Here is a 70,893-nt window from a genome sequence, read left to right as displayed (position 1 = left end):
CAGAGCTGCTCACAATCAGCCACCCAAAAACCCTCAGGAAACTGTGCAAGACCAAAGACTGCCAACGACAGGGAGGGTCCATCAATCCCACAGGGTAGATCAGGGTCGTATCCCATCCCTTGTGCCTGGAATGTGGGGCTTTGCATGGAGCTCCCTGCTTGAAACTAAGCACTGACAGTACCTGGGTGTTCAGCTCAACTTTCTGTAGCAAAATGTGATTTTAGCAATTGTTTTATACTTCCCTGACAGCAGCAGATTCTGTCTTCAGTTATCAGTCATGGCTGTAATCTCAGAATAGATTTCAAACCGTGTTTTCCCTGATTTTCAGGAGACTCAGCATTACCTCGGAGCGTGTTTTTCCATCTGTTCCCTGTGAATTTACTTGGAGTCCCTAGTTCTCCCAGACTCCTCTCCCAGACAAGGCAAAATGGTACCTAGCAGTGTGTGTTTGCCTGCAGAATTCCCCAGAATTGTGCCATCTGTTTTCAAGTGCCTAAAGCAACAACGGTAATGGCAGCAGATTTGAAGCCAAAACCACGTTTTACTTGAGCCCTGCTGTGGTGGACACACAGAGCTCCGAATTCAGCGTCAGGAATTCAGCTCTGAAGTCAGTGCTGGCTGCTAACTCCATTTGTATTCCTGTTGCAGTGGTTCAAAAGAGATTTGCAAATGTAGGTCAGTTCTGTGTGGATTATTTAACAGGAATTCTCACTGGAAGTGTTATTTATGCAAGTGTCAGGACTTGAATCTGGGTGCTCCGTGGTGTAATGGCACACATCCTCCAGCTAGAACTTCTGTGGGAAGGGGAGTTTGATAAAGGGGGAATTCTTGTTGTACACAGGCATTTTGAGGAGGTATTACCAATTTCCCATAATTCAAGGAGTAGTGATGCTGTGCTAGAGCTCTACGCTGACAGCCACATCCAAAAAGGACTGAGACAAATATTTGCAAACCTTCATGAGCAGCACCACAGCATTGCCCAAGTTTGTTTCTGCACCTCCTTTAGGCTTTGAATTTGTGTGTCTGCTGGGGTTTTTTTTGTTAAAGGGGTGCAAGTGCAATTAGTGTGGATGAAATGAGCCTGGCTCCCTCTTCACCCCACCCCAGAAATGGTCCCTAATGTGTTCAGCTCAGTCTGCATCGAGTTCCATGTCTCTGGGACTGGCATGCAAGTCAGTTGGTTTGAGTAACAGCACACTGTGCTGCAATCTGCTGCATAATTATACACTTAATTAGATTCACAGTTTGCTACCTATGTCACACTGTGACAGGGCTTGTTGCTCTTTAGGGAGGGCAAAAAAACCCTCTTATGGTTATAGCTCAGAAAAGCATCCTAACAGTTGATTTTCTCCCTGAAGGTTTGAGTTCCTCTTAGAAGAACCTGCAGAAGAGATTAAAGCTCAAGTAATTACTGTTTATTAAATGCCAGTGATGAACACCCCCCAATTAAAACAGGCCTTTGGGCTTGCAGGGGAAAAGCCCTGAGAACAAGATGATGATGGCAAACACACTTAGAGCTGTGGGATAAGCAAAGAAGAAATTTCAGTGCGTGAGTTCTGAGGGAGCTGTGATTGTGAGATTTTACATAATACTGTGAGACCATCACAGAATGGCCTGGCTTGGAAGCAGCTTAAAGATCATCTTGTTCCAACCCCCTGCCATGGGCAGGGACACCTTCCACTATCCCAGGCTTCTCAGAGCCCCATCCAACCTGGCCTGGAACACTGCCAGGGATGAGGCAGCCACTGCTGCTCTGGGCAACCTGTGCCAGGGCCTCTCCACCCTCACAGGGAACAATTTCTTCCCAATATCCAACCTAAACCTGCTCTCTGTCAGTGTGAAGCCATTGCCCCTTGTCCTATCACTCCAGGCCCTTGTCAAGAGTCTCTCTCCATCTTTCCTGTGGGCTCCCTTCAGACACTGCAAGGCCACAATGAGGTTGATATCTCATGAGGTGAATCACCTCCTACTTCACACAGGGCAAACAAGCTCTTACTTGGTATTCTACAAAGTATCTCTCTTCAAAGTATCTTCCTTACACACGTTAAACCTGCCTTAAAGCTGTCCGTGATGGACACTGCCTGTGTGTGTCAGCAAACATGAAATAGCCTTTATTTACCACTATTCATTTAAAACAATGGTATGGTTTGGAACGGAGTTACCCACGGGGCTCTGAGCAACCTGGTCTAGTGGAAGGTGTCCCTGCCCATAGCAGGGGAGTTGGAACTGGGTGATCTTTCAACCCTTCCAACCCAAGCAATGCTATGATTCTATAATTATGTCATTTGATCCTTCACACAGAAATCCTTTCATCCTTCTCCGTGAAACGGATGAAAAAATGGGCATAAAAATTTTATTTCTCATCCTGCTCCTCCACTTCCTTTTGAGATAGAAACCTTAGAAGTGTCTGACTGCTTGAAGCCTCCACAGATGGGCTGTTTCCCTAAGCATGCCACTGCAACGTGCAGTATTTCAGGGACTGTGTCAAATTGTCCACGCTTTGAAGTGTTTGGGAACATAAGCCAACGTCTCCCTTGGTAAGGGAGGAGTCCCTCACAACATCTTGCTGGTGCAATTATGGCAGATTGCGTTTGCACAGACCCTGCTATGCTGCTGTGAAGTGGATTATTGTGCATTTCACAGAGCCATGCCAGCATTTTGGAGCCTGTGCTGTTACTTAGGGAAGTGATTATCCCTCTGTGTGTCCCTCAGCACTGTGAAGCCGCACCTCGAGTTCCGTGCCCAGTTTTGGGCCCCTCATTTCAAGTAAGGTCCCTTCTGTTTGCACCATCCCAGCCTCTTTCCTTGATAACCCCATCCACCATTTCTTCACCAGACTGCTGGTCGCTCTCTCCCTCCTTCATCATTCTTAGTTTAAAGCTCTTCTCAGCAGGTTGGACAGCTTTCTGTCTTGGCTTTTTTGACTTGGGTGATTTCATCACCTCAAAAAGATTACTAAGAACAGGAAAGATTCAGTAAGCTTTGATCAATAAATGTAATATAAATAATAATAAGGCCTGTGCAAGTGTTTCATACCTCTGATCTGTAGCAGTTTTCCATAATGCTGTTTAGGGTAATTTCTCATGCACGCACAGTGCACACAGCCCATAAATCCTCCAATAGAAGAACCACTCAAGCTCTGTGTCAAAAAGGGCTCTTTTGCCCCCTGCTCGTGGAAGACTGTTCCAGAACTTCATAGTTCTGATCCTTAGAAATTTCTCCCCAGTTTTCAACCCACAGCTTTCCTTGGGGAGTGTAGATAAACAAGACCATATGTTCTTCTTAAGCCAGGACTGTCTTTTAGCTTAGAAATTTCTCTCCTTTATATTTTTCCCTCTTGGGAAACTAAAGAAGCAATCAACTTCAACTTCTTAGACAACTTCATTTTCGACTTCATTTTCTTAGGCAAGGTCAAGTAACCATTTTTTTCTTCTTAGTTTCTTTTCATTCAAAGGATTTTCTTAACTGCCTTCATAGTCTTGTCCTATTGATCTCTTGTAATCATCCTGCAATCAAGCAGCCATTGGAGCCTTCATTCATTTTCAGTCTGAACACATAACAGAGAGGAGAAATTCTGATCGATCTCTGAATAGACACTGCTTACTTGGTTTATTTCATGTGATTTCTGTAATTATAATCCTTTAGTTCACACAGTTTTTAATTGATTCCCCAGCCTTTCTGAAGAAGCCTGATTTACCAAACTAATGATATGGATCTTCATTGTCATGGCTATATAAGCAGCATTTTAGAAGTGATATCTGGAGTACAAACTAACAACTATTTTTGGCAATGAGAATGAAAAGAAAAGCAAACCACAAAGCAACCAGATCTCCTTGTCCTCTCCACTTAAAGAATAGATGTTTTATGCAAGACACTGCCTGTGGAAAAAAAAAACAAAAACAAAACCATGAAAATACATCACTGCTTAAATAATAAAAAGGGCAGGAAAAGGTTTGTCTCCATTTGAGGTGGGAATATTGGGTGGTCCTCAGCTTTGAAAGTAAGGTTATGGGGGCAGGGAGGTTAAGGGAATGTACAAATCAACATCTACCTGAATCAGTTTTAGAATTTAAGGAGAGTTTGTTTCAAGGTTGAGTGAAATGCCTCTGGAGCCCACAGGCAAGGACATTTCATTTTATTGTCAATAAGGCTGAGAATTTTTAGAAGGAATTATTGATTTTTGTAGAATTTGCTTCCACCCAGCCCCAAGGCTTGAAGTCCTCTGGCTCCTGCAGAGTGTGGCTCTAGAGCAAGCCTTATGGCTTATGTCCAGAGGAAAGGCAGGGGGTTCCTGATTCCTTTCTCCACAGCAGGAGCCCTGGGAGGTTCTGGGTGAGAAAAACCTATGCTGTTCTTGAACATGAGGCACTTCAGAGCTGGGTAAGGCTCAGGACTCCGTGAAAAACTGCTGTTCTCAGTTGGATGCTGCACAGCTGAATGAACAGCCTCAAGCCAGCTCTCAGGGGTGAAAGATCCCACTGGAAAAGAAGGTAAATCCATTCCTTTGTATAGGGCTGCCAGAGTGGGAACTCTCAGCAGCCAACTGGGGGAGTCCCCTGGTTGCCAAAAGGGACACCAATGTTTGGAGGTCACTGTGAGTTTAGGTGTATGCAAGGCAGCAGTTCAACCAGGCTAGTGCAGTGCAAGTGTAGTAAGCACAAAGCCAAGCACTGCAATGTTTGCAAGACTTAAGGAAATGTTCACAAAACAGAGGCCTTGCTGCTTTGCATCTCCAGTAGTTTTGCATTGCCTAAATTCCTTCCTAACCTGGAGATTTGTCTTTTTCTTCCTTGAATGGTTCTCTTGTGCTCCTAACACCTTTAAAGTTGATTTTATCATCCCTATGAAACAACAGAAATAAAAGCCCCCTCAAAAGGCAGTTGTCAGATTGCACATTTTTCGATGGCCCACAGTATCTTTGGCTGAAGGTTTGGTAGCAGAACAGTTCTTGCTGTCTTTTACAGCAGCAGGCAGATCAAGTTCTTGCTGGGCTTTGACCTACCTAATTTTCTCCCTGCAGATCCCCACCACATCCTTGCAGTCCTTTGGCACAGCTGCCCCTTCTTCCAAAGGTGGTGAGCAGCCTTTTTTTGTCTTGAGCTCCAGTTAAATCTCCCTGCTCAACCAGGCTGGTCTTCTTTCCCTGTGTGTCATCTTTTGGCACATGGGAATGTTCCTGCACCTGTAGGATTTTGTTCATGGAGAATTTCCAGCCTTCCTGGTCTCCTTTGCCCTTCAACACTGCCTCCCTAGGGACTCTGTCATCCCAAACAGGCCAAAGTTTGACCTCAGGAAATCCAGGGTGGAAGTTCTGCTGGCAGCCCTCCTTGCTTCTCAGAGAATCAAAACCTCATGATCTCTGTCCCAGACAGCCTCCAACCCTCACATCTCCCACCAGTCCTTCTCTGGGTGCCTTGTCTGGTCAGCTCCCTTCCAGCTGTGCCAGGAAATTCTCTTCCATGAACCTCCTGTCCCACTTCCCCTCTGCTGCATTGTATTTCCAGCAGACACCTGGTAAATGGAAGTCCCCCACCAGAAGATGATGTTAAGAGGTAATCAGCAAATGAAATTACATGTGGATATTCACTTTCTCTCTTAGGGTTTGTGATCAGGGAGTTTTGATTATTTTGGGGTTTTAAACATTTTTAATCCCCAGTGTGCTGTCTTCAGGCAGAAACTTATTTTGGAGACCTGGAGCAGGAGAGGGTCTCAAGGTAGGTTTGAAATTAGAGAAGATATTATTAATTTTAGATTTCTGTCCAGGCTTGCAGCTGTGCACAGCTCTAGTCTAAATCTACTTGTGTTGGAAGTAAAAAGTTCTGAGCCTGCAATTTCAGGTCTGTGGTGAGGACTCCTGTATCTTCTCTGATGTGATGTAAGGAAAAAGGTTTTCATCATGAGAGTGGTCCACTGTCAGTAAAGCTCCAAGAGGCAGTGGAATCTCCATCCTTGGAGAGTCTCAAAACTAGGTAATTTTTCATGGAATCATATCAAGAATGGCTTAGGTTGGAGGAGACCTTAGAGATCCATCTAGTCCAATCTGTGGTTATTGTGATTGATCACTGGGAAACCAAGGAGTCGGGAACCAAACAGTGGCATCTCCATCTCTGTGTGTGGATGGTGTTCACCCAAAGCTGTTACCAGACTGAACAGAGCCTGAAGATATCTCTAGACCACAATTTAGACAGCTTTGGGATACAGGGAGCCAAATTTCACCCAGGAGATGGAGTTCCTTTGCCTGCTGTGCCATCCTAAAGCCAGCACAAGCACTGCACTTGCAAAGGGCTCTCCAGCACCCTCCAAGGAAAACCAGATTTGCTGGAGAGGAGGAGCTGATCAGCCATCCTCTTTAATAGATTTTCTTTTCTCTGTGGCTGTTTGTGTTTCTTTTTAATCACTTTAAACCGCCCTGGGACTGCTCTGCCTCAGCTGCTGCTTGTCTTGAGATTTGTGAGGGATGAGCTGCGAATTAGGGGTGCTCAGTGTTGAAGTGCTTTTCCATCCAGGAGGTTTAAGGCACCTGGCACCTGGCTGAACTTCCAGACAAATCTCCTTAGTTCCAGCACGATGGCTTATGGTAGGTACTGAAGAGAGGTGCTCAATCAAGAAATTCTACATGAGCTTCAGAATTCATTAATGGCAGGGTCGGTTTCTTTGTTTTCTTCTTCCATGCAAAAGTGCCCTTTTCTCCCCAGCTTTCCATTAAATTTTGTAGTTGATTTTTTTTCCTTGTTAAACTTTTCCACATCTCATTTGGACCATTTTAAAATAAAGTGGAGTTCCCCCTCTCTCCCCTCCTAAACAACCCTATAGATGAGAAACTAAGCCTATTACTACAGAAAAATTAAATTTCCAAGTGATATCCTGTGTTTCAGGAGTCATTCCCACAGCTTTGAAATCAATATGTGCCTGTAATCTGAAGGGGATTTCACCTTGTCTGTCCCCTGTGGAACAAGGCCTTCCCAAAGCCTTAGGTGTTTGCAGTTGGAGAAATGCAACCCCCACTTGTTCCTTGTAAGTACTTTTCGAGAATGATGGAGGAAAGCTGCGTAATTTGTCAGAGAAGAGTTCTGTTTTCTAAATAGTTGAGCTGTATCTCTTCCCACTTCCTACTTCTGTCTATATTCACCCCCTGATGAAAGCCAGGAACATGCAGTGAGATAGGCAGGCAGGGATTTAGCCCTAAATGCATCTTCCTCGCTTTCCAATATGTGAACAGAGCACGTACACAGGCTCCCAGCAGGCTTAAAATGTGGCCAGTCCAGAGGAAAAGCCTTTGCTGGATTTCTCAGACACGGATCAAGATGCAGGCTCTGTGCTGCTTCCCCTGCTCAGCAGCCCTTGTGTAACCACTGCAAACCCGACATTTTCCTGAGGAATGTGTGTGCAAACACCCAGGGCATGCACTGGGAGACGAGTGAGCACTGGAACTGATCACATCTTATTTCCTACACAGGCATCCGAGGATGAATTGTGTCAGGATTCTCCTTTGTTAACAACCACTGAAGGTTTCTTTCCCTTTGGAAGGGGAATTTCCAGACTTTCTCTCCTCTGTGAAAACTTGCTCTATCTGAGGTTTATGTCTTCCTGTTGCATTTAGTTGAAATCAGGCAGTGGTGGCTGTGCCAGAGAGACAAGGCCAGCTGCTTGGGTGGAGAGAAATCAGGTGGCACTTGAGCAAAGAGCAGTTCTTGGACAGTTTTAGCAGAGGTGCTGCTCCAAAGCTGTGTTTTATGGCCTGTTTGTAGATGTGCTGGCATGGGACCTGCCAAGGAGTGGGCTAGGGAGGATTTCTAAGGCTGATTTGATTCAGGTGCTGCTGATAGTGGCTTAGAGGAGCCCATTGTATCCTCTGTGGGACCATCAGTGCTCCTGGGGAGTCATTGTCATCTCACAGGTAGGAAAAGTTGTGGGAGCTCGGCTGTCAGTGGTTGGTGCCTTGAGATTCTCAGACAAAGGGTAACTTCACACACCCTCCTATTGAGTTTGGGAAATTGGTCTAAAAATGTTAATATCAACAGGATCAATTATTGTAAAATACAGTTTATACTGACATAAACCAAGCCTGCTGTGGGCAGGGATACTTCCACCAGACCAGGCTGCTGAGAGCCCCATCCAGCCTGGCCTTGGACACTGCCAGGGATGGGGCAGCCACAGCTTCTCTGGGCACCCTGTGCCAGGGCCACAGCCCCCTCACAGGGAACAATTTCTTCCTCATATCCTATCTAAATTTCAGTTTGAAGCCATTCCCTTTTCTCCTGTGACTACACGCTCTTGTAAATAGTCTCTATTCTTAGCAGATTATTATAAAAACAGTAAAAAGTTGAGGAATAGATACTTGGATAACAGATAATATGTCTGAAATGGATTATTTTTCCCCCACCCCCAGTAATAAATCCAGCTCCCTGGATTTACCTCTCAGTGAGGGTATGAGTTTACAAATACTCAGTTGTATAGATCCTTCTAGGTGAGAAGAGCTGTAGGTCTTGGTGGAGTAAAATTTCATCAAAGTTCTTATTATAGACTTTTGGTCTTAAAGTTCTCTGCCTTTGCTAGGAAAGTTCACTTTAGGTTGGGAGCTGGCACAAAAATATTGGTCTGACCTCAGGATCAAACATTTATTTTTAATAGAACTGATGGGAGCAAAACTGGTTGTGCACTTCTCATCAGCAAACAAGTTACAAAATAAGAGTATGACAGAGCTCAGCGGAGTGGGATTTGAATGACTGGCTTGGGCAGGAAAAATCTCTGGCAGTGTTTGTACAGCATAATATAGCTAGGATGTTGCCTTTGGGAAATGTTTTAATGGGGACTCAAGGTATCTACTCACTTTATTTTTACATAGAATAGTCCATATAACATGTCTAATGATGATGGGTGAGGGACTTTATCTAGTTCTTCCTGCACTGAACCCAGGAACTAATCCATGTGCCCTCTCTAGTTAGATATAATCATCACATTATAAAAAAACATTGAGAAAGAGCAAAGTCATCCATGTGAAGATCAGGGTATTAATGCAGATTTCTCTTTTGCAGTGAAACTACTAAATCATGCCTTCCCAGCCTGGAAGCTCAGTGTTTGTACATGAAATAGCAGAGAAGAGGATATTTACTTTACCTGATCCCTTTGGTTCCCTACTTAAAGAGTGAAGAGCTTTGATCTGAAGTTAATAAAAAAGAAGCATAATCTGTATAAAACAGATATACTCAGGAGACTTCTAAATAGCTTTTTAAAATTTTTTTTGGTTTTCATTGAGGGCTAGGAAGTTGGGCCAAAAGAGGAGACCTTTTTTCAAACTGAGATGCACAGCAATTTTTGTATTTGACGCTTCAACACAGAGTACATGAGGAGGTATCAGTCCTTTGACTCCAGAGTTGATCCTTGTCCATGCAGATTTGATTCCCCATCTTTCTGTTGGAAAATTCACGTGGTAGAGAAGAGGATTTTTATGATTAGGATGATAACTAGAGTGGCTGCAGAGTTTTAAGAGGTCTATTCAATATGATTTTTCTATGCACTTTTATATGACCAGTGAGTTGCCAGAGTTCTGTTGAGGAGCTTTTGAAAAATCATGGAAGTGTTGGCTGTAGGGCACCTCTGGGAATCCTCCTGCAAGGGCAAACTGCCACCAGGTCACATCAGTCATGGCTTGGCCTGTCTGAATCTTGAAGGCTTTTTGTAGATGAAGTTTTTGTCACACAGGAGCCCTTGGAAATGATATCTTGTCATTTGTGTTAAGTCATCCCCCCACAAAAGCTCTGCAGGAATCCGTGGCTAAAGAAGACAGAAATGTGCCCACAGCTGCAGAAATAAAGATTAATTGGTTTGTTGCTTTTCAAATGAATTGACGTATCATATTTTAATAGTTTAAGCTGGATCTATATTTAGCACCTATACTTCTTGAAGAGATTAAAAGGCTTTTGTTCCACTGATCCTTAGGATTATCAGACTTCAAATTGGAGATCAAGACATGCAAAATGGGTTAGGGGAGTTAATTATTTAGAAACTGAATGGCTCAGATTTTTTTCCTGTCTTTCAAAAGCTCTAAAGCCTAACTTTTTCCCAAAATAGGGGATTTTCATAGAATCAGAGTCATGGAATGGTTTGGGCTGGAAGGGGTCTTAAGGATCATCTTGTTCCACCCCGTGCCATGGGCAGGGACACCTTCCACTACCTCAGGTTGCTCAGAGCCCCATCCAACCTGGCCTTGGACACTTCCAGGGATGGGGCAGCCACAGCTTCCCTGGGCAACCTGTGCCAGGGCCTCACCACCCTCACAGGGAACAATTTCTTCCCAATATCCAATCTAACCCTCCTCTCTGTCAGTGTGAAGCCATTGCCCCTTGTCCTGTCACTCCAGACCCTTGTCAAGAGTCTCTCTTCCACTATGGATGCATAGTTTCAAGAAACACTCTCATGGCTTTGGTCTCTGACCTCTGCCTTTCCTTGGAAGGCAGGGAGCCACATCCCATTCTTTATTAGTTTCCATGTGTTTGCACAAAACACAAAACAAATCGGAGCTGTGCAGGCCTCTGAGCTGCTACCATTTTATGGCATAATTCAGGGCCACAGGGCAGAATCACAGAATTATTCAAATTAATCAAGTATATCTGGATGTCCATAGTCCAGCCTGCTGCTCAAAGTAGCATTATATCTGAAGTGAGACCAGGTTGTGCAGGAATGCGTCAAGTTGGGTCTTGAAAACCTTTAAGGCCATAGACTGCCCAGCACCACGACACCTCTAGGCAGCCTGTTCCTGTGCTTTGATATTTTGCTGTACCTTTTTTCCTTCCTTTCCACCTCTATGTCCAGTAAGAACCCCTCTTGCTTCAATTTAGGAGCATTACCTATTGTTCTGTAGCTGGGTATGTGAAATCCAAGCTCTTTGGCCTTGGCAAAAGCCTGTCAGGGATTGGAAGGTGGCTTTAACATGTCCCCAAAGTTTTCTTTTCAGTGTAATCAAGCTCTACTGCCTCAGCTTCTCCTCACAGGACAAACTCTCAAGGCTGGACAATTTTGGTGCCACTCCACTGAACTCATTCCAGTTTACTTCTAAAGATTCCCTGAAATAGCTGTTTGTGCTTTAGGAGTGTTTTATGCTTCATCCAAAAGGATGGATAATCATGGCTAAAACATTTTGACTGGCTTTCCTATAGGCCTGTGCTCAAATAGATGAGCACAGCATCTGGTTTGTGTTCCCTTGACTTCCTGCCTGGGTCATCTCTTTAATTTTGTGTCTCCCCCTTGACAACCAGGAGTCCTATTCTGTTGCCACAGAGAAAATACAGAGGTTTTGCCTTGGATTTAAATGAAGCATAAAAAAAAAAAGGTTCTTTAAGTTTCTGTCTTACTCCTACTGCTTGTGCCATTAATTAGGCAAGACAGCATGGAAATGTTTCTTAGAAATGTACATCTGTGGTTCTTCAGGTACAAAAACCCCCAGATATCACTGCATATGTCTTATTATCATGGTGAATGTGAAAAGTGCAAGTAATGTATGTTCATACTGAGTTTTTCTGTCAATTCAGATGAGCACATCAGGGATAAAGCCCGAATTCCCACTCCCTCATGCCACTACAAAAGAATGTTCTTTCCCTTCTCAGACTTGGTCAAGAAAATTACTTCAGGAATAGAAATGAATTATATAAGGCTGTACCCTGGCCATCTGACAACCTCACATCTTCCCAGTAGGCACAGTACTAACTTTATCCCAGCCCAGTGCTCGGGCTAATATGAGTCATCTGATAACCTCCTCATTGTGCATTGACCTCAACCTTGGACCAAAATAAACAGAAATTCAATTACAAACTTCTCCTTGGTGCTCTCACCCTCTCTCCAGTGTGTCTGAGGCTCTGAGGAACGCAGCAGACTCAGAGGCTTTGCTTTCTTTCCATCCAGCTGTGGTGAAACGGGAACTGAGCCTTGGGATGGGTTTGTTTGTCCTCTAAAGAGCCTCAGGCTCTGATTCTGTGTTCAGTGGGTTCAGCACTTGCTCTGCTCACTGCAGGTGGATTGCTCCTGACTGAGGCTGAGCAGGAGTCCTCTGTGATATGGGAAAAGCCTTGCATCTTCCTCTAAAGGCAGGACCTCACTCCTAATACCTCACTTCCCTGCTTGTGCTAACGGATGGGAAAGATTTTTGTAGGTTTATAATACTTTGCCATTCTCCCTTCCTGACAGCCAGATGCCAGATAACTGGGGATCTTCAGGAAGAGAATAGGGCACTTGATGTGGAGAAAGGGCAGGGAAGGATCAGTGATAGGCGTTTTTGGGATAAGTCTTCCTCAGAAACAAATCCACTTGGAAGACACAAACCTCTGTCTGTATCCAGGAATGACCAGCTCTCTGTGACAAGAGAGGGGTGGCACGTTGCCACACATGGATATGAGCCTATTAAAGCACTGGACTGAGCAGAGATAACTTGAAGATAACCTCAGCCCTGCCACTGAGGGGCCTTGTGTCCTTGGGCACTCAGCTTGTGCCTCTTCCCTGTCTACGGAATGGGGCCCGTCACTAAGGTGGGCCTGTTCCAAAGCCATACCCTTTTTAGGGAAAGATTTAGGGTTTTGCAGTTTGTCTGGAGAAGATTCCAAGTGAGCTGACTTATGGAGGGTGCTGAGCATCCCTGCACCAAAAATAAAGCTGCTCATCTTCTAAAGCCTTGATTTAAAGCTCACTGAGCTGTTCTCTGTGAGTAAATTACAGAACAAATTTACCTCGGTCTCTGGAGCCATCCAGTCCTGATTTCTCTTGAAATAAATATTTGAAACTTCACAGTGAAAAGCAGATGTTAAATTCACGTTACTCTACAGTGCCTCTGAAATGTTTGCTTGAAGGTAAGCCCTCTTTCCTGTTCTTGCTGTGCATTGGTCATCTGTTCTCCAATATCTGAAACCACTAAAGCAGGAAGGTTATCCATGGAAAAAAAAAATAGGGAATGCAAGAGTTTTTAAGGTGCATTTCCAGATGCATCATGCAAAAACTCCCTAAAAGATTCAAGAACATTGTCGTGCATGAATTTACAAGGACGCGTATTTCTACAGCCAGGGGATAATTCTGTAAATAAGCACAGCCCTGCGACCAAACATGCATACAAACATGCCCAAATGTGCCTAAAGATTTGTACAAAGCCTGCACTTATTTGGCTTTAATAACTACCCACGTATCTGGGCAGAGTAAAGGTGAATCTGACAAAAATCCTAAAGGTAAGTCAAGAAGTTTGGGTGGAAGGCACTACTGAAACACAGAATCATTCTGTTTAAGAAGACCCTCAAAAAGTTGGGACTTGCAGACACCAAACTTTCCGTAGTGAAGGTGACAGAGAAAGAAAAGATGGTTCTGTTCTGAGAAAGAGCCTACTCAATTTGTACCCAAACTATGCTGCAATGAAAGGATTCTTTCATCTGAACCGTTCAGGCTCAATGCACCTTTTGTTTTACACAAAGCCTGAGGTATTCACATCCTGTCACTTAAGTGGTGAAGTGTTTTACCTCCTTTGTGACTTGATCAGAAGATCTTTGTATTCAGCAGAATGTTTCCTTCTCATGTCAGTCAGGCTGGGAAGATCTGTGCACCTCGTTCCTTTGAAAAAATGGATTAATGATTCAGAAGTGCATTAACTTCGAATGTCCACAGTCAGGCACATCAGAGAGTGTGATCTTGACTAGTTTGGAAAATTAACTTCCTCTTTCCAACATGTACCAAAGCCACACAAACACAGCAGTTCCTCGTGGAAATGGAATAACTAGCTCACACATAACTTCAAGTTTCTCTGGAAGCAACATTCTTTGTGCCTGGAGTAAGATTTTGAACTTGAGATCAAGTGCTGTGCCTCTGTAATAAGCACAGAAGAAAAAAAAGTAGGTGCAGATATTGGTTTGCTTCCTAAGAAATCAATATTAGATGATTTGGCAACATGTAGTGCTTGGAACTCGTTATGGAATTCCCTGGTGCAGGTAATGGCAATCACTTGGGAAGAGCAGAGAGAGAAATGCATTTCACGATAATCCTTCATTTTTTGTTCCTCACCCAATTATCTGAATTGCAATATCAGTCTGTGCCTCTGACTTTATGTGCAGTCCACCCTCTGAGAAGATTCTGGAGCACACAAACTCTGTCCCTCAGAAGTATTTAGGTTTTTTTTCTCTTGCCACAAATTCTACTTGTTTTAATACCCTTCAAAGGAGCAGCTGCTGTAGCTTAAATAACTGTCAAGTTCATATTTTAAATTTAAACCTGTGTCTGTTAGAAGGTCCTAGTACATTCATTTTCTCTGGTGATCCAGGACCAAGTTCTGCATACATTTGCCATCCTGGAAGTGAGAAGTCATCCCCAGTGTCCTGTGGGTCCCTTGGACCTCAGTTACCCTGATGTAATCCTGATGACTGCCAGCAAATTTCTGCATGTTTACCCAGGGATAATCAATAACACTTTGGGCTCAGAAACAGTGATTGTTTACTGGAGGCTCCTTCACTTGTCTTCCTGTGAATTAAAATTGAGGATCAGACAAACGTTCTTTCAAAATCTTTATTTGCAAAAATTTGGCAATTACATTTTAACCAAGGCTGTCTGAGGATCTTCTGAGGACAGTTCTCTGATGGAAAATGTGTATTACTGGGCCTCATCATCAGCTGAGATTTTATGCCAAGAAAGCTTTTCATTTCTCCCTCTCTAGGATGAATAGAGGGAGTGATGTTTGGTTATCTACGCAGAGGAAACTCAGGAGCAGCTGTCAGATGGGGATGAACAGCAGCCACCTTCCTGCCTGCTCCCTTCTGCAGCATCCTGGGAAGCCAGGCACCGGGAAAGGGGAAAGCAGAAAGACACCAGGAGGCTGTTGCTCAGCCTTATGGTTCCTATAAAGAACTACTGTTGAATTCTCTTTCTCCTTAGGAGCAGACAGAGAGAATGGGGGAAGAAAGAAATGCAGAGATAAGGCACCAAACCCCTTAATGACAAGCACTTAGAAGTTCCACAGGGGTATTTCTGGTGCAGTGAACTGATAAAAAGTGGAAGACAAGCACATGGTGTTCCTTCAGGTTATCGTTTCCTTGGCTGTCAGAGGTGAATTCATCTGATATGAGGTAGGAATGGCCATAGAACCATGGAATGGTTTTGGTTGGAAAGAGACCCTTAAGATCATCTTGTTCCATCCCCTGCCATGGGCAGGGACACCTTCCACTATCCCAGGTTGCTCTGAGCCCCATCCAGCCTGGCCTTGGGCACTTCCAGGGATGGGGCAGCCACAGCTTCTCTGGGTAACCTGTGCCAGGGCCTCCCCACCCTCACAAGGAACAATTTCTTCCTGATAACCAATCTCAACCTCCTCTGTTTAAATCCATTCCCCTTTGTCCTGTCACTCCATCTCCTTGTAAAAAGTCTCTCAGTATCTTTTTTGTAGGCTCCCTTCAGGTGCTGGAGGGCTGAGCAGTTTGCTGTTGCTCTGTTGCTGCAGTGCTCTGCCTCAGCTGGATCTAGCTGCAATTCCCCCATAGGTCAGAGACAAACAGCAGATGAGAGACATCTCCTCAAAGCAGGAACAGCATGGCCACAGAAACCTCTGAATGTGCCAGGGTAAGCTGGCTGGGCTTGTATGTAATTGAAGGAATGCTGAAACAAATCCATTAAATGGGTTTTCAGTAGCATTGATGTCCTTCTAATAATACAGGCGCAGGAATGACTCTCAGGCCAGTGTTGCCTGTACAGGGAGCCTGGAGTTCCTCTTTCAGAACATTACCTTTGCAGAAACATCTGCCAAAGGGGCCCACTGGAGTGGAAAGCAGCCTGATCCTTCCAGTGTTCCTGGGGGATGTGCTTGGGAGAGAGCACTGGTTGGCTGCAGAGAAAGAAATCTGTGCAAGAGCCTTCCTCTGAAGGCTTGGGAAATATTTTTCTCATGCAACCTCCCTCACACATTGTTTGGGAGCACACACAGAGTGTTTTACTGGGCTACAATGATCTCAACAGCCTCAGGTGCTGCAAAGAGCTCAGCATTTGCAGAATTATTGGTCATTTTGGGCTTACAAAAATAGATGTGATCTTTAAGGCTCCATTCCAATAGCTGGCTCCGATGACAGCTCAAAATGCCTGACAAAATGAAGTGCAGTTAATGCTATTTCTGTCCTGAGCTGATCTGTGGTGGTTTTTTTTTTTAATTATTATTCTTAAATATTAATAGCAATGTCTCCACAAATGATCTGAAGTTCAGAATTCCACATTTCCTGATCATTTAGTCAATCCATTCCTCACGCTAGGTGCTAGTTATGCTAAAATGGCTGAAAGAGCACTTCTCAGCAGGGTAAAAAGCTGCAGGATTGGGATCACTGTCCTTAGCTGAAATGGTTCCCTTGGGAAAAATCCTAGAGAAGCTGCTCCTGAGAACCTACTGGGAAATAAGAGGGGTTTTGTTTGCTTTGTAAAAGCCCAGAATACTTCATTTATTTTTAGATGTCTGGCAGTGAATCTGGCTGCTTTAGGGATGCTTAAGCTCTTCTTAAATTCAAGCAAGGTTTCCCTCCAACACCAAGATGCCAGCAATAGTTTTGATTTCACAGACCTGTCAGTTCAATTATGTTTGCTTAACTGACAGTCTGATAAAGCCTTACTTGCAAATATTTTGGTTCCAAGGGTTTGACTGGACCATCACACAGGCAGGGATATATAACAGGAAAAGGTTGGGATTATATTTGTTGTACAGAAAGCTTTTCCTAAAAATCAGGGGCTACTCAAAGCAGAGCTCTAGAAAGGGTTTGTTAGATGATGATGTGTACAAACAGGAACTGAAATTTCTGGGTTTTCAGGGCTGTGGAACTGAAACATGATAGTAGCTTAATGGTTCAAATTCAAAAACAGCTTCCATGATAAATTTAAGGCTCCTCTTCATCTTTTAACAAATAATTTAGGTATTTTCCCACAGAGGTTTATTGTCTTCAGCAAGAGCAAAATCAGAAAGAAATACGAGTCTGAAGTGAAGCAACTGGAGTTTGAAACCTTGCTATGGGAAAGGCATTATGCATTTTTCATAGAAAGCAATAAAATATTAATTCCTTTTAGTGACTTAGATGAGCACTATAAAAAAAAAAAGTATTAGAACTGGGGCAAAAGAATTGCATTATTCAACCACATCCTCTTCATTACATGTTATTAAAGAGATGTTCAATATTTTGAGAGGAAAAAGGCTTTTATAGTTCTGGTTATTAGAGTAAAAAGTTAAAATTTCTTCAGTTTTGGGAGAGAGAGCTGAGGGAGCTGTTCCCACTCCTTTCTTTCTAAAGAAGTGAGCATCAATATTACAATTAAGGAATTTTGTTTGACCCCTGTGCTGGAACAGCATTTTGCAGGAGTGTTCATCAGAAAAGCCTTCAGCAGAGTCAGAGCCTGGCTCCACTGACATTCCAGGTTCCCTCCCAGTGATCCCACAGGAGGTCAGAGGGATTCCACCAGCTGAGGAAAACTGCTCCTGTGCCTGTCCCTCCAACAGTATCTAAGTTACTATGAAAGGCTTCTCCTGAGTCCAAGATTGTGTAATATTTGTTCCTTACAGTCACAGTCCATTGGGTGCTGACATCTTCACAGCAAGCCTTGACCTGGCAATGCTATAAAAAGTTAATTTTATGGATTTCTCATTGAACTCCAAAGGGTGGGTTCAGGAAGGTTTGTGCCTGTTCAGGGTGGGGTTTTTAAAAAGGAAAAATAAAAGTGGTGCTGCTGTTGTTCCTCCTCCCAAGAGCCAAGGCCTGGCTTGGCAGCCATCAGGAACTGTTGGATATAAGTGGATAAGACAGATCTAATAGGAGAGATGCCATGGAAAGAGCGTGATTCACTGCTTTGGGCTGTGCACAGAGCTCAAATACTTGCTTTAATCTGGTGTTAGGTGCCAGCTACACGTCTGTAGTTTGATACCGGCACTAAGAGGGCTTTTTTCCTTGGCTCTTGGTGATCCTGAAACTCTTCCCCTTTTGAGGAGCCTTTCCTGCATGCCCCAGGTTGGTCACATCCCAGTGGGGTAAATATATGTTGGTGCTGCAGATATGTTCTGCAAGCAGCAGCTGGAGCTTGGGGAAAACACCCTTTCCTTGGAAACCCTTGCTCTCAAAGAAGTTTTACAGCAAAGCTTTCCCGGATCTGCTTCCAGGACTAACACAGAAGGCTTGAAACTGCATCTAGTGCTTAAAACTGTGACTGCTGAGCTCCAAATCCGGGACAAAACTAAAATTGGACATCTCATATCAGACAAACTTGCAGTACAGCTCTCTTCCATTGCAGTTTAACACACTGCTCAGATACCACTAAGTTGTAGCACAGGACACAGCCAGGGAAGTGCAATGGTTTTTGTTTCCTAGATAATGGACATTTAGGGATGAGGCAACACTGCATTCCTGATAAAACGAGGGAGGCAACATTGCTGGGAATGACTAAAGAAAAAACCCCCAAAAATCAGTGAACACCTCAGACTTTTTCTTGTCCTTTTTCTTTACCTTCCCTTACCTCACTGAGCAATGTGGTCATTTATGTATTAGCTTTCCTTTTTTTTGCCTGTTTACTTATGGAGCCAGTTCCTCTTGCCCTGAAATCTGATTCAGACTGAAAGAATCAGGAATTGTGGCTCTCCAGTGGTTTCCAGAAAGTCCAGGAGCAGACACAGATGATTTTGCATGGGTGATTTCTGTCAGATATTTTTCATCCTCACCTTATCTGTGGCTCTTACGGTTTTCATTCAGCTTCTCTGCAATGCCCCACTGATTTTCAGCAAGTTTCATGCAGGGGAGGAGATGGCTTATGGTACAAAGCTGATCTTACATCTGTTTTTTATTGCTATTTGAAGATTGACTTCATGTTCCCTTGGTCAAGAAGAGGGGAAGTTATTTCTGCCCTTTATAGCCAAGAAAGTAGGAGGGCTGTGTGAATGGATTTAGTCTGGTACTGCTTTTTGTGCATCAAGTTGAGCTTTAATTGAGTTTGGTGTCTATTTGGTTTATATTCTATAATAACAATCCCAAAATACTGTCACTCCATGATCATACTACTGTTATCTTCGAGGAGTCGGGCCCTCTCTGCCCCAGCTGGAAGGTTTCTTGTTGATCTTAAAGACTGCTCAAATAAGATTCTTTTCATGTTGCTTGTCTACCTCTGAGCTAATTTGCTTGTTTGTTTTTATTTGGAAAGCTTCTGCTAAAACAAACCAGGGGAAAAAAATAAAATTTGGCTGTCTCTGAAACAAAGTTGGTGGAAAATGTTTTGCTCTGCCTGTCAGACATTATTACACTCATTTTGCTACAAAGCTCTCCTACTTTTTGAGCAGAACCAGAAAATTTGGCAGGGAGGCTATTCTGACGTCATGGTGCGCTTCTTGCCATCCTTGAAGAAATTTACTCAATGCATTTTTTTTTTTTAACGTGTATTTCTTTAGAGACTTGTCAGAGCTTTACTATGGAAATCCCTGGGGATTTCTTAGCTCTGGGAAGACCAGATGTTCCCATATCAGTGGGAGGGACTGCTCTGGCTGGCCAAGACCTGCTGCTCCTGGCAGGGAGGGATGGGATAACAGGTGGCAGACTGAGAGCTGCTCCAGGGCTCTTCATGCCTGCAGGCAAGTCACTGGGGAAGTGGGAAGGCACAAAAGTCACAGAATGGGATGAAGGGAGAGGCAGCCTGAGGTGAGAGAAGGAACACAGTGCTGCCAGCTGTGTCCTCATGGGTGGGGACATGACCCTTTTTTAGCCAGATGACCTCTGGAAGTCTCATCATTCCATTCCAGGGGTGAACAGAAATCCCTGTGAAGGGCAATTTGAAGTTACAGAAAGGCCAAATCCTTTCCCTCCTCCTCGTGGCTGGGACTGGGGACAGGGAGAGCAGGTGGGAAGAGCTGTGTGGCTCCAGGGAGCAGCATTCCCTTCTGCTTTCCCTCTTGTGTGCGCCTGCTCAGGCCAATGCCTGCACTCCCCATAACACTGCCTGCTGAGGACAATGCAAAGATGATCTTTACAGAGACAGACAGACAGACTGACCTGCATTTGGGAGGATAAATGGAAATATGGGAGGGGGGAGGGTCTTTGTGCAGACAGGATATTCCTCGTGGCACTGTGTATGGGGCAGGATGGATGCATGACACACACGGGATGGGAGCTTCCCTTGCAGACTGAGTTCCCTTCACATCAGAGCAGTACAAATCTCACTAAAATCTTTGTTTATTGTTCCCTCTCAACAGTGACATGCAGTGGTGGCATAAAACAAAGTGAGTTTTGTTACGATCCAGGCAGCATCTAACAGCCTGTTAGAACTTGTAACGACTAACAAATTTAAATGTAATAAATTTCCACAGCTGAGGTGTTCTTTTGCTGTTGTTGGTTGATTTTCTCCTGGGTTTTGTCTGCCTGTTTTGGTTTTGTTTATCTTTTTAATAAGGTTTAAACAGGCTGCAAGTGCATGTGACTGTAGAGGTGCCCTCAATGGAAGTTTCACTGGCTGAACCCAAGCTCTCAGGGATGGTTGTTAAGGGATGCTGTAAGTGGCCAGCAGCTCCTAAACTCTCCCTAACAAGTTTTGCAAGCCCACCTCAATTGTCACAACTCCCCCTGTTCCTCTTGTTGTGCCCATCTTATCCACTGCAATTAGTGACTGAAGAATTCTGGTGTTTGTTATTTCTCTGTTATCCCTTTGTGTCTCTCTCTGTGTTTTTCTTTCTATTTTTCCCTTTATTATCACCTTTCATAGATTCAAAGAATGGTTTGGGTTGGAAGGGGCATTAAAGCTCATCTTGTTCCACTCCCCTGCCATGGGCAGGGACACCTTCCACTATCTCAGGTTGCTCAGAGCCCCATCCAACCTGGCCCTGGACACTGCCAGGAATGGGGCAGCCACAGCTTCTCTGGGCAACCTGTGCCAGGGCCTCACCACCCTCACAGGGAACAATTTCTTCCTAATATTCAATCTAAACCTCCTCTCTGTCAGTGTGAAGCCATTCCCCCTTGTCCTGTCACTCCAGGTCCTTGTCAAGAGTCTCTCTTTGCACTGAAAGGGTCCTTGATCAGGTTACCTTAAAGAAGCAGAAGCTTTCTCCTTCCACATACCTTTACACAGGGTGTAAGGCACTGACCATTTGCTGGACCACTTAAAAAACATTGCACCAGCAGCTAAAAACATCAGAGGTGTCACTGGCAGCATGTACAACCTGCTCTTAGCCAGGACTCCCTGCAAGGGCATTCTGGACTTGGGCTAAAATAATTTTCCTCACTGTACGTTTGGAAGCACAGGGAGGGCACCCAGATGTAGAGGGACCAAATGCCAGAGCAGAATTCTCAAGAATCACTTGTAATTTTGGAAATAATGCCTTCCTCTTGCATGGAAGTGGGTTTTGGTGTGAGCCAGAGTTAAATAAAAGGATTTAGGAGCAGAAGGGACTGGGAAACAAGGAAGGATAGAACAGTGAACTGAAAAGGCTGGGAGAAGGTAGAAAATGGGAGGAGGATGGGACATGGGCAGAAGTCGAGGCACAGGAGGGAAGGATAAACACTTGGGACCTACAGCTCAGGGCCTGTAGGATGGAAATAAATTAAAGAATGGAAACTAAATGGGAAGGGAAAGGGCAAAAGGGGTTAAACAAACCCAAGAGAGGACGAAGTCCAGCTTAAGCCTGAACAGAGCGGTCAAAGCAGTTGCAGCTGATGCTGCAGAACCTGACAGAGTATTTGTCCACCTCAGTCATTTTAAGCTGCCTAGCAAAGAGTTGTGAAACCCTCCACCTTTCCCTGGTGTTATGTCTGCACACTGCAGTCATTTTCTGTCACACTCATTCATTTGCTCACACAGCACAGGGTTGTGTTGTGAACCTAAAGACTCTGGCAGGACAGAATGTTTTTCCTCCTGTGATAAACAGAAACCTGAAGTCCCTGAAATACATCTAGTGTCTCTCTGTGAAAAGGCATCTGAAAAAATCCCAACATATTTACATGGGAAATACTTAAGGGATTTAAAAATAGCGGTTTAAAAGTTACTCATCTGTAGATAGAATTTTGGGGGAAAAGACAAGACAAAGACAGTATTAAAGGCACTTTAGGTTAACAGAAGTACTTGAAAGCTAGGAAACACTTGTGTGAAAGTTTCTGGTAGAGCCTGTTTTGTCTTTCCCCCATCCCTTTATCCCAGTACTGTGACAAAATTTTTAGTTACACTATGATATATTTTTGCCAGTGCAAGAACAACATTCAACACACTGTCATTCCACACACAGGAAAGGCAGTATTCCAGGAACAGTCCGGGTTGGTCCAGGGAATAGGACTGCCACCTTCACTTCATGGAAGTGCAATTCTTCCTCCATCAGTCAGCAGTGGCACAAGAACCCTTTTCAAAGGGCAGGATAGAGACTGCTCAAGGCCAGGCTGCATGGGGCTCTGAGCAACCTGGACTAGGGCAAGGTGTCCCTGCCCACGGCAGGGGGTTGGAATAAGATGGTCTTTAAGATCCCTTCCAACCCTGGCCATTCTATGATTCTAGGACTGGGATGGATGTTTTCCCACCAGAGATTCGTCAGGATTACTTATATTTTGAGAAAACTGGGATATTTTATCCCTGCTCCTTGTGGTGATGGATGAAACTGCATCATGATGGATACATGGGTATTGTTAGATGCCCCAACCTGCCTCACCTTGTTGCCATCTGGAGCTTTGAGATCTGCAGTTACACGAATTGAGAATTCTTTGTTTTGAGAATATTTGTTTTTCCTCTTGGAGTGCAACACAAATGGGAAAGGCAAGGTTTCATTGCCCATATTCAGTGAAATCACTGTTCTTTCCTATCCTGAGTGTGACATTCTGTGAGATGCAGAGCAATGTTTCAGACCTAGGCCTTCACTTGGACTAGAATAAAGAGGCTGAAGGCACCCAGGGATCTGGCCATGAACATCTGATGCCACAGCAGTTGATTCTCTGATGCCTGGAAGGATGTTAATGAGCATCCTTCAGGTTTCTCCCATTTTCTGGTGAGAGAATAGACCAGGGGAACAACTGTTTCTGAGTGGCATGTCTAACAGCTCCAGGGCTCAAGCTAGTTCTGCTTCCCTCACCTGTTTAGCACTCTCATTTATAGATTTATGGCTCTGAGTAAGAAGGGAAGTATGAAGCTGGCTGTAATTGGTACTGTGCATAAGTGTAAATTACCATTTCAAATGGGGATGCTCTGCCAGTTATTGCTTTTTTTTTTTTTTTTTTCTTTATTTTCCCTGTCTATTGCTCTTTTTAGACTGTGGAGATTTGTTTGATGTGTGGAATATTTTGGCTCCTGGGAGATGAATCCTACCCCAGGGCCTCCAGCCTGTGGGAGGTTCTGTTGTGCCTCCCAGGCTGCACATTAAGGTGTTGATGGATGTTTTCAGAGGTGCATTAATCACCAAAATACACTGCAGGTATGGAAGGTTGCTTGGTGTTCTTGGTTCTTCGTTTGATGGGGGAGAGTGTTACAAGATGTCACATGAGCAAAGCATGTCAAGCTGCTCTGCTGAATGCCCAGGTGATCAGCCAACATCTCCAGTGCTTACTGGGCAGCCTTCAGCCCCAAAAGGAGTTTAGGAAAATGGATATGAAAAGTATTTTTCTACTGGGCTGCAAGCAAGTGAAGAAACTGTAGTAGGGTTAGAGGGGTGAGAAGCTCCATAACTGGGGAAAGTACCTGAATGTGGGAAGCAGAAGATAGTGGGTAGCACAGGAGCTGCGGAGGAGGAATTGGAAAGTTCAGGAGATGATGGGGTGACTGGGAAATGCAGGGAGGCGAGGAAGTGGCTTAGAAGTTTTGCATGCCCTAGCCTCAAACCTAGATTCCCACTTGGGATATCTTAGTTTTGGAGTGAGGGGTCTGTGGGTTTGGCTTTCCTGAGAAAATGCTGCACAGACACAACTTTGTGGCAGCTGCAGTGCTGATCACATCAAATCCTGCAAAAGGGAGCTAAAGGAAATCCAAAGGGTGGCAGTGTTACCCAGAATGCTGAGCCACGTTTGGGGGTGCATAAGACATCCAAGGGAATGGTTGAAACAGAACTCCTGTGCTGCAGGATGACAGTGCCTGTATGGACCAGGCCTGGGAGGGCAATGTGCCTCCAGATTTTGGAGTGGGATGAGAACCCAGATCTGGGTGTCATGTGCTAGTCAGAACAATCTCCCCATGAATCTGTGAAGGGATTTTTGTGCACCTTGGCATCAGTGACCAATACAGCCTGCGGGAGGATGTGGTCATCATAAACTCGAAGCACAACAAGGTGTCATACCTGAGCTTGGAGATGTGATCACAGCCACTGCCTCAAAGAGAAGTTTACTGGCACCCTGAGGTGGCACTGGACTCGTGGCGTTGGATTCAGAGCCAGCCCCCAAATCTCTCTCCAGGGAGTATTAGGATGCGGCAGTGCGGCTTTCAGGAACGCTGCTCTTGTCCCTCCTCACATCTCCGGGTCTTCCTCGCCTCCAGCTCTGCAAATTGTGTGCCATCGGGAGCTGCTGGCCCAGCAGGATCTGCACGGAGGCTGAATTGTGGCAGCTGGCATTGCCTCTTAATATAGAAGTGAGGGGTGTGGCTGCCCAGGCACCGCGGTGCAGAGCGGCTCGGGAACAGGCTGCGTGCTAGAAAGAGTTTACTTGCACATTGCAAGGGCTTCTGGCTTTAATACCCAGCCTAAGGGGCACTGTGAGCACACCAAAGGAAGGACAGCAGCTTCTGGAGGGCTGTCAGGAGCAAGCACAGGTGGTGCAGAGCAGCCTGAGTGCCTGCTCGGAGTTGGGCTGCGGCAGGAGGTGAGCAGACTGGGAAGGGATGGGATGCACGGAGCATCTCAGCTCTCTGGAGCCCTGCTTGCCCAGGTAACGGGAAGCCCAGAGCTGTGGCAGCATGGAATGTCCATGTGGGCTGGAAAAGGGTCCTGCAAACCGTGCTGGAGCTCCACGCTGACTCTGCTCTGCTGACTGAAGCTTGCTCCTTCAAACCCAGCACGGGGTGAGCTCCATCACGGTGAGGTAGACATGCCCTGTGTGTCCTCTTAGAAACCTCGGGAGCTTTCCCATCCCTCCTGTTTTGAAAGGACTTCTCAACAGTTAACCCTGCAAATGAATAAATCATAATTATGATTCAAATAATCCCGGGAATGAATAATTCACTGTAATAATTGAAAAAGAAATTTCAGCAAGAAGCATCTTACTGTTATAAAGGCAAACATCGATTCTTTTTTTTAAAGAACAGGTATATTCTCCTGCAAAGTCTTTTTCATCTGGCTGCCATACCCCAATTATGTATAATATGAAACGAAAATGTGTTTCCTCGTGTGATAGCCTATAAATGAAACAAATATGCTTTCTCTCGCAACAGCCGTCTTCAATGCTAATGAGTGAGAAAGGAAAGGAGATTAAGTGACATTTAAATCATATTCACCTCTTTCCTGAGAACAAAGACAGAGAAAGCAGCCACAGTCAGCTGGTCAAAATGCCCAGAGCCTGAACCAGGAATTGCCAGCTAGTTAGGAGGGACTGGGAGGAGGGGTAAAAAGGGGAATGTTTTCCTCTAGATCCGTGCTGCTAAGAGATGGTGTAGGCTAAGCACATGGCTTGCAGCCAGCAAAGGCATCAGATGCTGTGATGATAAAAGCCTGGTTAATAACATTTAGCACCAACAAAGGGCTTTCAAGGGAAAGACAGACTTTTGTCCTGGGAAGGATGGAAGCGGAGTCACCTGTTAGCCCCGTTTTTGGGTTGTTTCGGGAGAAAGTACAGCGTCGTGAGTGTCTGTGCGCTTTCAGATGCCGAGCGTGACAGGGACGGAGCAAGCCACAGGTTTCTAAAACTAAAAAGAGCTGGTAGTCAGATTGCTTGTGAAATGCAGATTCTGATTCTGGGGAGACTTAGTGCTGACTGTGTGGTGGTGGGCAAAAAAAAAATGAGCAAGCTCACGTGTTTGGTATGTGGGAAAAGAGGCAAACTCGATCCACCCCAAATGAGGAGAGAAACCGCATTTACCTGTGTCTTTCTCTGGCTGCCCTGTTTACCGTGACAGGTTGTCCCCATCTGGGGATGGTCCGATGCCACCGTCGTGCTCGCATCACGGCAATGACATTTATAAATGGAGGTCCGCGAGCCACAGGCATGGAGTGACTGGCTCAAGGTCAACTGCAGCCTGCGGCAGGGACGGGAACAGCACCGAGGTCAGCCCGGTCCCACGGCTGAGCTCTGAGCCCTGCCCGGAGCCGGAGGCGTTGGACAGCCCGGGCAGGGCTTTGGCTGAAGGGACGAGGGCAGGATTCCAGAGGGGAGAGGTGGGCGAAAGAAGGGCGGCGGCGGTGCCGCCCTTTGGACCAGCTGTTGCGAATCTCCTAGGCGGAGAGTTGATCCCGCAGCGGCTTCCCCTCGGGGGTCTCCCTCCAAAAGCCGGCGTCCCTGGGCTGGGGCTGCCGCGTCCTCCGCGGCGGGGGGAGAGGTGGGGTGAGCATCCCCCGTCGGCGGGTGCGCGCATCCGTCTGTAGCTGAGCGTGTCGGCGCTGGCGCGGTGTGCGTGCGTCTGTCTCTGTGTCTCCGTGCGGATGCCTGCGTGTGTCTGCGTGTGCCCCTCTCCCCGTGTGTAACCCTGTGCGTGTGTACTCGCACACCTCCCTCTCCCTTCTCTCTCCCGCGTGTCTCTGTGTGTGTGTGTGTGTGTGTGTGTGAGCGCGGGGAGCGCAGCGCGGAGCCGGGCGCAGCAGCAGCAGCAGCAGCGCGGTGTCCCCAGCCCCGCGGCCGGAGGAGGAGCCGCGCCGGGAGCCCCGCGGAGCCGCCGGGCGAGCGCGGCCGCACCGAGGCGCAACAGGCGGATGGCGGCGGGCGGCGGGCGCTGAAGGCGAGCGGGGCGAGGCGGAGGGGCAGGGAAGGGCAAGCGAGGAAGGGCAGAGCGGGCGGGATGCGGGCGGAGGAGCCGCTGGCGCTGGCGGCCCCGCGGGCGGGCGGCGAGGCGGAGGTGGAGGCGCCGGGCGAGGAGCGGAGCGGCGGCAGCTGCTGCAGCAGCGAGCGCCTGGTGATCAACATCTCGGGGCTGCGCTTCGAGACGCAGCTGCGGACCCTCTCCATCTTCCCCGACACGCTGCTGGGAGACCCCAGCCGCCGGGTGCGCTACTTCGACCCGCTCCGCAACGAGTACTTCTTCGACCGCAACCGGCCCAGCTTCGACGCCATCCTCTACTACTACCAGTCCGGGGGGCGGCTGCGCCGGCCGGTCCATGTGCCCCTGGACATCTTCCTGGAAGAGATCCGCTTCTACCAGCTGGGCCAGGAGGCCATCGAGACCTTCCGGGAGGACGAGGGCTTCATCCAAGAGGAGGAGAAGCCTCTGCCCCAGCACCACTTCCAGCGCCAGGTCTGGCTGCTCTTTGAGTACCCCGAGAGCTCCGGGCCGGCCCGGGCCATCGCCATCGTCTCCGTGCTGGTCATCCTCATCTCCATCGTCATCTTCTGCCTGGAGACCCTGCCCGAGTTCCGCCAGGAGCCCAAGGGCCCCCAGCCTGGCTTCGGGGAGACTGCGCCGCTCGGGGACGAGGCGCTGCTGCTGCCGCCGCTGCCACCGCCGAGCGGGACCCCCCCGCCCCTGCGTCCTGCCGCCGGCTCCGGCCCGTTCTTCACAGACCCCTTCTTCCTCATCGAGACCCTGTGCATCATCTGGTTCTCCTTCGAGCTCCTGGTGCGCTTCTTCGCCTGCCCCAGCAAGCCCGAGTTCTCCCGCAACATCATGAACATCATCGACATCGTGGCCATCATCCCCTACTTCATCACCCTGGGCACCGAGCTGGCTCAGCAGCAGCAGCAGAAGCAACAGCCCGGGAGCAGCAGCAACAACGGGGGCCAGCAGCAAGCCATGTCCCTGGCCATCCTCAGAGTCATCCGCCTAGTCAGAGTCTTCAGGATCTTCAAGCTCTCCAGACACTCCAAGGGGCTGCAGATCTTAGGGAAGACCCTCCAGGCCAGCATGAGGGAGCTGGGCCTCCTCATCTTCTTCCTCTTCATCGGGGTGATCCTCTTCTCCAGCGCTGTCTACTTTGCAGAGACTGATGACCCTGACTCGCTGTTCACCAGCATCCCTGATGCTTTCTGGTGGGCAGTGGTGTCCATGACCACCGTGGGCTATGGGGACATGTATCCCATGACCATTGGTGGCAAGATTGTGGGCTCCTTGTGTGCCATCGCTGGTGTGCTGACAATTGCCCTCCCTGTCCCTGTCATCGTGTCCAACTTCAATTACTTCTACCACCGAGAGACTGACCACGAAGAGCAGTGCCAGTACACCCACGTCACCTGCGGCCAACAACAATCACCCTTCTCTGAGCCCAAGAAGGGGGACAGTAATCAGTCCCTCAGCAAATCTGAATTCCTGGAAGCAGAAGACCTGGAGTCCATGAAATATTCCAACTTCATTCCTCCCAATAACCAGGGATATAAAGAGAAGAAAATGCTGACAGAGGTGTGATGGGTTTTGTTGTCCTGGGTCCAGACACGGAGCTGCAAGCTGCTGTTACAGTTGTCTTCCTACAAGCAGCTGGATCTATTCAGCATTTACATGCCAGACTGTGAATTGTGATACCGTAAACAGAATGATTGTGATAATGGGCTCTTCTGTCCTGATTTGCTGTTTCTCATTACTGTGTGCAGGCAGAAATGTTCTTGCTTTATTCCGTGGAGTGCTAGCTGTCGTCCCCACTCCCTTGCGCATTTCTTTCTCTGCTTTTGATGACTGCTTTGATCCAACATTAGCTCCGAAACCAAGCCTTGTTACTCCACTAGCAGAGAAGCCCTTGCCACTGCTTCAGCAGAAGGATTCAGCAGAGTAAACAGTTAAAGGGGCTACAAACATCTGGCTCGAGCAGTGCCCTCGGTCCCTGTGCCAGCGCAGTGCCCTTGGCTGTGGGATCAGTCACGCCTGCCATGCCATTGCCTTTGAATAATGGAAACGCTGCAGCCAGGATCACAGGGAGCTCTGCAGCTGTAGGGGAAAGCCAGCAAGCAGATGTCTGCCTTCTTTGCAACCTTTGGCATGCTAAAAGATCCTCCCAGTTTGTGTTTCAAAAAAAAAGAAAAGATGCATAAATCTAAAAGCTCTTTGCTACTTGTGACCATACATCATGTATCAAAAACAGGCTTAAAGCAATCAACAGGCTTGGTGAAGATTCTCTGTGTTTTGAGCTTATCTCAGCCTTATTTATGCCAGTGCCCTGGTGTTAATTGGCTTTTATAGTACCAACTTAGTCTTCATAGTGGTAAGTGCCTTCTGGTGCAAGGCGCGTTGGAGTAAATTCGTTTGTTATCTGCAGAGTTCATCTTCACACAATAGCATTTAATGAGATGTGCTTTGTGCTTCAGATACCCAGGACTGTATTCGGGCATGTGAGAGCAGTCGACTCCACTGCTGTTTTTAATTGAGCATTTGTGTAGCTGAGGGAAGTTTGCATGTTGGTGTTTTGTTGACGTGGCAGAAAAATCCTAACCACAGACAGCTCTGCACCTGTGCTGTGCCAGGATCGAGTTGGTTTAGCAAGTCCCAGGCGTAAAATGCCCCAGGGCGAGCGTGTCAACGTTTGAGACTGAGCCTGGCACGGATACAAACTTCCCTAAGCTATCTGCACAAAGGCAGCAACATTCTCCAGACCCTTTGAATGAGGGGAGAAACAGCGAGCCCTGAAGAGATGCTTTTGCTGTACTGCTGGCCTAGCCAGTTCCTGGTATTTCATGGATAGGAGGGACAGCAGTGTTTTTGCACTTGGTTTTATGAAAGCAATTTGTGATGGCCATGCAAAATATGCATAGCTTGGTCTGCAGTGCCGGGTTTGCCAAGGGACCAGAGATTTCTATCTTCAAATGCACGTTTTGCTTCCCAGATAATTTCATTAGTTTCAGTCAGCTCTGCCTTACAAAAACGTTTCAGGCGCTGCCAGCAGGTGAGAAAGGGAAATGGATGCTTTTGTATTCTACTGGCAGGTTTTCCTGCAAGGAGAAGTCTTTCTTGTTGTAATTCTAAGTGTTTATTCTGCATTCACATGCCTGCATGTGTATGAAAGCAAAGGCAGCCATTAACTCCTTGCATCATACTGTATGAAATGCATATTGGAATGTGCTACATATTGCATGGGACACGTGTAATGCATAAACCAGACATAATGCCAAGGGGCAAAAATACAGAGAATAGATTTCATGTATATATTGTGCTTTTCAGCCATAAGACTAAGAATGCTAAAGGCACATCATAGAATCATAGAATGGCCTGGGTCAGAAGGGACCTTAAAGATCATCTCTTTCCAAAGAGGGACACCTTCCACTAGACCAGGTTGCTCAGAGCCCCATCCTTTAATATAGTCAGAACTGGCTATAGAACTGGTTGTGAGTTGGGGTCTGTTTGCATCTTCATTACCCTGCCTGTTCTCAGTTGTCTTGAGATATGGCTCCATGCCTAGAGTGCTTTTATTGTGGCCTCTCTCCATCCTGGCCCTGCTCATATGGTAGAAGTTGTTTGTGCAAATCCTAGCTACTCCATTTCTCCAGAGTCCTGTTGCCTTCTCAGATGCTTTTAGTGTGCAGGGATCTCCCCTGGGGTCAGCACACAACCATTATATTAAAACCTCTGTGTTCTCTTCTCGCTGAAATCAGTAGGAAAATGCCACTTGTCTCAGTCTGGGAGACATGAGTTTGATGTGGTGAGGGCTCATAGCTCAGAAGGGTTTGCCTGAATAATGCCTAATTTCTCTTTGCTTCGTGGGACTGAGGCAAAGGTTTGTGAAGGTCTGAGCCTTGGGGACCATTCTGCATCCCCAGACATGTGTAATCAGCTGGTGGGTAAATTGTCCTAGTGAATAAGTGGGACTGAGGGCCATGGTGGCATCTCTGTTGATTTTGCATGAAAGTTGTCCAGTTCTTAGTGTGTCTTAGTCTCGGTGATGTTTAGTTGTGTTTCAGGGTCACCTTAATGAAATCTTTACTGTGAAGCCAAGAGAGGGACTTTTCTTCAAAATTTGTGTTGCTAGAAGCTAGCAAAAGAAGCTGCTATTTAAGAGGGGTGTTTCGAGGCTGCTGCCCTCTCCCAGCAGAATGCCCATGTTTGGGGATATGTTATGCCTGAGTCTATCAGCTGATAAAAGTTCCCCCAAAGTAAGATATAAAAAACTCAGGTTGAACACAAGTTCAGGAGGAGTCATGAGACATGTTGAGCCTACGTCAGAAAGTTCCTGTGCTCATTTCTCCCCCTGGGCTTGCCCCTGTTGGCCCTGCCAGGCAGGAGCCCTCCCTGCCCAGAACAGGTTGTTCTCCTGACCAGCAGGACAGACAGCTGGGCACAGAGACTCCAGCAAGAAAAAAAGATGTGAGGCAGATCACTGGTAGCACAATCCCAGAGTATCTTACACACATCCTCTTGGAAAGAGGTGTCCTGCCCTTGAGTGAGATCCAGCAGTGAGTTTCTAGTGTGTTTTGGAATCTCCCGCCCGCAGATCGTACCCAAGGTGCGAAGGAATTCTGTGGTGAACAAGGCAGCTCTGTGCAGTTTTTGTGAGCCACGTTTGTCAGTTCTGTAAAGAAAAGTGCACATGAAAATGTGTAAAGCAGGAGTGGTGTTTGCTCCCTGTGTTTCCTGTGTTGGCTCTAAGAGAAATACAGAATGCCAACAGAAGCGTGGAAACTGTAACCTTGGGACTCATTTGGGGCATGCAAATCCTTCTCTAAGCACCTCCTGAAAAGCAGCGAAGTCCCAGAGTCATCTGTAACGCTATGTGTTATACAACTTGCGGAATTTGACATTTTTTAAGGAGCCTTCAGATCTTTTTTCACATGACTGAAATGACACAGTGGCACCCGTGCCATTGACTTTACCAGAGGTCTCGCGCCACCAAATCTCAGAGATGCTTTCAAAAACCTTACCTCAAGTTGTCAGCCCGTAGCACTCCCCCCGGCTGCTCAAAATGCAAATCTGTTTCCTTCTGAAGGTAGAGCACATCCCTGTGAAGCCAAGTAGGCACCTCCAGGGAGTTGTTTCCATAACAACCTCCCGGACTGTTTCTCTCTGAGCTGTGACTGTGGCTACAAGCGAAAGCACTCGTTGGGTATTTTGTGTTCAGATATCAGCACCTTATCTTTCCAGGTGTTTTCTTTGCTTACTGGAGCCAATCCCATCACCTTATATTGTGTACTGCTGCCCTGACCAACTTCAGGTGGGCAGTTTGCAGCCTTTGAAAGCAGGGAGTGCAAACCCGGAGATGAGAAGAGATTTTATTTGTCCATCCCTGCGGACAGAGAGCTGGAGAGTGTGTGAAGGACAATCTGAGCACTCAGCCAGGGAGCTGAGGGGCAACTGGCCTGTGAATGTAGAGTTATCTGGGTGCCAGCTGACAAGGAATACAAGCTCAAGCATCACATTAAAACCCCAGAAATTCCTCTTGCAGCAGTCTCACTAGGAAATAGTTTTGCAGTGGAAGAGACTATTGCTCCTTCCTGATCCTCTGGCTGGTTTGTGACAGTTTGTTTCCCTGATAATTTTCCCACAGGATGTTTTGCACCAAAGCAGGACAGGGCAGAAATCATCTCCTTGGAGGTGGGGAAGGAAGCAAGGAAAGAAAGAATTTTACTGAGGACACAGGTGTTTTTTTAATCCACATCAAGGACTGCTGGCATGAAAGGTGTGAAGACCTGTTTTGTGGTGTTTTACTGGTGGATTCCTGCACTTACCTCCAAGATGAAATTCCTATTCTGCTCCTTCCTGGAAAATGTTGGAATTCGGGATTTCTGAGTAATTTTCTGTTTGGGCCTTTTGATCCAGCTTTCACAGATAAAAATTCACTGCTAGAGCAGCTGTGGGGGTGAAGGTGACTGGACTTGGTGTTCTCTCCTGGGCCCTCTCATTCAGAGGTCCCTATGGAGATAAAGAAGAGTGAGTGTAAAGAAAATTCAGGGCAGCAAGAGACAGGGTAAGGACTGAAGTGTCTTCCATACGGTGATGGAAAGAACAGCATCAACCCTAAAAGCAAAGGAACAAACAGCTCCAGCATCTGCTGCTATAGCAGAAATAGGTAAGGTTTCTTTTTGTTCTGGGAAATTAACGACCAAGAGTTTCTTGAGATTAATGAGGAAGGATTTCCTAATTAAGATTTGCAACCTAAAGGGAGAATCTGGTTCTAGGTGAAGAAAGAAAGATAATTATAAACTACAGAAATGTAGTATGAGCCAGATCCTCACCATCTGCTGATTCAAGCTGGCAAAACTCCTTTTAGTACAACTACCTTGCATTATATCGGGCTCCAACTTCAACCTTCTGCATCAAATCCTAGCATATGTACTGTTTGTTAAACTGCTTCTTTTTGTTTGTTCTTTTCTTGAGGTCCTGTTTACATCAGGGAAGGATCTGCAGATTACAGCAGGAGTCAACCACAGCTTTCCCAAAAGCTCTCATCTGACTCAAGTTCCATGTAAGTCCTACTAAACTCAGCAGAGCTGAGCTTAACTTAAAGTTTATATTGACAGAAGTTAAGAGCAGCAGCATTTTATGCACTTATTTCTCAATGGTGGAAAGATGTGGACAGATTTATGGGGAATTTGAAGATACTGCCCTCCCTGGCAGCCCTGTGAGCACAAGATAGCTCTGTTTGTGCTGCTGTAACCAAAAGCACAGCCTTCAGCCCTTCATCATTGCTCTTTGAAGTTTGCACTAGGGACAGATCCCCTTCTGAAGGCATTTGGAGCCGTGTTATCAGCAGGTTCACAGGAGAATGCCTGAATTGCAGGCACCTGCGTTAGGCATAAGGAGGGGAGCAGGTGCTGGCAAGATGAAAAGCCTTAATCCTCTGATGGAAGGAACCAGGGGATGCTGCGTGTCCTTAGCTGCCACCAAAGACAGTGGTGGAGGAAACTGCCTGCCAGCTTCAAGGAGCTCTTCCTGTTCAGGGTGGGGTCCTACATAACACAAGACCCTACCCAGGGAGATAAATCCAGAAAAACGGTTTTGGGGAAAGCAGACAGGGATGGTGCTAATTAGCAGTGCAGCATATGCTGTTAATACATGTTAATTCCATGTGCTTTTCCCTCTTTGGGTGGGTTTTCCCTTGCTCCAGGGAAGTCTGTCTGAGGCTTCAAAGAACTTGAATATCAGAACATGGCTTTACACTTTGGGAAACTCATAGCTGAGACCAGTGTGGGTTTGACAGTCCTATATCATTCCCTGATGAACCCTCACCACTGGAAGTATCCAGGTTGTCTGTAGTGCCAATTAATAAGAGGAGCCCAAGCAATAATTGAGCTTTTCTGTGCACAATTTCCTTTCAGTGAAAGGAAAGAAAGGATTTGCAGGAGGGAAAGTGCTCATCAATTTCCATGATCACCATAAATACTGAAGCTGTGTTGACTATTCATTGGAGATAAGAATTAGGGGAAACTGTCATCTTCACACAAAATATCATTGAAAATTCAGCAAGTCCTTCTTTGGCTTCATTTTCACTAGATGAATATGTTTATTCAGTGGTGTAAAATTTTGGAAGACCCATAGTCAAAAAGTGGCATAAATCACAAATGTATCTATTTAATTGCCAAATCTAGCCCTTGTGTGTTTAAAGAAATGAGGGGCCTTGATTCTGCTCTCTACCCAAGGTTAGATAAATGTTTCCTTAGGACTGTGGGTGGTATCACCCATGATTTAAACGAGTGTGAGAGAAGGATCAGGCCCAAAGAAGAGGGCTGTAAGTGCACATGACTAGGCTGGATCTCTTTAGGTGGTGTAGGTACACATTGGTCCATTCACCTAAAAGGTTGTATAGAATTTTACACCAACAAAAGGTTTAGCTTTTAGAGTACATATCGGTTTATCCTCTTACATTCTCTGGAGGGAAATCAAATGGTATTTTACAAGAAAACTGGAACATTACCGTCCCTTCTTGCTGCTCCTTGATGCATCTGTTGTTTTCAATTAGCTTGATGGCATCCATTTTCAGAAAGCAGATGCTGCCCTCTTTTACACTGGTGCAATTCTGGAATAACTCCGCTGACGTCAGTGAAGTGACTCCAAATTTATCCCCGGTGAAAGCAGAATTGGACCACAGTCTCTTTGTTTTCCTCTCTGCTCTGGAGCTCTGGGGAAGGTGTGCCACTGCCACACCATAAGGTGAGGGCGAGTGCCTGTCTGCTGTGCTGTGCTCGGCACTTTTGTGTCCTTGACACCCCCCCTCACGTGCCTGGCTGGAGCAGGAGCCAGCCTGGCCTGGGGCATGCATGGCCACCACATTCCTCCTGCTGAATGGAGCACTTGCTGGCTCTGGATTCCTGACCACTCTCCATCTTAGCTTCCTCTTGCCTATGTATGTTTCCTAAGGAGACAGAGTTGTTTAAGCTGAAGAAATGTAGTTGCAATTCTTAAGTAATAGAACAACAGAAGGGTGGCAGAGGTAGATGTGGAGACAAGCTCTGCGCCTCCTACATTTTTCTGCTGTCAGGGCTATGTGAAAATCATTGCAGTCCTGGCAGGTTGGCTCTGCATCTGCTGGTTTCAGAGTCTCCATTTACAGGGGGTACTAGGTTTGTAAAAATGGGGCTTCCCTGCTCTAACTCTTCTGATCTCAGCAATGCCTTCCCTGAAGCTGGACAGAAATCTTTGTGTAAAATCATTAGTTTGCTATAAGGGAAAATACCACTGGAGATGGGACAGATGAGGGTGAATAGAAGGAATATTTGTGGAATCATAGAATGGCCAGGCTTGGAAGGGACCTTAAAGACCATCTCATTCCAGCCCCCAGCCATGGGCAGGGACATCTTGATTGCTCAGAGCCCCATTCAGTCTGGTCTTGAATATCTTCAGGGATGAGGCAGCCACAGCTTCTCTGGGCAACCTGTGCCAGGGCCTCCCCACCCTCACAGGGAACAATTTCTGCCTCACATCCAATCTAAACCTGCTCTCTGTCAGTGTGAAGCCATTCCCCCTTGTCCTGTCACTCCAAGCCCTTGCCAAGAGTCTCTCTCCATCTTTCCTGTGGGCTCCCTTCAGGCACTGCAAGGCCACAGTGAGGTCACCCCAAAGCCTTCTGTTCTCCAGCCTGAACAATCCCAGTTCCCTCAGCCTTTCCTCCCAGCAGAGCTGCTCCATCCCTCTGCTCCCCTTGGTATCCCTGCTCTGGACTGGCTCCAGCAGCTCCCTGTCAGAGTGCCAGTGTCACTAACTGAGCCACCAGAGTAATGCAGCCATAAAAATCAAGGTACAGGTCTTGGAAAATCTCGGGACAAGCATGTTCAGTACCACCTGGGAAATTTGAATTCTGCAGGGCCTCATCTGGAATGCTGTGTGCATTGTTGGTGACCTAAATTTGGTCAGGCAGGATGCAGAGAAGAACAGCAAGAATGATCAGGTGGATGGAAACTGCTTTGCAAGTGGAAGCTGGAAGAGCCTGACTTTTTTAGGCCAGCAAAAGACTGACAAGACCTGTATTTAGGAAAATATTGGGGTAGAGTAACCAAAGGAGAAGAAAAATATGAGAAACTGTGAGATCTTCCTACATTTCTTGTGTCTCCAGATCATTTCCCATACTGCACATGTTTACCTACAAAACACCAAATCCTGGTGATTTTACTATTAAATACTTGGAGTTTGTGAGTAGGAAGGAGAGCTAGGGGAGGAGCTGTGAGTTTCGGGAGGTATTTTTCCTCTGTGAGACTGAGGGGAGAGAAAGAAGTCCTAGGAGTGGGGTAGAATGGCACAGGGGATACCACATCCCTCCAGGAGCTGGTCTGGAGGCAGAGAGCAAATTCACACCCTTTAAAAAGCCCACCAAACTCTGTTCACTGTTCTTCCCCTCAGCCTGGAATGGCTGCTCACCTGGTCCAGTCTTTTCTTCCTATCCAGAGCTCTCCAGCTCTTTGCTGACCTTCCTCCTTCCTGGAGTCTGTGGTCATTCCTCACTACCACGAGCTCCCTGGAATCACTGGAACATTGCGTCTAATGCTGGGAAAAGCCTTGAACCAGCTCTGCTGCAGCTCAGCTAGATTATCTGATTGGAGCAACCTGCCCTGGTGGAAGGTGTTCCTGCCCCTCTGGCAGGAGGGTTAGAATGAGGTGATCTTTAAGGTCCTTTCCAACGCAAACCAGTCTGTGATTCCTTGATTTGTTGCAAAAATAAGCAGTGATGTAGGGTCTTCAACAACTGCTGCTCACAGAATCATTAAGGTTGGAAAATACCTCCAAGATCATCAAGTCCAACCTTCAGTGGAATAGCACAATGCCCAGCAGACCATATCATGAAGTGCTGTGTCCACTCATTCTTTGAACACTTCCAGGGCTGGTGACTCTAGCACTTCCCTGGGCAGTCTGTTCTAATGCTTAACTGCCCTTTCAGTAAAGAAATTTTCCCTGATATGCAACCTGAACCTTCCCTGATGCAACTTGAGGCCCTTTCCTGTTGTCCTGTCACTTGTTCCCTTGGAGAAGAGGCTGACCCTCACCTGGCCACACCCTCCTGTCAGGGAGTTGTGGGGAGCAGTGTTGTTGTGTAGAAGGTCAGAGCAAGTGATCCTGATGGCCACCCTGGCCTGAGGAGATGAGCAGAATAATTTCCTATTGCAGGCACTGGTCTGACATAGACAGAACAAAGCTTCACATTTGCTCTCTTACCTCTCTCAAATAATTTTCCCTTGTGGAGGTGAATATCCCCTTAAGCTCAGGAGGCAGAAAAATATTGACTGAGGTGGGAGCTTCATCTGTCCATCCAGCTCTGTGTCACAGAAGTGCCAGGAAGGAGCTGTCCTTGACTTTGTCCTTGAGCCTTCCAGCTTGTTGATGCTCTTTGTTCACTTCAGTGAGGAAACCATTGTCTTTTCTATCTCCAGTTTGGCCAGCCAGTTCTGCTCTTTAGCTTTTCTCCTGTGAGAAGAAAGATGGTGAAGGGCTTGGAGGGGAAGCCACACGAGGAGCAGCTGAGGGCACTTGGTCTGTTCAGCTGGAGGAGACTGAGGTCAGAGCTCACAGCAGTTCTGCAGCTTCCTCAGGAGAGGAAGAGGAGGGGCAGGCTCTGAGCTCTGCTCTGTGTGACCAGGGACAGGACTCAGGGAACAGCTGGAGCTGTGTCAGGGAGGATTAGGTTGGATATCAGGGAAAGGTTCTTCCCCCAGAGGGTGCTGGGGCACTGAACAGGCTCCCCAGGGAATGGGCACGGCCCCAAGGCTGCCAGAGCTCCAGGAGTGTTTGGATGCTCTCAGGGATGCACAGGGTGGGCTTGTTGGGGTGTCTGTGCAGGGCCGGGAGTTGGGCTGGATGGTCCTTGTGGGTCCCCCTTCCAGCTCAGGCTGGTCTGTGATTCTGTGATTCAATGAGGGGAAAAAAAGAAAAGCCAGGCAAAGGAAATATTATGAATATCCATGCACATCATGAAAGCCTGTGAATGCGGACACTACTTGTGCTCTATCAGTGACATTGGCAGGACGGTGCAAACAAATCTGGTGGCCCTTAAGATGTCTTAAGAGCCTGTCCCAAGCACTTGGCATCATTTGAGTTATGGCAGCAAGCCACATTAGAAAGTAGTTATAAGAAATACACAGTAAGCCACAGAGTTTGATTTGAACCATGAACACAGAGTTGCATTTATTTCTGATCTCAGTTCACTCACAGAATTATGGAATAGCCCAAGCTGGAAGGGACCCTTAGCAGTGTGTAGTTCTCAGGCTCTGAATTACTCTCATATTTTAGCGTGTCAGAAATAGCACTGTCTGGCACATTCCTTTTAGAACTGTAGACTATGGCCTTTCATGCTTACGACAAAGCAATTGATCTTTGTAGTCTGTCCTTGGAACTGACTTTCAGAAACGTTTTGTAGAGTATTCACTCTCGCATTAGTCTGGTATTTGATGTTCTGCTACTGTTTTCAGCAGTGGACTGCAAACATTTCTCTAGGACATCTTTCCATCAAAAGGTGCCCCTTCCTCAAAATCAGCAACATTTGTGACAGAAGTTTCATTTCACTTCACCTTGGTATTCTTTATAAAAGGCATGTTTGGAAAATTTTGTAATGTGCGTGATCCCTTTCTTTATATTCTGAATGTTTTTTGACTTTTATTTTTTTTAAAGAAAATGTATGTAAACAAGGAAAAATACAAAATTTTGCCCTGTTTTTTTTTGCTGTTGTGGTTTTGGTTTTTTGGGGTTTTTTTTTGGTTTTGTTTGAGTTTGTTTTGTTTATTTTTGGGTTTTTTGGGGTTTTTTTGGTTTTTTTGGGGTTTTTTTGGTTTTTTTTATTAACTTTGATCTGGAATGAAAGATATAACATGGATTTGGGGTTTGTGTTTTTTTTTTTTTTTTTTTTTCTTTTGGAAGGGAGGGGATTATTATTATTTACTTTTAATAAACTTTCTTTTTTAAGCAGTGTAGTGGTAGGCATTGGTTGTTCCTGTTCATTATTAGTGTGGCTCCACTGTCAGCTCCAACACTTCCTTGAATTCAGTTAGGTGATACTCAAATGCTCTAGAAGAGATGGAATGCCAGGCCAAACCTCTTGGATACTACAGCATGTATCCTGCGTGACAGAAGGGATGTTCCAGTGCTTTGGCTATGGCTGGGCCAAGCCAGTTGTTCTTTTCTGCAGCTGCAACACCTGCCCAGGTGAGAAGGTTTTTTTGATGAGACCAAGCTGCTTTTCCAGCACAGTTGGACTTGTTAGAACATGTCATTCTGAGTTCTGAGCTCCTCCTGTTCCCACTCAGCTGGTCAGCTTTTAGGATCTTTTTATTCTGAGATTATGTAATAAGAAAAAAAAAAATTTAGAAACTGCAAAAAACTTGTTACTAAAATTTTCTGGGTGAATTGAGAATGGAAGGAAAAGGTGCTATCTGCAGAGGGCTGTAGCTCCCCCTTACTTACTTTTGTCTTGGCTCTTTAAAAACCAAGAGCTGCCACTAACACTTAGCTAAGGGGATTTCAGAGGAGATGGGTTGGGAGTTCTTTGCACAGTAACCACTAATCAGCATCCCCATAGAAGATGTCTGAATACATATTGATCAAGCCAGCTGCAGCTGGGAGGGGTTCTGGAGGCTGATGCAGCTTTCCTCTCCATCCTCCGTCCCCAGTCATGGGAACTGTGTAGAAAAACCACCCACTGGTACTTCTGGCCTTGGCATTTCTGCTTGTTAGTAATTGCATCAAAACGTTGTGTGGGGTTTTTTGATAGTTAAGAGACTACTTAGGAAGGAAGGTAATTAAATACTGGGCTTCGGGTCAAGGGGACAGTCCCCAGTACTGTCACGTGGCCTTTGGATGTCCTGCATATCTCAGGGCCTCAGCAATAAGGTGGGACAGTATAAAGCCATTCAGTACCTTGTTTTCCCTAAACCTTTTAGACAGGGAGGTCTTTCTGAGTGCTCCTCATCTCTTCCCTGACACCTGGATAATGTCAGGCACGGCTGGGGACCTCTCCTCCCTCAGGACAGGGTGTTCTGTCACTGCCACAACAGCAGTAGCAGACAGATGGGCAGTGAGGATGAAAAAAACCACAGGAAAATGTTTGTCCCTGTGCATGGAACACCCAAATGCTGACAAGTCCTGCTGCTCCTGGCTCTGTGCTGGGCTTGGGCCATGCTCATCTGATCCCTGTTTTCCAGGCTCAGGCACAAAACGCTCGGAGCAGGCCCCTCGTTTGAGACTCTCCCTTCCCTTGCAGGCTGCCTTATAATTAAAAGTATGCAAAAATGTTTCTGTCTGACAAAGCCCAGAGCTCACTTAACTGCAAGGTAAATTGAAAGCTCCTGGAATGCTCCATGGAGATAAGAGGCTGACATCACTTTTCCCAGCTGGTCCAGAGGAAGGGAATTGAAGCAAGTTCTTCTCTTCTACCCCCTGAGTTTCCCTCAGGGACCAAGGTGTTAAAACAGCAGAAGAAAATATGCTGCAGGTGGGAGGAGTTCACTGTCTCTTTCAGAGATTTGTGTCAACTCTCCAAGCATGAAGGACTGGTACTGAGCAGTCAAATCTGCACTTTGAATCTGGCAAGGTTGGGGGTTTTTTTGTAGATTTTCACTGGTATTGTTAGGAAGTAATCCTCCTAAATGCTTTGGTAGTTTTTCTTCCTTTATGGTATTTCAGAGGGATATGAGGATACATAGAATAGCAATTACAGCTCTTCATGGTTTATATTTAGTCATATATTGGTGATTCAGAAGCAAGCATATGTAAAAAGGGCCAGATGAATCCTCTTGCAAATTCCTTCCTGTCCTATAGAACATTTAGGTGCTGGAGTCTTACAAGCAATGCATGAGTCTTACAAAAACCTTATGTTTTTGGAGAGGGACTCTTGTCACGTCTTTGTGTCCACCATGATTGCATGAAGAGGTGTTTTTGATGGCTGAAATATTTTAACAGCCCTGCTGATGCAGAGACTTGGTTTCAGGCAAATGGAGCCAAATTCTCAGCTGGTATTCATATATCAGCACATTTTTCTTCTGATGCCAACTAGGCAGCGTGGAACAGGGTGGAAGCCTTTTTTTTATAATTTAAGGGGTTTTTTGGTCTATTTACCATATCGTTGGGAAGCAAGACCTGTTTATCTTGGAAATTCAGTGTTTTGAAGTGTAACTAAAATTCCCATTTGAATGTTTTTTGAGTTCTGGCTGTCAGATATGCCACAGCACCATGCCAGTCTGTGGACAGACTGATGCTCGCAGGCACATTCTGCGTTGGGATCTGGGATGGATCTAACATTTCATGTTTCCTGTACCTCAATTCCTCTGGCTCTGGAAGAGAAATAACATTTTTCTCTCCTCAGCGTGCAGTTGGGTGTTTATCAGTGGTAAAGTTCTAGATACACTAATTTGTCTCCAGATAAAGCAAATGGCCATTTTTTTTCCTGCAGGGAATCACAAGCAGGTGGTGTGAGGCAGGCCTGGGAAGTTAGAACCATAGAATCACAGAATGGCTTGGGTTGGAAGGGACCTTAAAGATGATCTCATTCCAATGCCCCTGCCACAAGCAGCGATATCTTCCACTAGCCCAGGGTGCTCAGAGCCCCATCCAGGCTGGCTTTGGACACTGCCAGGGATGGGGATAGGAGCTGGATGTGCAGCTGGGGCAGCAGGTTACTCTGAGACCTTCAAGGAGCTTCTCTGATGTGTTTCTGATTTCACATGATTGCAACTTCTGTAGAGGCTATTGTTATTTTCACAGCTGGAAACAGGATAAATGGGATGTTGACCCTCTTTACTTGCTTCTGTTAGTGTTGCTTCTGTTAATGCTATTTTTTTTAGGAATAAATTGTTCCCTGTGAGGGTGCTGAGGCCCTGGCACAGGTTACCCAGAGAAGCTGTGGCTGCCCCATCCCTGGAAGTGTTCAAGGCCAGGCTGGATGGGGCTCCAACCTGGGATAGTGGAAGGTGTCTTTGTCCATGGCAGGGGCACTGGAATGAGATGATCTTTAAGGTCCCTTCCAAGCCATTCTGTGATTCTCTGAATATTTCCCTGTGCCTCTACACATCTTTCCCTCCTTTCTGTCAATAATTGGAAACTTCACTACTGGGTCTTCAGGCAACTACAGTGGCAGCATAAATAGTTAACTAAACAGCCAGGCACTCACAAGATACCATAAATTCACACTTCTAGAACTTTGATAGAAGGTGGCATTTAAAAAAAATGCCAAAACACACCATGGCCTTTGGGAATTTTTTTCTAGTGACTTTAGTGAAACAGAGTTGGAGCAATAGCAAGTGCATTTCAAAATCCTGCCTCTTGTTCCAAGCAGCAGGTCAGGGAGTGATCCTGCCCCTCTGCCCAGCCCTGGGAGGCACAGCTGCAGTGCTGTGTCCAGTCCTGGGCTCCTCAGGACAGGAGGGACAGGGAGCTCCTGGAGCGGGGCCAGCAGAGGCTGAGGAGATGATTTAGGGCCTGGAGCATCCCTGACAGGGAAAGGCTGAGGGAGCTGGGGCTGTCCAGCCTGGAGAGGAGCCCCAGCTGAGAGGGGCCCTCAGCCCTGGGTGTCCCTGTGTGCAGGGAGGGCTCCGAGCAGGGCCCAGGCTCTGCTCCGGGGGGCCCAGCCATGGCACCAGAGGAATGGGCAGGGACTGATGCCCAGGAAATTCCACCTGGACAGGAGGCAGAACTTCTTCCCTGGGCAGTGCCTGAGCCTCCCTCACAGGAGACATGAACTTGCTGCTTGTATTGCCATTGCTGGGTTTGATCATAGAGGAACCCTAGGGACAAGGGGAGAGGTAAGGAGTGGAGATGACTATGGCCACTGCCACAGTCATGGCAGGAATTCCCTTGTCCCTAAGCCCCTTTCCCACATTTCTCATCAGCAGCTGCCATCCTGGCTTCCCAGGGCTGGGGTGGAAGCAGAGCAGGCAGCAGGACCGTGGCTGTTTTGCTGTCCCCAGCAGGCTGTTGTCCTTAGCAACTGCTGTCTTTGCCTCTGCTGCAGAGGGATATTCCAGACCTTGTGGCATCATGCTCAGTGTATAAAGTGGGGGAAGAAGGAAGGGGAAGGTATGCTCAGGGTTTGTTTTGGTGCGATTTTGTGTGCTGGTTCCCCTGGGACGTTTCAAAAAGGCATTTAGGGCAGCAGTGAAGAGAAGAGAGATGAGGATTTCACGGGGGCTAGCAACTGAGTTAAAGCTGATAAGGAAGGTTGGATTTGAGTTTAGTAAAACTGTGCTTGCTTCAGCTTCTCAGCTACTTTAAGCTGAAAACACTGACCTTTGTGGTCCTTTCCAAAAAATTTAATAAGGACAAGCATAGCTCATTGAATTTTAATTTAAAGTCTTTGACTCTGCAGTTCTCCCAAAATATTGCTCTTGAAGGGCTGCTTTCTGAACCAAGGGAAGAATCTAAGCCCTGTGTCATAGGCTCCTCCAGCACTGATGAGAAGGCTTTGAAACCTGATGCACAGTCCAAATTTTATCATCTGTGGTTTGGCTGCATCTTTGACCCAGAAATGGGAAAGGATTGGGAAACTGAGTGGGTTCTGTGTCAGCTGAGCCAGAGCTTATGTGCCAGGTGTGTCTGTGCATGTGAAGGCTGGGTGGACATCAGTGCTGGAAAGCTGTAGGCTCCCAAACTGCAAGGTTTTTACAGTGATCTGAAGTAAAATGCAAATGGTGGTGTGGTAAATAGCAAGACTGTGAAGTAGATTTGGGTTTGTACAGTACTTTGAAGTGTGATGTAAGCAACAGCTGGTCACAGAACCTCAGAGTAGTTAAGGCTGGGAAAGACCCCCAAGATCATCAAGTCCAGCTGTCTGATGCCCACCTTGTCACCCAGCCCAGAGCACTGAGTGCCACATCCAGTCATTCCTTGGACACCTCAGGGGTGGCAACTCCACCACCTTCCTGGGCAGTCCCTTCCAATGCCTGACAGTCATTTCAGTGAAGAAATTCTTCCTGATGTCCAAACTGAACCCCCCCCCCCCCCGGCACAGCTTGAGGCTGTTTCCTCTCCTCCTGTCCCTGTTCCCTGGGAGCAGAGCCTGATCCCCCCTGGCTGCCCCCTCCTGTCAGGGAGTTGTGCAGAGCCAGAAGGTCCCCCCTGAGCCTCCTTTGCTCCAGGCTAAGCCCCTTTCCCAGCTCCCTCAGCTGCTCCTCACAGGTCTGGCTCTCCAGGCCGTTCCCCAGCTCCGTTCCCTGTTATTAATTAACCTCAGGGTTTCCTGAATACAATTTCTCAGCAGCAAAAGCAGGAGTTTTTCTGGAGGGTTGGTGTGTAACTTCCAATAAACCCTTTCCTGGGGGGAAGGTCACTGATGTTTATTCCAGCAAAATGCCCACAGAGAGAGAGGTGATCTTGCTGAGCAAAGACATGCACCGGCATGGGAGAATCCGTAGAATTCTGCTGAATGCTGAAAAGCCTGAAAATTCAAAGGAAATTTGAATACCGGTGGGAAAAAGTCTGAGTTTGGGAAAAATACTGACTGTTGCTGTCAGGAAGCAGCCCCAGCAGCCCGGGAGGAGTTTGTGGGGTGTCACAGTGCCATCCTGTGGGCCAGGGAGGTATGAGGCAAGGAACACCTGCACGGGTGACCCGCAGTGCCAGAGGGTGTTGGCAGCTCCAGTGGGTGTTTGCTCACTCCCCACCAGCAGGATATGGGAGAAAATGGGAAGGGTAAAAGATGAAAAACCCCTGCGTTGGGATAAAGGCAGTTTTATAGGGAAAAGTCTGCCTCAGCATTTATTAATCCATTTCCTTTGCTGCTGCAGTTCTACCTAAATAGCCAGGGCCTGGGTGTTTTTTAAGCTGAGCATGGAGCGAGCCCCAGAGACAGCAGCAGTGGTCATCATGCCCAGGGCTGGGCCTCTCGCTTAAGGCTTTAAGCAATATATGTAGTGAGGCATGGGCTGCTGGCATGTGCTGGATGGGCCTGAAGCTTGAGACAGCCTGAGTGGCACTGTAGTTTGCCATAGATATGTAGAGAAATGCAAGATTTTCTGTGGTTTTTTGTCTCCTGAGTTAGCTCTGAGGGAGCTGCTTTGGTGGCAGCTGAGGACAAGCACTTAGCCTTGGGTTGGATTTAGGGAATGGATGTGGGACTTGGCCACATGGTACATTTTCTGGGGCAAGTCAGTGTAGCCTTTGCACAATGTCATTAAACCCAACAATGTCCTTTTCATGTCAGAATTAAACACAACATGTGCTGGAAAGTCAGGATTCCTCGAGGGAGTTCCAGATGGCTCCCAGGGAGAGAAGTGTGAGCTGCATATGGCCAGCGCTGTGTGGGGTTAAACTGGGGGTTTTATTTGAGGAAGAATGGTGGAATGTTGGGAATTTCCTTGAATATTTTGATTCACTCAGTCAAACTAAAACAACCAATCTCACATGAGGCAGTGCTGGATCTTTGCACTTAGTTACACCAGCTGATTTGATGTGTCCATTGCATCTGTGTCCTTTGTTACAGCGGGACACTGGAAGGAGTTCATCCTCTCATTAGGAACAGAGCTGCTCACTTCACAATCCCGCTGCTCTTTTCTGCTTCTCTGCTTTCAGACGGGCACTATAAATACATTGGATCTGGTCTGTTTAATCACCTCTCCCTTATCTCTGCCCAGTGTGATAGCCTGGCTGCCACTGGGGTCTGTCCTAATGAAAGCGAGTAAAATTTGCTTCAGTGGAGTTACATCCACTTGAAGTAACTTTCTCTACATTTTTGCCACCCCCAGGGATACTCAAAGCCTGAAATTATTCTCAGTTAACTTGCTAGAAGTTATTTCTGCCTGTATATCTTCTTACTTGCATGTGTAGTCTGAATAGGATTGCATTTCTCACCACTGAGGGGGATTCCAGGACCTTGCAGGGTAGCAGGAGGCAGCAGTTTGGTTTTAAACGTGACTTTTATTCCATCTTTTCAATTCATAAATGTAGAAGGTGTCTGAAATGGGGTTGAAAAGTTGCCCAGTTGAGTTTAGATGCCATTTCAGAGCATAGTCCAATTTTTCGTGTTTCTGGTCTCAGAAAACCTCGCTGGGGAGTGTTGAGCTATTTATTTCGAATTTAGGCATCAGTATCAGGCTCTCAAAATTAAGGATGGAGAAATTGGTGCCCAAAATTAATCCCCTGCAACCCTCTACACATACACAAGGTCCACCTTGTAAAAAACAACAGCAGTGTAGTAGGTTTTGTTTCTGAACAACACCTGCATTTTGCTTCCTGGAATTCAGTCCCTTTAGAGCTCAAGCTGAGCATCCAATGTCATTCAGCATGTGGGAAATTCTTGGTTTAGTTTTGTATTTTAAATAGTATTTAAAAGTAATTAAGCAATAACTGAGTAATGAGTAAGTCATAGGCAAGGAGTACTTCGGTACTTTGTTTATCTTTTGCTTCACATTTGCCTTCATGCCCATTCCTTTTAGGTGCTTTATCACTTTTGCATTTATAGAGTTACAGAGATAGAAAAACCTTCTTTGGTCCACCTGCCACTCTTCTGGCCCAGTCCAAACTTTTCCTATTAATTTCTCTATGTGAGTGACAGTAATCATTACTTTAATGGTGCCTTCCAGCACTGTCATAAACTTGGATATAAGATGGTTTCATGCCAGTCCCTCTCTGCTGGGCTGTGCTGGCTAAACCCAGGCTTAATGGGCAGATTTAACATGTGAGGTTTGCTATCCTGTGGCCACACTGGTTGGGTTTTTCCCAACATTTGCAGTGTTGAATGATTGTTTGTTCTGCTGTAGCTGAATAAAACAGCTCAGTTATACTTTCTAAGCTGTTTGCAGAGATCTGCTTAAGGCTGTGGTGTTTGATCCCTGAAGATGCTTTGTTTATACAACACCTGATGAAAGATTGTCCAGAAAAACTTAGACTTGGGCTTTTCAATTTACAGGTAATGCTAAATTTGAAAACCTGTTTATGTAATTCGTTACCTTTTTATTTAGTGGGACCACTTCTTTTGCACAACCCTTGCTTTGGACAGGGAGGTAACATTACACACCTTAAACATGCTGCACTTCCAGCTCAAGAGGAGTCGTGTTTGCTGCCCAAGAGTTTTCCTAAACAAATTTACAAACCATAAAGGAGCAGGAATCTTCTCCCTGCAGGTCAGAAACAATCTGTAAGAGAGTGTATTTTACAATTTCTAAGCATTTTTTATTATTAATATACACAATGGATAAAAGGAGATCCTAGATAGCAAATATTGAATATTTAGACTCTCATCCTCTCCTCTTTCTCAGTGGAACATCTCTACTAACTTTGGGGAAGACCCATGTCAGATACATCAGTGTAAAACTAAAGCTGTTCGTTCACTCTGCTGGGAAATCCAGGGATTTGTCATAGGTTCAATTCATGCAGCTGCTGCACACATATCTTTCTGCCTCTGAATTGCCTGATGGGGTCTCTGCCTTACCAAACAATCACTGGGATTCAATTATTGTTGCTCTGACTCTCCTGAAAACTGTGAGCTGGCCTCAGCATCTTGATTTGTTCATCCTCTGTAATCCCTGGAGTGAAAACTCTCCTCTCTGACATATAAATCCACAGGAAAAACCTTGACATGAAAGAAAACTCGCTGAGGGAATTTTGCTTTGAAGATCAGCACATATTTAGCCTGGAAAGCAGAGATTGCTCACAGCTGTGGTGAACTCAAAGCCAGCAAGTTGTGCCTTTTGTTGGTAGACCTGGCTTTTCTTTGTCTTAGAAAACTTTTTGAAGAGCAGATACAAATGTGTTGATGTATATTTGTATTTATGTAAGGATGCATATTTATATATTTTTTGTGCTGCTGACATTTTCTCCTTTCTGAACCTAGGCAGAGCTCTTGACAAATCTTGTTCACTTTGTGGGTTTCTCCTACCTCTGATGTTCCTCCCACTTCTTTCTCCTCCTTTGGGCTTTGGCAGTGTGACAAACAACCTTCTGGCCCAGGGCTTTCTCACTGCCACACTTTTTACAGCCTGTTCTTGTTCTTTTTCTGGCTACTTGAGTCATTGCCAAGCAGTAGCAGGAGCTGTGGGAGCTCAGGGACTAGAAAGTGTATGGTTTTCATAGTGGAATAAGCTGCTTTCGAACTCCTGCACTGAGTGGGAAAGGGAATTGTGGTAGAAAATGCCGTGTGAAACCATAAATGGTGCAAACTCCTTGCAGTGCAAGGCTTGAGCTGCTCAGCATTTCAGCAGGCACAAGCTGGATTTCTTTAAGCTCATTCCTAGCCCTGCTCACACAATTAAGTCTGGACCTCAGAGTTTTGTTTAGCGCTCAGGAGCCCTGGAATGATGAATTTACTGCCGCATCCTATCCGTGTACCTGTGGTGGGTCGACCCTGGCTGGATGCCGGGTGTCCCCCAAAGCCACTCTGTCACTCTCCATCCTCAGCTCCAGAGGGGAGAGAAAATATCACTAAAGACTCCTCACACTCCTCCTGTGGGCCAGTGTGGGATCCCTCCCATGGGAGTCAGTCTTCCAGAAACTTCTCCATCGTGAGCCTTTCCCATGGGCTGCAGTTCTCCATTATCTGCTCCAGTGGGGATCCCTTCCACAGGGTGCAGTCTTTCATTTATTCCAGTCATTTTTTCTTTCTCTTTCTTTTGTTGTGGAAGACTGCTGATACTTTTAACAACTTATTAATAGCCCTTTAGGTTTCATGAGTCACCAGCACAGATGCAGCTGGAATGGACTGCACGAAAGTGTGACAATGGAGAAGTCCCTAAAGGAAGAAAAGTTCTGGCAGACCCAACATTGTTTCATTCTGTTGTCTAATAAATTGTTTCAGATCTGATTTAATAAAATAAAAATTTTCAATTCCCTTACTTGTTTTGATAGACTTCCATGCCCCTGGCATGGAGGGAGGGGCCTATAAGCCAAGTTGTCATTACAGATCTGTCTTAGAATGACCTAAAATTAGATTCCAAGAAAATGGCTCTGGGAATTCCCAAAGTCCCAGTTACAGTAACAGTCAGACCTTGTGTCTCTGTCCTTGAAGAGCACAGCACTGCAAGGCATCCTAACAAATTTTGCAACCCTCTAATAAATTTATTTCATCTCATGCAAGAAGACAGATGTGTAATTCCCAGGAGCTGTAAGGAAAAATTGCCCCCAACACCAATCCCAGTAGGCATCAAAGTAAGCAAAGAAATGTAGCACTTTCCATTTCAGCCAGCTGCAGCTGACAAGAGATTTCAAGTTCAGCCCCTTCAAACATTCTCATGAAGCAATGAACCCTTAGGTTGGTGTGGCTTTACTGTGACCTATGTAAAATAACACCTTTTTCTTGTGCACTTTTTTTTTAACACTTCTTTTGTTTTCCTTGCTAGGCTGGATTCTGGATGCTGGAAGACTGTTGTGTCAGGATGCTGCAAAAGAGGTTGTTGCATCTTCTTCCTGTAGAGTTGGTGGAGTTTCCCTGTGTGAAGGGGGTACAGCCTTTATGGTCAGGAAACTGTTTTCCTTGCTTTGTGGTTTTTCTTGTTGCTGTTGCTTTTAAAGGGGTCAGCAGTCCAGGAAAATGAAACTAAATGTGAACAGGGACTGCAGGAAGGAAGCAGGGAGAATGCCCTACAAGATTCAAATGTGTCTCATTTCTGGGAAAACTAAATAAAGCAGGATTCAACTGCCAGTGGCTAAATAGCAGCAATTTATGAGCTGTTCCTCAAAAGCCCCAGACAAGCACCAAGTCCTGTGGGAAGCTGGAGACTGACACAGGACACCTCCAGAAGAGTCAGCTGTTGAAACTTCCTTTAAGCCTTTTTTTTCAAGTGGAACATCCAGACCTGCCAAATGCATAAGGTCAGCCCTTAGAAGAGCAAACAGCTCTCTCTAGAAAATCAAACAAGTGGCCAAAGTCTGTCCATTTGTCTGCCTGTCTTTTTGGCCTTGGATTACTGTGCTTTTCAAAGCTGTGCTTTCGTAACTTGGATAAAAAGGTAGATGTTTCACATAGCTCTACAAGTAGTAATCATCCTGTTCATGAAAAATATCTGCTGTCTAAAGGATGGGCCCAAACTAGAGGTGTTTCTCATTTACCTACAAAGTGTCTGGCTTCAGCATCTGTACAGTCAGCTCTTGTGAACACGTGAGTCCCTTGCCTGCTCTAACAGAGTTAGTGACTTATTTTCAGTGGTCGTAGCGAGTTTCACTGAAATAGCCCTGTTTGTAGTCTTTTGTGTGATTTTAGGAGACACAATAGTCAGACAATTCTGGAACTGTAATATAAATTGTTCCCAGAAAATGCTCTGAAGTCTTCTCCATTGTGATAAAAACCTCTGCTGCTTTTCAAGCTCTACAAGTCCACGCTGTACTGTGCTGAAAGTGATAGAAAACCCAATTAGCTCTGAAAAGTCAAGGGCAGAGAGTGGTGCTCTGGCCTGGAATTCCCTTCCTTTGGCAGCAACAAAGGTCAGCTGTGCAGCCAAGTTTCCATGACCACATGTGGATCTAACCTGTGTGTATTGCCAGCTCTCTGCATAGGAGAGTGGGAGGGGGGCTAAGAAGAATCGATTCTGGAAGGGGAGAGCCTGAGAGGAAGAGTGGAGTTAAATGTGACAGCTGGGATTTTCAGAAGGTGGTTTGATGGATGCTGGGCATCCAACTTCCCTCGAACTCTTTATCAATAACACCCTCTATATCTTCCTGAGTGACTTTTAGCCTGTCTGGCAGTTTTCAGCATCAGTGTGTGAGGGAAAAGAGGTAGAAGGCTCAAATCAATCAAATCAAATCTCTTTGATTTGGCAGCTCTGGGACTGCAATACCTCCTTATGGCTGCTGGCTGAGGGTCTGGATCTCTGAGGAGCTTCCTGACTCCCTGTGGCTCCCACAGGCTTGTAGGACTGGGCTTAGAGAAATCCTGAGCTGCCAGACTGGAGGCTGCTTCTGGTGCAGCTCTTCTGAGTAGTGCTGGGTGTGGATGTGAGCCTGCAGTCCTGGGGAGGCAATATGCACTCCACAATCCCAAAGTCTCTTAGTGGAGGCCAGCTCTGGGAATTCTCTGAGTCCCTGTATCCTGATCTGTGTTTCAAGACCATGTGGCTGACCATGAGTGGCCAGAGCTGCTATGGACCCTTCTTACAAGGGCAGTTGCCTTCAGAGTCAGCATAGGTGCAGGCTGCCTTTGGAAAAGTGTGAATATCCTGGGGAGATCCATGGGGCAGAGACCTTGGGCCATACTCTGTGCTCACACCGTCAGCAGGAATGATATTGACTGGGTTGCTTTGCTTTTGGTGTGAAACCTTGCTGTGATGCATTATTCCAAGGAAAACAGCTGGAATTTGCAGGCCAGACCATGTGTGATAAGTAATTCCAGCTCCCTTACTTACTGGAGCTGATTTATACAGGTCAGGTCCAACATTTCTGAGAAATTGTTGATGGTGAGGGGTTTTTTTTTGTTTGTTTGTTTCACTGAAAACTTGAAGCCTCTCAGATAAAGAACATGAGGTATAGGGGATTTTTAGCTGGATGTGCTTCAGGATGTTTGCTGCATTCGGGCTTTGAGAACACAAATTCTCTGCAGACAATCCCACACACAGTGGGAGACGAAGTTATTGGGCTTGGAAGTGGACCAGGGAGATGGGACTCGAGTGAGCTTTGAACAGCAATCATTGTCATTAGTGGTGGTGCCATAATAAGTGCTTGACTCAAATCCAGCGTTGCACAGGCGAGAACCTGATGAAACCTTGTAACTCGATATTTGTGGTTGTTCCTACCAGTGTGATCCACTGTTGAATAGGCTAGACATGAATAAAATCAGTATTTTTTAAAGTGTTGTGTGGGGGGTTTTTATGTCAAAAAGGCTGTTTGCCCTCTTGGACTTTACTGTGTTCCTATGAAATGTTTACTGTGGAGTTAGTATGGCTGTGCAGCTTTTTTAGGACAGTCCACATCCACTTGCAGAATTTCACCTTCTCTTCCTCAGAGGTGAATGCTGCAGTGCTGCACTGAACTCCTGCCACAGGGAAAGATGTGAAGATAATTTGGCCCCCTGCTGGTCCTGCAGGGGTGGTCCCTCTGTTTGGTGACAGCTCTGCCTGCCATCGGGTTGAAGTGATCTGGCTGGAGATCAGTGTAGTGCTGGTGAGGGATGTGTCTGACTCCATTCCAGCCCTTGCTGAAGGAAAGGTGTTTTTGAAGGTGCTTTTCCATCTCCCAGATTCTGTGTCTGGTTGGATACCAAGACAAAACGGAGCCAACTTGGGCGCTCCCCAGAGCATTACCACCTTCCACGTGACATGTCCTGCTCCATCGTGGTCACTGCATGTGGGAATGCTCAGTGGCAATCTCCAAGTTCCTCCTCACTCAGCTTTTGCTGGCTTCTGGACTCAGGAGCCACAAAGGTAAGCCCATGTAGATGGCATTTTTCCATGTGTCTACCTCTCTGGAAGAGGGCAAGGAGACAACAGTCAAGGAAAAAGCCCTGTTTCCCCACTGGATGCAGGAGTCTGTGTCCTGCTGAAGGGCAGTGGTTCCCACACAGATTTGTTTTCTTCTCCCCAGCACTGTGGCAGCACTGTTGCTGGTGAGTACACGTGCTTGTCTGTCCCCTGGCACTCACCCAAAGCCCTCACTGCCTCTAATCCCTGAGCCCTGGACCCTGCCACTTGCACATTTGAGTTAATCCACACCTTTTGTTTGTTTTACAAAGTCTTTTGTTCTCTTAGCTGTCACATTTCAAACCACACTTGTTTACTTTACTTCATCTCTTTCAGTTCTTCATTCTTGACTCCTTTTCTGGAGGAAAGCTGCTGTCCCAAAACACTCTGCATTAAAGTGAGTGGCACAAATGCCAGCAAGGAGCTGTGTTTGGGATCCTATCATCTCAGACCCCGTCACTGCAAGCCTGCATCAGCAGTGCTCCAAACCTGCAGCAACATGTGTAGAATTGAGATTGCTCACAACTGCCAAAACATTTGACAGGTGGATGTATAATGTCCAGGCAATATCACATAAGTCATCTTTTCAGCCAAAAAAATTAATCAGATTTGGGTTACAATGATGCAAACCCCTTTATCTCCCTATCACCACCACTTCTCTCCCTTTTGTATTTATTAAGTAAAACTCAAAATGCTTCTATTAAAAAAACTTATTTTTCCTATGAAAATACCTTTTTTATCTAGCAGGTAGCAAAGATCTGAAGGGAGGAGTGGTCATCTCACCTGCCTCAGGCACTGCTGCAAGTGGTCACTCATCAGAACTGTAAATGGGTGGTGGAGATAAAGGCATTTCTGGTCAGGCTGCAAGCATAGCCCTGACCTCCTCTCTTGTCAATACTCATTACATGGCTTCATTCTGAAACCTGGGATTTAGAGAGTCCCAGAAAAAAGGTGAGGCCGTTCCAGGGCTGCATCTATAAGCCCCAGGAATCTGTCCTCATACATTTTCTCCGTCCCTTGCGTGTGACACCCTCCTTCAGTCTGACTTACTGCAGATGAGACAAAGAGGGGTATTTTAGCCAATCAGGCTTAGGGTAATTTTGGGAGAAGGTTTTTGGAGGGTGAATTAGGAAGGCATAAGCTGTGCAAGGCTGAGCAGTTGAGTTGCATCTGCCATAAGGGCCCACAGAATATGAAACTGCATTTGTGGCAATACAGGTATAAAAGAAATGTCAGGGAGAAGGTGCAGCAGGGAGGAGTATAAATGTATTAATTTTGAGTACAGCATTTGTATTTGCTGATGTAATTGGTCTAGAAGTGAATTAACAATCCCAGTAGAGAATACAATTTGGAGAGTCATTGAATTAGAAGAAATGAAATCAAAGACAGAGTAGCATCTCTTATATTAAATAACTGTGGCAGAAACTGTGTTGCAGACAGATTGAATGCTGACAGATCATCAGAACTGAGTGGTTTTCATTCATGACTTTTAAGAGAAATAGTGGAATTACTCATGGTGTTTAATTCACTTAATCCTCCATTGGTGCCTGAAGTCTGCAGAGTAGCAAGGGCGGTGTCTTTCTTTAAAACAGTTTCCACAAGTGTATCTAAGGTACTGCAGTCTGGTAAATTTAACTTCTGTAGTAGGTCAATTAATTGTATAACAAAGAATTGAATCAATGAATGCCTGATAAATACAAAAAATGTCCTTCCTAAAAACCATCATGATTTCTATTATGGAAGGTTTTGCTTTAGGAAACTGATCTCTTTGGAGGGATAAACAAGCACAGTGGTAATGGTGAGTCTCTTTGGTTAGGTCAGAAGGCTTTAGAGGGAACTGTACAGTCGTAGGGTAAAAAGAGAAGATCCTGGTGTGGTTAAAAATGGGAAACAGTGGGCAGAGTTTCTGGCTGGCTGATAGAATGAAGTCACTGTTGGATGTTATCTTCAGACCATCACTGGAAAGTGTTCAGGGAAGGCAAGGAGCATTGTCAATGACCAAGTATGACAGAAGTTTAACTATGAATGGTATGGAGAGCTTGAGTCGGGACTAAGCATGGCCTGTTTCTTCTCGGTTACCTAGACTTGGAGTGACCCAGTGAGACTGTTGGGACTCAGGTTCAAAACACACAGAAGGAGGTGGCACTTCATGCAAAGATAAACAGAACTGGGGAGCTCATTGGCAAAGGATGGTGGGGATGCAAGAAATTTACAGGGAAATAAGGGGAGACATGATAAGAGAGATAGATTGCAGATTACTAAATGAACAAAACACACCAGTTTCAGTAGATCCCCAAAGATAGAAATGGTTAAAAGATGGGGAATTATCATATATTTGTTCTGTTCTTATTGTCCTTTGGGTGTCTGCTTGTGGTCATTCTTCAGACTTTAATATTCATGCCAAAGATTGGCAGAAACAGGGAACTTAACGTCTAGATCAAAATCAGTTCAGCTTCTACAGTAAATGGAATTAACTGGTGTTACATAGCTTTGACCCTTTGGAGAAATCTAGATCTGACCTTTCCCAAGCTCTGATAGAGTAAGATAACTGTTTCCCAGTCTTTTATTTGCACATACTCTAAATATTGTTGCTGGGGATGAGAATAGCAGTACAGTAAATACCAGCTTGCTGACAACCAACTATTTTTTCTTAGTGACCTTTATGGACTCCTTAAAACTTGTCCACAGGCCCTTAAAGAGTCTTGGACAATAGCTTGAAGGACATTGGCTGCACTGTGTAGAGTTCATCCCTAATTTTCAAATTTATTGCAGGCAGTAGACGCCCACTCTTGGAAAAGGACCAAGTAGTCACAAGAGTGAGTCTGAAGCTCACAAATAAGAGAGAGGTGAGGTTCTCACCAGAGAAATGTGAGAACCCTGTGTCTACTTCTCTTTGTGACCTGAAATTTGTGCTCATCCACTACCATGTCCAAAGAATCACAGTGAAGTGTTGAGGTTCTTGGTGACACCATCAGACCTGCACAGCACACTCTTTCTCTTTTCAAAGGGGGAAATCATATTCCATCCCCAAGCCAGTGGTGCTGCTGTGTTTGAGTGGAGCAGACAAACTGCATGGGTATCGACTTTGTGCACATTAACAGCTCCCCATAGCCCGGGCCATTTCCTGAGTAGCAATTTGCATAGTCACAGGGGAATAATTTCCTTGTTTATTATTAGAAAAATTCACCCTTTCCAGTATGTTTTGATGCTGTGTTTCAGGACGTCACTGCCTATCCTAAACTTCTTTGTTATATAGGGATGTGTAGCTGTAGCTTCTTCCAAATCAACCAGGTCCTGTTTGCCTCCTGCAGCTGCTCACTTTGTGTCTTCTGCTTGCTCTGTACACCCGATGCAGTCCTGCCACTCCTTTCCATGTAGGAATCAAATCTGGGCATCACAGAAGGAGGGAAGAAAGCTCCCAGGACTTTTTATCCATACCACGCCCCCCTGATGGTGATCAAGCTGCAGTTCCAGGCTGGAGGCAGCACCAGGTGTCAGAACTACAAGAACACCGTGCTGTAAAGGGCTGAGTCTCAGTGACACCTTGCCCCGTGCATCCCCAGAGGTGGGGATGGCCATTCCAGGATCTGCTGATCTGCTCCTCCTCTGAGTCTCCCTGAAGCCAGAGGCCTGGAGAAGTCTGCAAGGATAGCTTGCCTTACATCTGTTGCACTGTGTTGTCGTTGTGATTTACCAAAATATGAATATTGATCTAATATCAATATCCAATTGAGACAGACAAGAGCTCTCTAACAGTTTAGAGTTAGAAAGTGCATGTTTTGTTTGGCACCAGGCACTGCGTGGGATAGCTCCCTAAGATGCAGGGCCCTGATCCAAGCAAACACGACACTTTTTATTTCCAAATATTATGAATATCCAAAATGCAAATGTATATTCCTAATGTTAACACCTCCCATTCTCCACTTCGTATGGAAATGAGCTTACATGTCATTAAGAATGCATAGTGTGTGTCCTGAATGGAGTCAGTGGTCTTGAATTGGGTCAGTGGTCCCTAAAAAGATGAAGTAACTCATCTTCCTCATTTTGACCTTTTTGCTTTTCTGAGCTTTAACAATCCTAATTACTTTAGTGACCTCTAAGTTTCCTCTTGTGTGACTTTTGAACAGGTTCCCACCAAGGGAGGAAACTGGTAATTGTCCTTGTTCCCTACACCAACTTATCAATGTTTCTACTCCTCATTCTAAGCACAGCTAAGCAAACATGCAAATGACAGATCATCAGTTATTTGGCAATCAGTTACTAACATCTTAAAACCCATTTCAGGCCCAGCTCTCCTAACTATTTTAATTAACTCTCACTGGGCCCAAGTTCTTTCCTATTCCAACTAATCTCAACACAGCTGGCCTATAACCAAAATCTCTATGTTTCTTCTAAATCTATGTTTCAGCTGGGACATCGGAGGAGTCCATGAAACTTCCTGGAGAAGTGGCTGCAGTGAGTTGAGCAGCACAGGTGGAGGTGGAACCCTCCCCAGAGGCTGTGCAGGCAGTGCCCTTCACCCATACCACTGATCTGACCTGTGCTTGGAGAAAAGATTGGCACCATTCTCCTGCATGCCAGAGATTTCTGATGGAGTTTTTAGCAAACCTGACATTCCAAATTTCTCTCTGCTGTAGTGTCCAAATTTTGGGGTCTGCTCTCTGCTGTGAAGTGAGCTGAGACAGCCCCACATCCCTTTGTCCATCCATCCCCCTCTGGGCACCCTGTAGGGAGCAAGATCCCCCCTCATCACCGATTGTGTAGTTTCCTTTCTCCCTCATGTAAAGCCTTTACACTGCATTATATCCCTTGAGCCTTCTCCCTCCTGACCAGCTGCTGTCTGTTCCCAGCTCTGACCCTCGCACGGCACACCTGTATTCCGCTCTCTCCGCCCTGCCTCGGCTGGGATGAGCACAGCGCTCCAGCAGAGGGCGCGGGATCCATTCAGGAATGAGCTGTTCCAATGCCTGACTTTTTTTTTTTTTTCCTTTCCCTCTGCAGTGCTGTTTCAGGTGTGTGAATACTTGCCCCTACAGACTCTGCCTCTAGGATAGTCTCTAGATTTTTCCCTCTCCCTTTGCTGATGGAAGTGTGGGGTGTTTTCCTGCTGAGGTTATTCCATTAGGGTACCTTAGAATCTTAGAATCATTGAATAACAGTCATTCAGGTTGGAAAAGACCTCTGGGATCACTGAGCCCAACCTGTGACCAAATACCACCATACCAACCAGCCCAGAGCACTGCATGCCACATGCAGTCATTTCTTGAACACCTCCAGGGACAGTGACTCCACCTCCTCCCTGGACAGCCCCTTCCAGTGTCCAATCACCCTTTCAGTGAAGAAATCCTTCCTGATGTCCAAACTGAATCTCTCCTGGTGCAGCTTGAGGACATTTCCTCTCCTCCCGTCCCTTGTTCCCCGGGAGCAGAGCCCGATCCCCCCGGCTGCCCCTTCCTGTCAGGGAGTTGTGCAGAGCCAGAAGGTCCCCCCTGAGCCTCCTTTGCTCCAGGCTGAGCCCCTTTCCCAGCTCCCTCAGCCCCTCCTGCTGTTCCAGACCCTTCCCCAGCTCAGTTCCCTTCTCTGGACACGCTCCAGCCCCTCAATGCCTTTCCTGTCCTGAGGGGCCCAGAGCTGCCCCAGGATCTGAGGTGTGGCCCCAGCAGTGCCCAGCACAGGGGACAGTCACTGCCCCGGCCCTGCTGCCACCCCATGGCTGGCACAGCCCAGGTGCCATTGGCCTCTTGGCCCCCTGGGCACACCTGGGCTCATGTCCAGCCGCTGTCCCCAGCAGCCCCAGGGCCTTTCCCAGCTTTCCAGCCCCTCTGCCCCAGCCTGGAGCTGCAGGGGGTTGGTGTGACCCAAGGCAGGACTGGGCCCTTGGCCTTGTGGACGGACCCTCAGACCTCTGACCTGGGCCCATGGATCCAGCCTGTCCAAATCCCTCTGCAGAGCTTTCCTGCCCTCCAGCAGATCCACACTCCCACCCACCTGAATGTCATCTGAGATCTGACTGAGGATGCACTCGATCCCCTTGTCCAGGTTGTCACTTAAAGAGAACTGGCCCCAACTGTGAGCCCTGGCGAACACCACTGGTGTCTGGCTACCAGCTGGATGTAACTCCATTCACCACCACTCCCTGGGCCTGGCCATCCAGCCAGTTTTAACCCAGTGAAGAGTGGATTTTAACTTGTGGATTTTAACTGGCGTGTTTAGAGGACAGGGAAGGTACAAGGCTGACAGTGGGAGAAGTGCTAGCTGCATTACAGGGCTGCTCTGCCAGTAGGTTGAGATTCCACTGTTCCCTTTTCTAAGTACAATACATGATCATAGCAATCTTTCCTGGCTTTAAAATTGATGGCAGATGTACTCCCCAGATAATGAGTCTCATAAAAAAACTGTATGAAATCTCCTATTGAATTTGATAGCAGAGGTGCTGTTCCAATTTAAAGGTTACAGGATGATGCAAAAACAGCTAAAGAAAGGTTATCCTTTTCCACTCAGCCTCTGGAACCTGGGTTATTACAGAGCTGACTTTGTCAACACTAAAGCAGATGCTTTTGGATGACTGAAAGCTCTCTGTGGACAAAGAAATGCAGGAATGTTCTCCACATTCCCCATGGCCAAGAACTGTGCCACCATGATTTGTCACCAAGCTTCTCATGCCAGAGCAGTGCCACTTAAAGTTTCTCTGAAAGAAAAATAAAAAATCGTATTTTCTCAAGGTGGATGTATTCTATCATGTTGCATTGGAGAATTTTTAAATTGTTATTACTGTTAATCTTGGTGGTATGTATTAAAATAAAATAAAATAATGACAGTACTGTTATACTGTCAACTCTTTTCCATTATTAGATATGATGCCATCTTATAGACAGGCCTGTAGCTTAGAGATTTGGCAGCAGGTGCTCTGCTGCTTCTTTTACACTGAAGTCGTTGCTCCTCTTATCAGTGGAGGATGGGATGACTCCGTGGACCAGGTGTTTAAAAAAAGGCTGGATGTGGCACTTGTGCCATGGTTTGGTTGACAAGGTGGTGTTAGGTCATAGGTTGGACTTGACGATCTCCAAGGTCTTTTCCAACTTAGCTGATTCTGTGACCAAAGCCCTGCTCTGACATTGGCTGCCACGGTGGAGCTGCCTCTTTTCCCTGGGGCAGTGGCAGCAGATGCCTTTGTCACGGTGTGTGACAAGTCTTTGGTCACACAGCTGTTTGAACACAAACATTCTTGTTAAAAGTCGCAAACACAAGAGTGGCCAAGGTTTGCATATGGCAAAAGAGCACAGAGCCTTTGTGTCTTAACATACCTAGTGTCAAAAGGCTCTTTTTTTCTTTTCTTGTGGCTATCACAGCTGAAGTTATCCCGAATTTGGGATTGTGGGGGATGCTAAGGAGCACAGCAAAGCAGATTCAGAGGAGGGAGGATATGTGCTGGCATGGGAAGGCTGGGAGATCTTACAGACATCCAGGTTTTTGTGACTGAAATCCAACTTCGTGCCACTAGAGGATACCCAAACTGTTGCAGCTTGTAAGAAGCAGCTCCTTAATCTCTGCTTCCCTGGAAATCAATTGCTAGGAGAAGGAAATGTCTTTGGGAGGAATAAAGGGAATAGATATTTAGGCACATCTAAAAATCTTTCAGGTTTCAGTGGGAGTTCGGTGAATAGAATAATGTGCACAAAAATTGAAGCAGTGAGTGACAGCAAATGGAGCTGATGAACTGCCTGTATGTAAAAGCTGCAGCTTTCTCTGCATCAGAAAGTGGCTGGTTCCTGGGAGGTGGAACTGATGGAGCAGCCACATCCTGTTGTGAGAGGCTAGGAAAGCTGGTATGGGAGAGAGGAGGACATGTAGAGAGGCTTAGAGAAGGTGCTGCTGGGACATGTCTAGATTTTGTTCTGGTTGGATAGCTGGGATCTGGTGCAAGCCAGAGAAGTGGTCCTGATGCCAGTTAACATTGTAGAGTCAGAGAGAGCAGAGCAAACCCACAACATTCACTGAGGAACTCACTTCTGAGGTGAATTGCAATGGTGTCCTCATGTGGGGATCCAGGTGTTGTTTAACTCCTCCAGAAAAATCAAACCATTTCAGACAGGGCAGAGTCCAGTGCTGTGATGAACTTCTCAAGGAACCAACAAGAAACCACTACTATCTGACTCCAAAAGTCAGGTAAGCATTTTCTTACCTTGGCCAAGCTTGGCTACATCAAACAACCAGCAGTTCTCCTGTTGAGTCTGACAGTGTCCCCACAAATCCTCCTGTTGGGGTGGATGCAGGGAAAAACTTCCTCTCTGACCTCTAGTAACATTCCCTGATCAGCAGGGTCACAGTTCTAGAGGACTGTGATGGGGATGGTTGTCCTGTTATGGTCTGATCTGCTTCTTTTGGGGATGTTTAAGCTGACAAAGGTGCTTAATGTGGCAATTGGAGTAACACGGAGTTCTTTGCTGCTAATCAAAGAATTTATACTCCTCGTAAGACCCACGGCAGAGCTCTGTCTTGGTAAAGTCACTCTCCAGCATTCCCATCCAACACATGCAGGACTAATGTCCAGGATTCATTCTGGGGCTGTCTTTCCAGTCTGTGTCTTCCATTTTGTCATACATGAAATCCCTATTTGTGCTTGGTCTTTGCATATTAAGTGCTTTAAGTAATTAATTTTGAGTTAATTATTTTTAAATTGAATGTTACAATTAACCCACCAGCCCAGGTACAAAAATCCAGTTCCATTATCAGTGTTTTCATTTGTTTAAAGTAGTTTATTAATAGAGTTGCACCCTTCCCAGTTAAAATTTTCCCAGTTAGAAATCACAAACTTGCCCCTTTTCAAGCTTCAAACCACTGGTACACCATAAGAGTTACCTTTCCTGTGTTTACTGTATACTTTTACAAGTGTTTTGAGGTGTGTTGGATGTATTTTAATACTTTTTGTAGGTGTTTCACTTGCATTTTGATTCCAAGGCCAAAACCCCACCCAGTCTTAATAGCCAGCAGCTATTTTTAGCCACGGCCATTACTCTGCAGGCAAGTTCCATGGCAACCTGAATACCTGAATTTTAATGAAAGTATTGTATTCCCTTATCTCGACCAATACACCCCTCCCTGACAACGATGAGCCATTGGTGGACAGAGATGATCCATCAAAGGGAAAGCACCAATCGCTTTGGACCGAAGGGGCGGGCTGTGGGCGGACTGGGGGCGGAGCAAAAACTATAAAAAGGACGAAGCTGAGAGGCGGGCTCTCTTCTCTTTTCCTCTCTTCCTCACTCCGGACTAGCTGTGGGAGACATCGGTGCTGGGCATTAAAAGCCTTACCCCTTTTAAGGGGCTTTTAGTAATTTTTTTAAAGTCAGCCCAGCCCTGCAAGTTCTTTTTCTCTACCTGAGGTCTAGTGCTGTCTCAGCCAGAAGATCTTGTATCCCTGTGCTCCTGGGGCATACCATCTACTGAGCCATAGGATCCCAAATTTTTATATTTTTCTAATTTCTGTAATTTTTCAATTTTTGTGTTTTCAATAAATTAATCTTTTTAAGAGTTGTCTCATTTCTCACACGTTTAAAGACTGCAGTAGTGGGAATGGGATACATGCCAGGAAAAATGTCTCCAAACAATCTCCTCCAGAGACTGGAGATAACTTTTTTCACAGAGGGTGGTCAGGAATGCAGCAAGAGGATCCCAGGCCAAAAGGCTGTGCTCTGGGATGGAGCTGCTAGAGCCAGTCCAGAGCAGGGACACCAAGGGGAGCAGAGGGATGGAGCAGCTCTGCTGGGAGGAAAGGCTGAGAGAATTTGGATTGTTGTGCCTGGAGAAGAGAAGGCTTTGGAGTGACCTCAGTGTGGCCTTGCAGTGCCTGGAAGAAGCCCACAGGAAAAATGGAGAGAGACTCTTGGCAAGGGTCTGGAGTGACAGGACAACGGGGAATGGCTTCACACTGACAGAGAGGAGCATTAGATTGGATATGAGGAAGAAACTCTTCCCTGTGAGGGTGGGGAGGCCCTGGCACAGGTTGTCCAGAGAAGCTGTGGCTGCCCCATCCCTGGCAGTGTCCAAGGCCAGGTTGGATGGGGCTCTGAGCAACCTGGGGTAGGAGAAGGTGTCCCTGCCCATGGCAGGGGGTTGGAACTGGATGATCTTTAAGATCCCTTCCAACCCAAACCATTCCATGATAGTGTGATTATAAATTAATGTGACCTTCCTTGCTGACTAAGGTCAGACAGACACTCTTTCCCTTGGTCCTGGTAACATGGATTTCCTATCTGTTTCTCAGTGCTGCCATACCTGCCCACCTGGATATCATCTGTATGCTGGTGGCATGAGTACCTGCTTCTGTTCTTCCAAGGGCTGTATATCAGTGTTGAATAATGCAGGCAGAAGTCTCTAGAGCTCGTGTCCTGCAAGTCATTAAGCTGGATTGACTGACTCCATGCATGGTGAACAAGCTGTTCTTTTTGAAACACTGATTTTTTTGTCTCAGATTGCAGTAAATTCTGCCATATAAAACCAGAGTAACTCCAGTTTGCAAGGAGACAGTTTGTTTTAAGGTATCTAAAGACACTTTAATTGCTCTCTTGGTTAAATTATGGTCATTTCTCCTCCCTGTCATCTTGATCTCAAAGCAGGATGTAACACATCTGAACATTTTTTTCCTAGGCCATTGTGGTGCTTTTTCACCCACAGAAAGTTTCTCCAACTATACCTTTGTAATCTTTCAAAATTTCTCCCATAGTTCCCTCTTCTTTCCCACCTGTTTGATCTTCCCCTTTTGTCTTATGAACCGTGCCAAATGCTTCCTTGAGTTCTTCCAAATGCAGACAACCCTTTCATTCTGCTGATGGATTGTGGCAGAGTGAAAGATTTTTTTTTCCCTTTTCTGGTAGCCCTCCCAGAATAGAAGGGATAATTTTAATGCCATTTGTGGATAGGGCTGTGGGGTGAAAAAAATCCTTACTTTTGCTCACTGATGACTGAGGACTGACATATCTGTGGTGGGAGAGAAGAAAAGAATGGACAAAGGACTTTTCTTACTAACCTTTTTCTGGCTCTTGGGTTTTCATCTGCAGAAAGCCATACCAGGCTTCATAACTCAGCAAAACTGCATTTCTAGAGGTTTTCCCATTACTTTCCATTGTTTCCCCCATTTTAACTATATGTAGGTTTCTGGTGAATAATTCAGCTTGTACTTTTTATGTCCTGGGTTTGGTTGTTTTTTGGGTTTTTTTGGCATTCAGCTTGACTTTGAAGGTCCATGGGAGAAGATGTAACATAGGGTGAAAGGTTAGTCTTCTCCCTGGCATCAAAAAGTGATATTCATTGTGCCAGCCAAGAATATCATCCTGGTGTCTGGAAGCTCTATGGGATGGAACACTCCTTCACTGCTGGCGCTTATGCGTGGGCAGGGAAATGGGACTAGAACCTTGTGGGGAAAAAACTCCAGGTGCAAGGTGAAACAAATGACTAGTGAGATGCTTGACTGCTTTTCAATTGAAAAGTTTGGGATATCTTTGTCAAAATGAAATGGTGCTGGAGGCAAGCAGCATCAAGGGCAGAGGCAGATAAATGGCACTCAGTGGGCCCAGGAGGTGAAGTCACCCTGTTTTTGCTCTCAGTTTGCAGGGTTGGGAAGTACAGGTGAGGAGAAGAACTGGTGTTGTGCCTGGGAGCTCTTGCTCCATGCTTGGTGAAGTTTCTTGTTCCTCTGGAGGGTTTCTCCTGGGACCAAAGAGATCTGGGGCAGGGTTGAGGTTTATGGAGCATGTGAGGGAGGACTCTGACATGGCATTCCTCAGCTGGAGAAACCCAGAGCAGCCTGGGTCTGCTGCTCAGGGTGTACCTACCCTGTGAGGAGGGCACTGACAGGAAACCGCATGGCACTTCCATGTCTCCAGAGGTAACTCAATTTCCTTGTGCTTCTGGGGGAAAAAAAAATCAAAAGTGGAGTGATCAAAGTTAAAGGAAGGAAACCCTAGACAAGCAAACCTGCTTTCTTTTGCAACAGAGAACACCTGGCAAGGAGGGTCACAGGAATAAGGATAATCCCGTAAGGAAAGTGCTGTCACACCTTCAGGATCCACCACTAGGAGACCCAGAGAGTTGGAATGACATGCACACAAGGCTCAGCCTCTGCTGAACCCACTCCTTGGTAAATAACACAGAACTGGAAAAAGAAGAAGTACACTTAGGCAACTGCTCAAGGAAACAAAACATGGTCACCGAGCAGCTGTTTGTAAGGCAGTTGCCAGAAGCACAGGTACAACTTCATTTGGCTGAATTTGGTGCCTACCTCGAAGGAAGAGAATTCCTTGGAGGTTCACAGCTGTTCTCTAAGGTGGCAGAGTGGCATTTCTGGGGTGTCTGACCCATGGCTGTACCAGTGGCTTGCCTTTGCATTGCACTTCTGTTGAAAACTCAGGTTAGTCCCTTCCTCCTCTGCAACTCTCTAAAGGAGTGCTGGATCAGGTTATTCCCAACATGTGACCACGGCCATTTGAAGTGGCTCCCCGTTTCCATTGGTGTCTTCTCCACTAGTGATGCCAGGATTTTAACCCATTTTTTAACCCATGGGATCCCACAGTCCTCACAGGTGTCTGTCCCGGGATATCCCACTGACTGCAGCTGTCCAGCCCTTCCCACACTGATTGTTGGCTGGTGTCAAGATAAAGTAGGGCAGCTAACTTGGAGTCCATCTCTGGTTAGCCTCCAGCAAGGTTACTGGTGTGCTTTTGGCCACTGGAGGGCTCTGGTTTTATTTCATAACTATGAGAGAACGCTACTAAAAATTACCACTGTCATGGGCCCAAAGGAGGGTCTAAAATCCTGCAGAAGCCTCATACCTTATCCTAATACTTGGGCATGAGAATTGAAAAGGGGATGTCCAGCTTGCTGCATCACAAATAACCAAGAATCTGGGACGCTTGCTTGCAATTATTTGGGTTATTACAATGATTTTCTCAGCCTCCTGAGGTCTGTCTCTGTGCCAGTGCAGCAAAAATGTGCTCACAAAATCTGTTTTTGTGAGAAGGAACCTTGGCACTGGAGAACAGAGGCAGGGGGGTGTGTGGAGGGAGAAGCAAAGGTAGATCCACACCACTTTCGTGAGATGTTTTTATCAGGGGCTGGTCAGGGGTAGGAAGGAGGGGAAACCCTAGACTGTACCTACTTGAATTTGCTAAAATTCTGCCTTTTTCCCTCTTCCCCCCTCATTGAGAGACTGGTGCAGCACAGGAAGGATTCAGAGAGGGAGATTTCATTCATTGCAGAGCACTGCAATGCATTCATTGTGTCCTTGAAGGAACCCCACATTTTGCAGCTGACCCTGAGCTTTAGCATCAGGAAAGCTTTTTTTTCTTTTCTTTTTTTTTCTTTTTTTCTTTTTGGTTTTTTTTTTGGGTTTTTTTGCCTTCCTCAGCTCTAGTCCTATTTTTAGAGCCTGTCGTTTTCTCAGGGGCTTCACAGGCTATTTTTAAAAAGACTTTGCAGGCTGCCAAACCATTGTTATTTTCTCTAGGGTGATGTCAACACGGTGCCTAGAGTACACGTGCCTGGCATTTACCAGAGGTGATGCTTTAGAACAGATAAACATTAATGTTGAAGGTGAAAAATGCTTTTGCAAGCAGAGCCCCACTGTGAAGTGTTTCATTTCCACAGAGCATCCTTTTGCTTGCCTCGTGGCTTTCCCCTTCTCTGAAACACTGTTGGTCTGACCGTCAAATTGCTCACTGCTGCATGAACCTGATCTGTACATTATTAGATCATCTAGAGTGACTGTAAATCGGGTTTAGTCCAAGTCTTGCAGCATGTTTAATGTTTTTACAAAGCTTTTTTTTCCCTTGCCTTTTATATTGGGAATGAATTTAACAGCCCAGCTCTGAAAGAAACATAGGGAAGAGTTTAAAGGGTTTAAAATATGAACAGTAGTAGATATTGGTAACAATCATCATGGTATCATCAATTTTGGTGGAATTTCTCAAATTAATCCAGCATAACCACAGCTTCTTTTTACCTGTTGGGAGGGAAGAAAAAAATAAAAGGGAAAAATTCAGGAACAGTTATGTAAAGATGTGGGAGCAGATGTACTGCTCGTGTAAGCTGGCACTGCTCCACTCATGTCAGTCAAAGTAGTTGATGTGGGAGAACATTTGTCTGCAAGAGAAGCAAGATATATCAGTGAGCTCTGGTGGCTCCATAGAAATCACAGAATGGCCTGGCTTGGAAGGGACATCGAGGATCTTGTGGTTCAAACCCCCCTGCCATGGGCAGGGACACCTTCCACTATCCCAGCTTGCTCCGAGCCCCATCCAGCCTGGCCTTGAGCACTGCCAGGGATGGGGCAGCCACAGCTTCTCTGGGCAACCTGTGCCAGGGCCTCACCACCCTCACAGAGGATGATCACACATCAGTTCAATGTAGTACTTGCCCATGTCATGCTCTGATCCCCTCACAAATGTGAGAGATGATGTCTGTATTCAATATTTTCATGGATGCTTAAGAAAATGTCTCTTCTATACTTCCTGCTGCAGACAACACTGCCCAAGAGGACAGTTCCTGCCCTTCAATCACATGGATTTGTTCCTTGGGCTGTACTAGCTCAGCTGTGCCTTTGAACGCTGATTTTACAGACCATGGACACATGTGGAGCACCTCCTCCATCAGCCACTTGTGTGAATGTCATGGGAAGACTGAAGAAAAGTCTCTGTGGGAGGTGGTGAGCAGAATCACAAAGGCATAGAAACTTAAACTCCCTTGTTTAGTAAAATTTGAGATTGTAAATACTTTTGCACCTTTGAACCTTGAGTGCTGGTCAAGAAAATAATGCACAGTACACAGGAATGGCTCTTTGTGCTGTTCTTGCCCTGAGTCCATTCCCTGAACCCATGAAACGTCCAGAAGCTTCAAAAGTTGGTGGAATTTATTTCAAATATAAACCTCCAAGGGATTTCCCTTCCATGAGTTTGACCAGCTGATCCCTTGTAAACAGCTACCATCCACAACATCCTGCAGCAAGGAGTCCTACAACTCAGCCCTCCTGAACAGTCACCTCCTCTTACATAGACCTGTCCCTTTGTTGCCTCCTCACTCATACCTTGATTTCACAGGGTTGCTCAGGGCTCTAAATTTCCCAGCATCCAGTTTTGGTTCTCAAAAAGCCCATCTCAAGTTCACCAGGAGACCTTTGAACTTTTGTGAACCTAATCTGAGACCCACATTTGTAACCAAACCAGGGGAGTTTTGCTTAGGTTTGCATTTCATCGCAGGTGCTTCACATTCTTCTAACATTTCATGCCACTGGACAAAGAACAACCATTTGGAAGCCCCCAGGAAAACTGTCTGACTTAAGTTCTGTTGGCACCAGCCCCATGCTCTGAGAAGGCACCAGTTCTGCTTCATGCTGCTGGCAGCTGAGCTGTTGGCTGCCTCTGAAGGTACAACTGCCACAGCAGATGGCTGGGAGGTTAGCAGGGAATTTATTCAGAACTACGCATAAACGAGGCTGCCGTTCCTCGGAGGGAATGGCAACTGAGAGCACACTCCCATCCCCACCCACATCTGCACGGTGACATCCCAGAGCTCCGTGGTGACCCAGGAGCGGAGGAGCCAGCCTGTCTGTCACACACCAACTCCTCTGCTCTGCTCTAGCCCACAGTCTGTGCCAGCTCAGCGGGGCTGTGGGCTCCGTCTGCACCGCTGAACAGCGGAGGTGTTCCAGCAATAGCTGAACCCACTCTGTTCATGGGGGAATGGAGCAGAGCCTCCATCTCAGGGAGATTTTTTCAGACACCCTTCGTGACCCGTGCCCAGTCAGCAGCCCCAGGTCACTGCTGTACTTCCACTGCAAACTGGGTATCAGCTTGTAGCACTACTGTCCCAAAGGAGTGGCTTGCAGGAGTCTGAAAATCTGATGGGAGTTTGAAGGGTTGGGACAGGAGGGATAGGAATCATTAAATCATAGAATGGCTGGGTTGGAAAGGACTTTAAAATCATCCATTTCCAAACCCCCTGCCATGGGTAGGGACACCTTCCACTATCCCAGCTTGCTCAGAGCCTCATCCAACTTGGCCTTCAACACTTCCAGGGATAGGGCAGCCACTGCTGCTCTGGGAAACCTGTGCCAGGGCCTCGGCACCCTCACAGGGAACAGTTTCTTCCCAATATCACACCTAAATCTGCTCTCTGTCAATGTGAAGCCATTCCCCCTTGTCCTGTCACTCCAGGCCCTTGTCAGGAGTCTCTCTCCATCTTTCGTGTGGGCTCCCTTCAGGCACTGCAAGGCCACACTGAGGTCACCCCAAAGCCTTCCCTTCTCCAGGCACAACAATCCCAATTCTCTCAGCCTTTCCTCCCAGCAGAGCTGCTCCATCCCTCTCAGCATCTCGGTGTCCCTGCCCTGGACTGGCTGCAGCAGCTCCCTGTCCTTCCTGTGCTGGGCTCCCAGGGTTGCAGGCAGCTCTGCAGGGAGGGGTGATCTCACCTGAGCGGGGCAGAGGGGCAGGATTCCTGCCCCAGGGGCTCAGCCCAGCACAGGGCGGTTCTGGCTCCCAGCACACAAGGCCGCAGCAGGGCCAGCTCTCACCCAGCGGCACCCCCAGATCCTTCTGGCAAAAATTCTGTCTATTTTCTTGGGGAATAATGCAGTGTTAGAGTCTGGTATTGCAGTGAAGATGGCTGAACAGAAGGAAAGCTGCAAACCCTCAAGAAGTTTCCCCTGCAATGCCTGTCTGTAAGGGTTAAGCATCTCCAGCATGAGCTGAAGCACATGTGAAGGGCCCTTGGTCAGAGGCTATGACTGCTTGCGAAGATACCCACAGGTAATGGGATTTGAGCTGCCGGTTCCTTGACTTCTCTCTCTGCCCCTAAAGTAGCTGCATTAATTTTTATCTTTAAACATTCCTGCTTTGCAAAAAAATCCCCACTGATGTTACCACCTCTGAGTCATGCCACCATATTTGTGTGCTGGTATATTTTAGGAGCAAAGCTGCTGGAATTCAATAAGTATAAAGCAGGACTTGATAAGCAAGGTAGTGGTAGTAGCAGGCTATTTAGATAAGGGAAAGGAGGTGTGGTGTGCTGACAGTAAGTACTTGGCACCTTGCAGTATTGATCCCAAATGAATTTGGTCCAGGCTGTTTCTCAGCCCCGGGATTTTCTGCAGGTTAAATTCCTTTCTTCAGGCTTGGAGGACGTATCAGTGTTATCAGCCTGATAGATCACAGAATAGAGAATTGTACAAAGTCCTGAGCTGGAAGGGACCCACAAGGATCACTGTGTCCAGCCCTCAGCCCTGCACTGCACAGCCCCAAGAAGGTACACTGTCCTTTGCTTCAGGGCACTTGAAGGTTCACTGTCCTTTGCTTCAGGGCACTTGAAGACCTTATCTGGTAAGTGATAAGACTCATGTATCACATCTGTCTTCTCTTCCCCTCAGGCTCCACAACTAATGACCACTGATAAGGGATCAGTGCAGTGTTGGATCATCCAGCAGCACCACTGGAAACAAGGTATGGATGTTCCTCATGTTTCTGCTGCACTATTGATAGCACACATTGGAGCTGCTGACCACAGCTGCAGGAAGAACAGCACCTGCTCTGACATAAGGCCTGGTGGGACAGAGTTATTCTTGTACATTTTGGGCTGCATTTGAATCGACACTTTATGCGCTTTTGCTATGTGGCTGTGCCATATTTGCTTTAGCAACAGAAGTCCTCAAAGGAATTTGCAGTGTCCCTTCTCAAGGTGTAGACTCTTGCTGTTTCCTATTCCTGTGCCACCCACAGTGGGTGTGTAACCAAGATTTGAGGTGTGGGTGGAAACCTGTGAGGCATCCCTGGATCTGTAGTGCCCTGGAGTTGTGCTGGACCATGCAAACATGGCAGCACCACGGTGTGGGTTCAGGGCCATCCTTAAGGGATGGCACTGCCATAGCTGTTACTCCCCAACTCCGTAGCTGCTTTATTCCAAAGAAATGGTCATCACAGAATCATAGAACGGTTTGGGTTGGAAAGGCACTGAAGTTCATATCGTTTCACCCCCCTGCTATGGGCAGGGACACCTCCTGCTAGCCCAGGTTGCTCAGAGACCCATCCAACTTAGCCTTGACCTCAGTGATCAGATCACCGCTCTGCCTTTTCAGTCCTGTCCCAGAAACTGACCT

At 46.4% G+C, this 70,893-nt stretch overlaps 1 protein-coding gene across 4 annotated transcripts; it reads left to right on the top strand.

The window, feature by feature from the left end:
- The first annotated feature begins 14,982 nt into the window (after positions 1 to 14,982).
- LOC121675326 (potassium voltage-gated channel subfamily A member 6-like) lies at positions 14,983 to 52,143 on the top strand. Of its 4 annotated transcripts, none has more exons than XR_006020056.1 (4): positions 14,983 to 14,993; positions 31,417 to 33,034; positions 33,343 to 33,430; positions 49,704 to 52,143. XR_006020056.1 is itself a non-coding variant. In XM_042050670.1 (4 exons), the coding sequence occupies exon 1, from the start codon at positions 26,899 to 26,901 to the stop codon at positions 28,453 to 28,455; it is 1,557 nt and encodes a 518-aa protein (XP_041906604.1). In that variant the 5' UTR covers positions 26,884 to 26,898; the 3' UTR covers positions 28,456 to 33,034; positions 33,343 to 33,430; positions 34,946 to 35,115; positions 49,704 to 52,143. The 4 variants fall into 4 exon arrangements, 3 of the variants coding, with proteins under 3 accessions (XP_041906604.1, XP_041906603.1, XP_041906602.1); XM_042050670.1 differs by lacking the exon at positions 14,983 to 14,993 and adding an exon at positions 34,946 to 35,115 and having other exon boundaries at positions 26,884 to 33,034; XM_042050669.1 differs by lacking the exon at positions 14,983 to 14,993 and adding an exon at positions 34,925 to 35,115 and having other exon boundaries at positions 26,884 to 33,034.
- Positions 52,144 to 70,893: the final 18,750 nt, after the last annotated feature.

This window comes from Corvus kubaryi, unplaced genomic scaffold (genome assembly GCF_017639235.1).
Source record: "Corvus kubaryi isolate FWS band 111438036 unplaced genomic scaffold, C.kubaryi_AGA036_p1.0 74, whole genome shotgun sequence".
Lineage (NCBI taxonomy): Eukaryota > Metazoa > Chordata > Aves > Passeriformes > Corvidae > Corvus > Corvus kubaryi.
This window is presented reverse-complemented; position numbering and strand designations above follow the sequence as displayed.

What these genes read in the sequence shown, in the direction of transcription:
- LOC121675326 (XM_042050668.1), top strand. Translation starts at nt 26,899, where the DNA reads ATGCGGGCGGAGGAGCCGCTGGCGCTGGCGGCCCCGCGGGCGGGCGGC.